Below are 72,089 nucleotides of genomic sequence, written 5' to 3' on the forward strand. Positions count from 1 at the left end.
CGTGCCCTATCCACTGCACCACCTAGTTGCCCCTGTCATCCCCATCATCATTTTCATCAGCATCACCACCACCTCCATCATTGTCATCCTTGGAAGCTTTCTATTTGGACTACGAAGATCTTAGGAATTTTCATTTTGTGGGATTTCTTTCAGGAGTTGACTAGGGACATTCTATTTTCACTTGACCTTCTGGTTCTAAGAAACGTGGGCAGTTTTCATTTATGACAAAGCATTTTTTTTTGTCATTTAGTCTTGACCATCAGTTAGTCTGATAACTCTTATATTATCACCCTTGACCTGTTTTCCAGGATACCTGTTTATGATAATATATACATTATTTTTTCCTAATCTTTAGAATTCATGTTATTCTTTATTCATGTCTCCAGTGACCAACCACAATCCCAAAGGACTCATAATGATGAAATATGTAGCCCACTTCCTGAAAGAGAGGTGATAGATTCAAGAGTACAGAATGAACCATAGTTTGGGTTTTTTTTTGGGGGGGGGGCTGAGGGGGAGGTAGAACTGGGGAACAAGATCAATTTAGGAATTTATTTTCGTTGGCTATATATGTCTGTGACAAGGATTTTTATTTGTTTGCTTTTGCCATGATGGGGAAGGCGAAGAAGTGGGAGGGAGAGAAGTTCAATCTGTGTAAAAGTAAAATAAAATTTTATTTAAAAAATATTCTGGTGTCTCGTAGAGTTGTTTTGTCTTTGACCCATTCTAATTTTCCAGAGTTCAATTGTGGGGTTAGGTTTACCACTGTCTATTCTAAGGTATTGCCATTCTTTCCTCTTTCATTATTCCATTTTGTATTTCTTGTTTCATTTCTTCTAAGTACTTTTATAGACCTTGTGATCAGGACATTCTTTTCTCTGACACTCTCCTTGGACTTGTCATGGGGTTAATCTCTTGTTCAGGGCTCACTCCACCCCCACCCCCCACCTTGATTGTGTTTGGTATTTTGGTATTTTGTTCTGTTTACTCGCATCTCTAACCTTATCTTCTGGATTAGGGGCCTGTCCTTCTGTTAAAATCCACTCCTGTACCTCTAGATGTTGTGAGGAGGTCCCAGTTGTTCCAGAGTGAGACCTTACCTACCTCATATAGGAATTGTCTGGCCTTATCTTCTGCTGTGGTTCAAGTATATGTTGCTTGGGGTGCTAGGTTGGGTACAGACGGCCAGTATACAGACTGACCCTGTATAATTCTGTGGCTAAGACTCCTTGGTCGCTACATCATGGACTGCTGTGAATCTGGCTTCTGCTATGGGCCAGGGACGCTTCACACACCTATCCTAGTCAGGGTTTCTGCAGGGTTCTGGAAGTCTCCTATACAATCTTAGACTGGATGGAGGGCTTTATAACTAATGATTTTTGGTTTTTTCCTTATATTGCTTCTTCTGGTACATTTTTAGAACTTTATTGGGCTGCTTATGGGGGATCTGAGCTTCTCTAGACCCTAACATGCTGCCATCCTCCCACAATTCCTCCTTACTCTCCCTTTAAAGAGACCACTGGAAATTTTATCTTCCCTATCCCTGCCCTAGCTGGCCCCTCTTCATCCCCCACATCCGTCCTCTGAGGTTAGCATTTGTCCATTTGTCCCTTTCCTCTCTTATATCTTTAACTTTTTCTCCTCTATAACAAGACACTAAAGGCACAGGAACTTAGATAGTCCCCCCATAAGTTTTCTTGATAATAGGTTCTCACAACCATGGTACTTGGATTCCTGGACTAGCCCTTTCCCAGCTCTGAGGGCCAGTCATCGCCTGGAAAACAACCCCAGTGACCTCCCAACTAGTGCTTCTTATCCCTAAGGAGAGCCTGGGTAGATTTCTCAATGTTCCTTCTCTCAAGAAATAAATGCAGTCTTTTATTAGAGGAATTTTCCCTTCTATATAGCTCTTAATGAGACCTCTAAGGCTGAGGAAGTTCCAGGGAGCCCAACTGTCCTGTGATACAGGTAAGATCATGCTGAGAGTATGGCCAGTATTACCCTGCCATGAGCTAACCTCAAGACTGATGGGGTTTACAGAACTTAATATATAGAAATGAATTCAGCATTTGCCATTGCTCAGCATGTTAAAATGTTCTTAGCTCTGGAAGGTGTACATGCTAAGATCTTACTTAAATTCCTTAAATGGCTGCATATAAGTTAAACTTTCAGAAATATACTTCCATAAAACCTGCTTCCAGGCACTGCTTTAAAATACATTAGGGGGAACTCAGTCTATAAAGAAACCTTTCGATTAATTGTTTGATAAAATCAAGAATTTGAAGGTTGAGAGGGACTTCAGTGGTCATCTGATCCAATAAATACATGAAAGGAATCCCCACCGTATGATAAGTAGTTCTCATACAGCCTCTCTATGAATACCTCCAAGGGGAGTTTATCTATCTTCTCCCTAGGAAGCTCATTCCAAGTTCATTCCACTTTTACATAGCTCTATTTGTTAATGAATAGTCAATAAACACTTATTGAGCACCTACTACATACCAGGAAATAAGAAAAAGATGGTCCTTGTCCTCAAGGAGCTTACAATCTACATAAAAGGAAATTGAAGGGGAGATGGAGTATGAGAAACAGAGGGCATGATCTTCTTGCAGAGGGAACCAAGAAAGACATTGTTAGCCCTCTAAAAAAAGAAGTTTTTGAAAGAATTTATCCCTCCTCCCTCCAATCAGAAGGGAGAGACAACTGGGGGTGTTAAGGAGGTATCAAAGCTGAACCAATCTCTGTGATGATGAGATTTCAAGTGATGAGCTTATCCTGGAGGAGTTTGATGTTCATGGAGTTGAAAACAAACAGATCTGCATGGGAAATGAACTGTTGGGAAGGCTTTCTTGACCTCCAGCCTAAAGTGGTTTCTGCAACTTCCACTTTTTTTTTGGTTTTATTTATTTATTTTTAATTTTCAACATTTCATTTCCTTAAAATTTTGAATTCCAAATTTTTCCCCATCTCTCCCCTCCCCCACCCCAAGACAGCATGTAATTTGATATAGGCTCTATATATACATTCATATTGAACCTATTTTCACATTAGTCATGTTGTAAAGAAAAATTAGAACCAATGGGAGAAACCATGAGAAAGAAGAAAAAGAAAGAAAGAGAGAAAGAATAAGAAGGAAGGAAGGAAGGAAGGAAGGAAGGAAGGAAGGAAGGAAGGAAGGAAGGAAGGAAGGAGGGATAGAGAGAGTTATATAGAAACGATTTTAACATTAGTCATGTTGTAAAGAAAAATTAGAACCAAAGGGAGAAACCATGAGAAAGAAGATAACGGAAGGGAGGGAAGGAAGGAAGGAAGGAAGGAAGGAAGGAAGGAAGGGAGAAAAAAGATAAAGCAAATAATATACTTCAATATGCATTCAGACCCCATAGTTCTTTTTCTGGATATGTACAACATTTTCCATCATGAGTCCTTTGGAGTAGTCTTGGATCCTTGCATTGCTAAGAAGAGATATGCAACTTCCACCGTTGATTCTGCTTCTGTCTTCTTGGGACAAGCAAAAATAAGTCTTCATACCTCCTACAACAAAACATTTCTAATACTTGAAGACAATTATCATGCCCTGACCTGAGTCTTCTCTTCCCCAGGCTTAACATGCCTGTCTTCTGGGGACAAGCAGAAAAAGTCTTTATACCTCCTCCATAGGATGGGAGGGGAAAGGAGTCAATAACTGAATACAGTTGTCCAGATGAGGTCTAAGGAAGGGATTAGTACAGTGACACTATCCCCTCCCTATTTCTGGAAGCTATATCTTTCTTAATACATATTAAGTTGTTGTTGTGATGGTGGTGATGGTGATTTGGCTGCCACATCACAAACTGATTCAAATCAAATGTTCAGTCCTCTAAAACCCAGGGATCTTTTTCAGACAAACTATTGTCTAACTATGCCTCCCCCATCTTGCACTTGTGAAATGGATTTTTTGCCCCTTAATGTACAAGTTTACATTTATCCCACTCAATTTTATCTCATTAAATTTATTCTCATCCTTCTAGGTCCCAACTGTCAGCCATTCAATGAGTTAGCTGTCCCTCTCATTTTTGTGTCATTTTCAGATTTTTTGAGAATGTAATTTAGACATTAGTTTATGTAATTGATGAAATTGTCAAACAACACAAGGTCAAGTACGGATCCCAGGGGTCCCCAGAGGAAACCCTCTGTCATATTGACATTGAACCATTCAATTCACAGCTCCTCTTTGAGTTGTGCCAAACAATCATTTCTGAATCCACCTAACTGTAAATCTAATCCTTATACCTCCATCTTCTCCACAATAATAATGAGATACTTTAGCAAATCATTGCCAAAACCCAGAGCATTCCCTTCATTTATTAGTTAATAATCCTGTCAAAAATGTAAATAAGGTTAGTATGGTGTGACCTTTTCTTGATGAAGTCATGCCAGATCTTTGTAATCACTACTATCCTTTCTAGACACTTGCCAGCCATTTCTAATTATCCCAGGCATTGATGTCAAGCTCACTGGCCCATAGTTTCAAGACTCTGCTTTCTTCTCTCTCTTTTTTTTAAGCAATTGGGGTTAAGTAACTTGCTCAAGGTTACACGGCCAGTTACTTCTGGGTGTGTTGCTAAGTATCAGAGCTCAGATTCAATCCCAGGTCATCCCAACTCTGGGGCCGGTGCTCTTACTCACTGCACCACCTGGCCACCCCTAAGCAATTGGGGTTAAGTAACTTGCTCAAGGTTACACAGCCAGGTGTTTCTGGGTGGGTGCTAAGTGTCTGAGCCCAGATTCGATCCCAAGTTATCCCAACTCTGGGGCGGCGCTCTTACTCGCTGTGCTAAGTGGCTGCCCCTTCTCTTTTTCTTTTAAACATTTTTAGGGGTTTTGGAGGCAAAGGGGGTTGAGTGAGTTCCCCAGGGTCACACAGCTAGTAAGTGTCTGAGGCCAGACATGAACTCAGGTCCTCCTGACTCCAGTGCTAATGCTTTGTCCACTGCACCATTTAGCTGCCCCTTTCTTTTCCTTTTTTAAAATATTTTTTCTTCTCTTTTTAAGAAATTGGGACATTTGTCCTTATCCAGTCTTATGGTACCTCTCCTGTTTTCAATGGTCTTTCAAATATCACTGTCAGATACTCAGCAATCCTATCTCTTAGTTCTTTTAGTACCTGAGGATGTAGTTATGTTGAAGGTTATTTTGACTCAGTAACCCATTATTCCCAGCCCAGCTTATCAAATAGTGTTGGGGGAGGCTCTGGTGGGAAAGGAAATACCAAGTCTGCAACTTTTTGTATCACCTGTTTTTGTAATGTACCCCTACCTGCAAATTGTCATTTTATTGTGACCTTGGAGAGGAACTGAGATTCAAGGGCCCCACCTCTTTTGCTAAGGTGGACCTATCTGAATTATTTTAAAGCTGTCCCCACCATGAAGCCATTGCTGATCTCCAGTGAGTAGTGGTCAAGGGGTTCCTACCTTGAGGTACTTATAATAAAATCCTTTTAATTCTCTTTGGTCTGAGTTTTTCCTTATTAATCTAGGTGAAAGCCCAAATGAAGAATTTTTCTTTCAACAGTTCATCTGGGCAAGGTCACCTGACTTCATCAGGAACAGCTAGGGTACTCTGACTACCTCCTCATTGATCTTGGATATCAACTTCCATTAGATATTTTTTGGCTTCCTCATTTCCAGTACTCTAATGGCAAAGGCCATTCTCCCTGGAAAAGAAAATAAGCTAAAAAAATGTTTTGAGCAGACTAACATGCTTTCTGTTAGAAGTTATCACTGTCCCATCTGCTCTAAGCAAAGGACCTATCCCACCCTTGATAAATGACCACTTTCATTGTCCTTAGTTTCCATTGACAGATTCACCTCATTCAGAAATTTATCATTCCTAACATATGTTCTTATAGTCATCCTCTGTAACCTGACCTTGCTTCTATCTTCTGAGCATTAATCTTAAAAAATCTAAATTTGGTTAGTGGGTTCTCTGTACCTCCACATAGATCCCTTTTGATAAATCTCATTGTTTCTTTTGCATCTTCAGAATTTCATTCTGGAGCATCTCCCATCCCTCCTGACCCAGCTTCCTTTCTTTCCCATCCTACCTTTCCTTCCTCTCCTTTTGGTCTTGGTTTGTCTGCTTTGTAAATCTGTGGTTTCATCCATCACAGTTTCTTGGAGAGGACCAATGAGACTTAAGTTCTGGATTTAAACTCTGAACAGATCTGGATTAGAATCCTGACTCTACCATTTACTAGCCCTGTGACTCTGAGCCTCAATCTCCTCATCTGTAAAATGGGAATAACCTTAAGAGTTGTAAAGAGCCTCAAACGACATCTATTCTACCTGCAGTTGAACAGGAATCTTCTCCACAACATCCCTGACAAGTGATTTGCTTGTTGGCTTCCAGAGAAGGACAACCAAGTCCCTCTCAAGTAAGTGCATACTTTGAGACAGCTCTAATCTTTAGGATGATTTCCCTTATGTAACCCAGCTTAAATAGCTTCTTCCACCCTGAGACTTTGAAGAAATACCCTAGATTTCATAATCCTCTGAATCTGATATCAGCAAAATCAGAGTAGGGCCAGATCGAATCCAGGACAGACAGGGTGATCTCTAAGCATGAAACAACAATCCAACCACCGGGTTCTTTTCCTGATCTCTCCTGAAGGTTGGAGTGAATACTAAAACTCTCATTTTCTAGAAACCCATAACCTTGTTTGTGGTCAAAGTTTGTTCTATTAAGATGAACTTAGATTAGGATGATTTTTTAAAATGGATTCCAGGGGCGGCAAGGTGGCGCAGTGAATAGAGCACCGGCCCTGGAGTCGGGAGGACCTGAGTTCAAATGTGGCTTCAGACACTTAACACTTACTAGCCATGTGACCTTGGGCAAGTCACTTAACCCCAATTTCCCTGCCCTCCCCCCTCCAAAAAATAAAATAAATTGGATTCCAACACTTATACAACTGCCCCCTTTGACTGTCCTAACCAGATTATACAGTAGATAAGAAGGCTGATCCTGAAAACAGAAAGCTCTAGGTTCAAATAAAGCATTTACGAGCTATATGACTCTTGGCAAGTCACTTAGCCTCTCTGCCTCAGTTTGTTCATCTATAAAATGGAGATAATAATAGCACCTACCTTCCAGGGTTCTTATGAGTATAAAATGAGATATTTTAAAGTGTTTTGTAAACCTTAAAGTACTGTATAAATGCTAGTTATCATATCACCATTATCATGATTATTTCCGGCTGTGTTTACCATTTTTTTAATCTCCAAAGACCCCAAACCTGAGTTTTTCAGGTTCTCACGAGTGATGCAATCTCACTAATCATACTCTGTACTCCTCTTTCCTCATGCCATCCCCATTTCCACTATACCAAATGGACATTCAGAAAAGAGGGTGCTAAAGAAAAGTCAGGGCCTAGCTACTTCCTCATATTGAAAGGAAACAGTTATCTGAAATTAATCTTCTACTTCCTCTATAGTTACTCCAAGCCATTGCCCTTGGGGCCCTTATAACCAGATCACAATTGCCACCAACACAGAGGCACCTGCCTCCTGTCTGATGTGCATTCTATTAAGGAACTTGTGTCTACTCCTTTCCCCCTGGGCTCCATGCTGCTGAAGGTGGCTCTGCTGTTCTTGGGTAAGTAAGCCCAGGGGAACTTCCTAGGGCTCTGGGAACAGGAATTCCAGGAAGGGAAATTTGGGAGCTCACGCTTTTCTTCTCCAACAGGGTCCACTAATGGAGCTAGAGATGAGAGAGAGTAAGGGAAGTGGGCATTGGTTCATTTTCCCAATCCATCCAAATCTGGCTCCTTGGCAGGGTGATCAGAGAATCCAAACCATACCAGGATGAGAATCCTCTCAATAAAATCTCCTACTGCCTTTTCTTGAAGAGCTCCAGGATACCCACCCTGTCCTAAGGCAGCCTATTCCACTTTCAGTCAGTTCTCTTGGAGAAAAAAAAAGCTTCTCCTTTACCAATGTCCCTAATAAAATGTGCAACCCAGACCCGAAAACAAAACTTTCAGTGTGATCTGATCTTTTTCTTTATATATGGCCAAATCTTCTTCTACAGCTTCCACAGGATGTTCCCACTATTGCTAGGACCAAACAGAAGGAGTTGAATCCTTCTGCTGTAGGACAGCAGATTCATATGCTTGTGTTGCCCTCAAGCATCTATTAGCACAATATTTTACACAAAGTAAAGGTTCATAAAATGTTTGTTGAGTTGACCACCTTGCAGGCTGATTGATTGAACTCTTTGAACTTATTTTCCTTAGAAATTTGAGCTTCAGAATATTGCCAGAGACCTCTGCCCCGTCAAAAAATCCCTACCTGTCTATTCAGTTCAGCAAGTAATTCAACACACATTTGTTAAGCACCGACTATGTACAAAACCCTGTAGTAGCCAGTGTTCAATAAATCAGTCAAGTCTTTATTGAGTGCTTCCTACATGCCAGGCCCTGTGCTCAGCCAGGGATTCAAGGAAAAAGAATGAAACAATCCCTACTCACAAGGAGTTTACATGCTAATGGAGAAGATAAGTACCCAACAAACACATTTATACACACATACATATATAAATATATGCAGAACAAAGACAATAAGTGAAAATGGGTATTAAGAAGTAATATACAATAATGTTTGGGAGGGAGGCCACCAGTAGCTGTGGCAGTCTTAGAATTTAAGTAATGTAAGATACTTGGCAGGAGTGGGGCAGATGGGAAGTACAACCAGAGTCAAGTCATATTAAATCTGAAATCTTGCTTCTTCCTTGCACCTCCCCCAACATTTTTACCTAAAGTAAAATACATCAGTGAAAGCCTTGAAAGGATTTAAAAAAAAGGAATCAGTCACAAAACTAGAACAGCCCAGAGGAAGGCAGAGTGGGGAGTGTGGTCATGGGAGGACCAGTTTAATCATTTGTCTTAGTGAGGAAAGGCCACCATGTGTTTAGACCTAGAAGAGACTTTTGGAGTCCATCCATTTCAACCTCTCACTTTACCAATGAGAATGCTACTGAGGCACAGAAAAGTTCAGTGACTTGTCCAGGGTCACACAGCTAGACAGAGAAAGGAATTGAACTAGGTCTTCCTGGCTTCAGGTATCCTGATAACTCTATAAACTACATCAGGGATTAAACACCAGCCAAAAGGGAATCATTTCCACCAGCTGCTTCATTGTCATTTACTGGGGTAGAGAAGTGCTGTTAGATGTAGGACAGGTCAAGAATCTTTGCCCAGAAATTTAGTCCTTAAATTGATCTGAGAGCTGCCCTGTCCCTCCTGTAATTTCTATCCACAGGTCCTGGTTCTGTCCTCTAGAGTAATAGCTGAATCTGTTTCGTTTTACCTTTCTTATCTCTTCTGAAATGTAAGAACCACTACTACAATACTTATGGGGCAGGTGCATACACTCAGTGGATACTCCAGGTCACCCCTAGGGCATTTGTTTTTGAACCCTAATCATTTTTCCAAATGATTCAGGGTTCATTACTCTTGGGCTCTGAAGAAAATCATTGAAAGAAAGGATTGATCAGATCATCATATTCACATTATTAGCAGAATTGTCCTTTAAATGAGTGATTTTGTGACGAACTAACCACCACACTCAGGAAACAGACCACAGGCATAAATAAAATATAACAATTTGAGAGAAAAGTTTATTGAATAAAGTCAGCAGAAGTCTCAAAATAGGTAGAAATAAGAATAAGTATTCCTCAGATCTGTCTTGAGTTGAGTCTCCACCATCTATCCAAGACCACCACCAGTGGGGGAGAAAAAAAAAAGTAGGCAAAAGGAAAGGACAATTGGGAAAGGGGGAAAGGTGAATGTCCCTAGGCATCCCAAGGAGGATCTTTAGATGAGACATAGTTGGGGGGAATGATAGCAGCCCAAACTCAAGTGGGTACTAGAACCAAAGGAAGCAACTTTTTCCAAGTGTTAACATCAAAGATGGCTGATGGAGAGGGGGATGTCAGAGAGAGAAGAGGTAGCTTTCCTTTTTATTTTTTAAGGTTCCATCACAGACATACATTCCAGATGATTTAAATTTCTTTTGAAGAAGACTTTAGGCACACAGTAGGATGAATGGGATGGGATGGTTAGAGAGGGCTTGAAAGGTTCATCCTTCTTGTCTCTGCTTAGGCTAAGGGAATCTTTTAGCTAAAAAAAAATACCAAAAAAATCTACTTCACTTGGACTGAATTGAACATATTATAGTTTTGAAAACAGGAGATCTTCTCGACTGCTCTGGGATAAATAAAATATAGCAATTTGAGAAATTGCATGACTAGCTGAAAACAAGCACGCTTATTCTAAGGAGTCTTGCATATGTGTGAGCACTCACTTGTTTGAACATAGTCAAAGGGAATGGCCTAGAGGCTTATTCCTTCAGAGAGTACAATTTAGTGTTAGTTTAAAGGAATTTCAGCTTTCTCCTTGAAATCCACATATGAATTCTGACCTAAATAAAAGGCATTTGAGTGGGTAAGGGAAAAAGTAACAAGAATTCCAATGTTAAGCAGAAAAAAGTTCTCAGTGTATCAATATAGCTAGATATACACATATACATTCTCTACAAAGCAATTTCAGTTCATTTATGTTCAGGGAAGAACAGTGACAATATTGCAATTAGTGCAGTAACAATAAGCCTAAATTGCAAATACATCCTTATATGCTTTGCTAATAGGAGTATAGAACTAAAGAGACCAGATTTTATGGAAAATTTGGCAGCAATTTAAGTTCTGTTGGTCCTGAAGTAGAAATTCATTCATGGGCTACCTTCTTTACCTACAGAAAGGTAGCATGTCACTACATTAATTATCCAGAGAGGGAATATAATATCAGAGATGTTCACTAGGTGGCACTATACTCAAGCCCACCAACTGAGTGGTCTTATCAAGGACTGCAGTGTGCACTCAGCTTCTCATACCAGAAAATTGCAAGGCACTAATGGTTAGGCAACTTTAAAATTCATAGTAACCTGGTTCTGAATTTAGATTAGTGAATAATTGAATATTATTCATATGAAAGCACATAACTTAGAGCCAGCCCTCAACAGCACACTTGAACTTTCCTTTCTAAGGGTGGACAAATGTCTCCTGCCCCTCAAATCCCCAAGACATAGGAAATCAGCAAATGTGGCAGTCATTAAGGCTACGTGATTTATTTAACATAACAAAAATGCCAGGGAAAAGGTTTCAGCACTTCTACATGGGAGCTCTGACACCAAACATAACCCAAAACCTCCTCCTGCTTGCCCTCCTACCTTTTTCAGGGATTATCCCAAAGCCTTCCACCCAAGCTATGGGAAAAAAACAAAGGGAAGTGTTGTATATCTGGGAGCTACCTCAGAATCAGGACTTAACTCTAAGCAAGGGAAAACAGAGGAAGTGAGCTTCCCCTTTCCTCGTCGATATGAAAGGAGTCACAGTAGCTGCCAGTCTCCCTTCCCTGATTTGGTAAGTTGCTGGTGTCTCTGGCTTCCAGATCATTTGGGGGCATTTTGGCCTCAGGCAGCGTTTGAGCCTGGCAGATAAAGTGTCTGTAAAGGGCCACACCCATAGTATTAATCCAAATGCTGAGGCTATACCTTATTTTGTTTAGCATGGCAAACAGGAAGACTCCTTCAAATGGCAAAGAAAGAAAGGGGATAAAATCAATTCTGGATGCCAAAGTGCAGATCTCATTTCCTTCCTCCTACTGCATGGCTTCCTGTTCATTGTGAGCCTGTACTGGTGGGAATACTGATATTTTCTAGTAAAGAATAAAAGATCTGACCAATTTCTGAAATGCTCTCCCAAAACTTTTGCTTAAAACTGCACTAAGACTTTGGGGATGCCCTATATGTTACTTTAAGGTTTGAAAAGAATATCGCCCATGTAATCTTTCGCAAGCCTTGAAACCACTCTGACAGGAAGGTGCTACAGCTGTTCTTATCTCCATTTTGCCATTTAAGAAACTGAGTACTAGCGAGATTAAGTGCCTGACCTATGGTCACAGCTAAAGTGTTAGAGGTGGGCTAGACCATAACTTCCTAAAATTTGAACACTCAGTACTGCTTAGGGCAGCCTAAAATGAAGGAGTTGAAATAGGTGGTCTTTCATGAGGCAGTTGGTGGTGCAGTGGCTAGAGTCTTGGACCTGTAGTCAGAAAGACCTGAGTCTAAATCTGATCTCAGATACTTGCTAGTTATGTGACCCTGGCCAAGTCATTTAACCTCTGTCTCAGTCATCTTAACTATAGAATGGAGATATAATAGTAATTTCAAAAGTAATAATTAATTTTAAAGTAATGATAAAAGTGTTGCAGGAATTAAATGAGATAATATTTATAAAAAGCTTTTGGCACAGTATCTGGCACAAACTAGGTACTCTGTAAATGCTTATTCCCTTCCTCCCTTTAATGTCCCTTCCAGCTTAAAATCCTGTAATCTCCTTGACTCTCAACTTGGTCATCCAAAATATTAGCTATCACTCCTAGTTTTGTATCCTATACAAGTAATGGTTAGTCATTGGTTAAAAAAAATTAAACATTGAAGAAGACAGGGCTAAGGATGGGGGAACCTTAAGACTCTTTTAGCATAGCTATTCAGTCAGCTACAAATCCACAGCCACATAAGGCACAGTACACATTACTCCATCGTGTTTATGAGGACATCATGAGAAACTTGGTCATTGGCCTTTTGGAAGTGTTCTACTGATTTTAAAGGGTTTTTTTTTTGTTGTTGTTTTTTGTATTTTTTTCCATTCCACCATATTGCTTTAGTATGAATTTGTAGTTGTTTCCCCCTCCCTTGAAATCTTTAAGAAGAGACTAAATGACTATTGGGAGACTTTTTGTTTGGGAATGATGAAGAGTGTGATTTCAAGATCAATCAATCATTCAATAAGCATTGTCCTTGGATGAGACCCTGTAATTTTGTCTAAAAGGATTGTTTTCACAATTTTAAAAATGTTTAGTGCTTCTCCTTGTTGCCTGACCTTGGAGAGTGAATATTTTCTTATTTTGATAATAAATCAAGGATTTAGACTAACAGATGTCTAAAATTCTTCCCAACTCTTAAAACCTACATAAAAGTGGCCATCCCATAGAGCATGTGTGGGAATAGGCCTTGGACCCGGCCCCTTGTGGTGAACCGTTTGTTTACATGCCAGACACTTCGTTAGGCACTAGGGATATGAAGACAAATTTGAGAATCCCCGCCCTCAAGGAGTTTTCATTCTATCAAAGAAGACAACATGCATGTGTCCATATATAAGGACACACATGATAAATATAGGGTAATTTCAAGGGGCAGATATCAGCAACTGGGAGATATCAGGAAAAGCCTCATATAGAAGGGGGAATTTGAACTGAGCTTCAAGTACTTCGAGCTCTAAATCAATTATCCTGTGACCTTTATCTTTTCTGTGACCACCACTCTGTGAACCAGAGGATGGAGCACCCTACCCTCCTAAGGGACCCCTAGCTCTGAGTCCATGAAGAATAAGGTTCTGTCCCAGAGGAATCTGACTTCTAAAAGAGAGAAATCGGGCTCACCTCATACTCTCTGGCTCGTTACATTCATACCCACAGAGCCCTGGGATCATCTCTTGAAGTATAGATTTAGTTCATGTCTAGGGTCTACTCAAAAGAAAGAAACAAAGTCTTCTAGAAAGGAACTCAATATAAGGCAAGGGAATAAGAATAAGCATCAATTAAGTGCCTACTATATGCCAAGCACTGTTTTAAGTGCTGTGTAGATATTATCTCATTTGATCCCTACAACAGTTCTGGGAGGTAGGTGCTGGTCTCTATCCCCATTTTACAATTAAGTAAACTGAAGCTAAGTGACTTGTCTAGGATCACACAGACAGTAAATTCTGAGGCAAGATCTGAATTCAAGTCTTCCTAACTTCAGGCCCAGTGCTCTATCCATCTAATCCCCCTGGTATTGCTTCAAGTGATTTTACAAATATTATATCATTGTTATGCAAAGTAAATCAGACATAGGACAACTCTTAATTTCTTCCACCACAAAAGAAATACTGAAAACTGAAGACTCATAACTACAGATTGACAAATACATAAAGCACAATTCAACAACCAACATCCCTGAGGTACTCTCCTGGGAAATTAGCATTTAAAATGTTAAAATACAAAAGATTTCATAGGATTTCTGAATAGGCATAGCACCTTTATCTTGGTTCTGCTGAGCAGTTCACATCTTCTGGCAAGCCAGGGCTTGGTTTAGGCTCATCCTCCTGGAGCTGGCCATCTCTTTCAAGAAGCTTTCTACTAAGTGACCTCCTGCTGGGAAACCACACCAGAACCCAGGAATTCTCCACCTCTCAAACTCACAAAGTTGCTAGCAACCTCCTGTCTATCTCAAGATTCAATTACCTGTGTCCAAGGAAAAAAACAAAACAAAAGAGACAGGTAGGGCTTTTAGTTTCAGTCTCATGCTCATGCTCTCACTGCCATGACTAGTGTTAAAGCTTTCTCTCAACTTCTTGGGAAACCCACAATTGTCATCAGGCCCCCCATGACCATGGGTCAAAGACAGGTAACAGGGGGCGGCTAGGTGGCACAGTGAATAGAGCACCGGCCCTGGAGTCAGGAGAAACTGAGTTCAAATGCGGCCTCAGACACTTAACACAGAACTAGTCGTGTGAACTTGAGCAAGTCACTTAACCCCAATTGCCCTACCTTCCCCACTCCAAAAAGCAAAAAAAATAAAAAAGATATCTACTCTCACAGATAGCAAAGTCAGATTCCTGGGGTACAGATTCTATCTTTATAGCCTTTCAGGCTTGCTTTGAGTGCACAGCTAATCAGTAGCATTTCCGTAGCAACTTCTTGTTCTTCAGTTGTCTCAGTCATGTCTGACTCTTCTCGACCCCTTTGGGGTTCTTGGTGCAACTCTGCCTTGTTTAAATCCAGTTTGTGTGCAATCCAAAACATCATCCCGAGATGTCATTGTTCCTCTTCAAAAACAAAAAAAAAAGTACAAACAACAACAGTGATTCACCATTTCCTTCTCCAGCTCATTTCATAGATGAGGAAACTGAGACAAACAGGGTTAAGTGACTTGTCCAGGGTCACACAGCTAGTAAGCGTCTGGGGACAGATTTGGACTCAGGAAGATGAGTTTTCCTGACTCCAGGCCTGGCACTCTATCCACTGTGCCACCTAGCTGCACTCTATAGCAATTTAGGATGAAGTAAAACATTTGACAGGAGAGCAAGGGATAGAAAAGGAGTCAAGGAAGTTGATCAAGAGAGAAAAGGGGAGTACTTGGAATGCAAGTAGTAGGATTTATTATCAGAATAAGAAAATATTCACTGTCCAAGGTCGTGCAACAAGGGGAAGCAACTAAACACTTTCATAATTGTGAAAACAATCCTTTTAGACAAAATTGCAGGGTCTCTTATCCAAGGACAGCAAGTAGTTGTTACCACCATGGATGAGACCATCTGCTTTACTGCGTCCTTGAGTAGAAATTGGAGACATTCTAATAATAGGCCACTAGGTGTTGGGGGATTTCTACGCTGTTAGTCCATCAAGATCATCCGAAATAATTATGGTTCCTATTTTTCCCCCATAATAGCTACTAGGGCAGAGGTGGGGACTTCCCACCATGGGAAGTCCAAAGAAGAGCTGTTGGCATCCCGTACCACATGCTCAGAAGACAGCAGGAGTAAAAGTTGTTTCTCCTTGTAAAGTCCACTGGGTGAGAGGCTCTTCCTGCCAAATCCTCTTCCTTAACCAATGTACCCCCATTATGGGCTGGAGGAACACCTAGGGACCAACCAGAACCCTCTGATCACATCTGCTCTTTTTATCAAGGGATTCACCAAAAGGGGCCAGGCCCAAGGTCTATCCCCATACATGATCTATGGAATGGCCACTGTCACATAGGTTTTTAGGGTTGGAAAGAATTTTAGACATATGTTAGTCCAAATCCTTCATTTTAAAAATGAGAAAATGCAGACTTTACAGAGGGGAAATAACTTGCTCAGAGTTCCACAGGTAATTAGTAATAGAGCCAAAGGTTTAAACTTGGGTTGTTTCACTCCAAATTCAGCACCTTTTCCACTATATCTGACACAAATTGTAAGTTTAACACAAAGTACTAGAAATTTGTCTAGTATAAGTCCCTAATAGAATATCAGAGACTGGATCAGAATCTCCTTTCAAATTGAAAGAGAAAAAAAAAGGAGATAAAAGCTGTGAGATGCCTTCTAGAGGTCCCATCTATAAAATGGCTATAAGGGATGGCTTGCTGAGTGGGGACAGAGAGGGATATCTTTAGAAATGAACACCATGTAAAAACAAAAGATGTCAATGCAAATTTTATGAGTAAGAAGGGACTATTAATGCTTGCATAACCTATTTGATAGGGTTATGGGGGTCAGATAATATACTTTGTAAGAACAAAGTGTGGCATAAATGCAAGCTATCTTTATAATTATTCTTCCCAGAGGGATTGCTACAGGGACTCTATGTCCATTCTGATAGTGTCTGACCACTATGCCTGAGCCATTTATAGTCTGTCTGTTCTGTCCAAGATCTTGGCTTCGCAAATCTGACTCCTCTCCTTAGATGTACTCCTAGGGCTTGTTGGCTGCAAACCCTCCCTTCCTCTCTTTCTGGGTAAGGCTCTAAAGTCTGACCCAGTCCCTGCCCCAAGCTGCTCTCTGCTGCCTTCTACTGCCTGAGGTGAAAATCACACATTCCTTACCTTCCCAAGTCTTTGGCAATCTGAGGAAATGTAATGGACTCCTCAAAACACTGTTTTTAAATGCATAAAACAGAATACATAAAATTTTAAAGGACAATGGTATTGAAATTAAGATGAAAAATTTTTCCCATCTAAGTTCAAACACCCTTGAAATCTACCTTGTGGACCCCAGGACTATCTCAGTAGCCTGATGGTCAGTCAGCCTGTTTTGTCTCTCCTCACCCCCAATTCATCTGCCATTCAGCCATCAACCTGATCTTCCTAAAGTGCAGGTCTAACCACATCACTTCCCTATTCAGTAAACCCCTCTGGATCCCTATTACCTCCAGGATCAAAAATAAAATCCTTCCTTTAGTGTTCAAAGCCCTTCAGAATCTGGCCCCCTTCTACTTTTCCAGGCTTACCCTTACTTCTCATCACATATTCTTCAACCCAGTGACACTGGACCTCTTGCTATTGCTCAAACAGGATGCATCATCTTTTAATTCAGGGCATTTTTCATGAGCTATCCTCCCATACTTGGATTTCTCTTCTTCCTCATCTCAACCTCATGGCATCCTTCGAATCACAAATAAAATCCTATCTTCTATCAGAAGCCTTTCCTAATTTCCCTTAATGCTAGTACCTTTCCTCTGTTGGTTATCTACAATTTCTCTTCTATAAATCTTGCTTGGGCATGATTATTTGAAGGTTTTCTCCCCTATTCGACTGCAAGTTCCTTGAGGGCAGGGACTAACTTTTGCCATTCTTTGTATCCTTAGCACTATGCCTGACACACAATAGGTGCTTAATAAATGCTTTTTGATTGGGTTACTGACTGATTGATAAGGGACCTACTTCATTGAAAAGTAGCCTCCTCTACTTTGGTGTAACTCCATTAGGAAGTTTTTTCCTGACATTGAGCCTAACTTCGACCTTTTTGCAACTTCCACCAATTTCCTCCTATAGGACCAAGCAAAACAAACCTAATCTCTCTGCTATATGAGAGCCCTTTAAAAATATGGTCACAGCTGTCATAGGATCATAGATGAAGAAAAATAGAAGAGATCCAGAGGTATAGGGGGCTCAAGATCCACTTGTGGCACTCCCAAGAGTGGCCTGAACCAGATTAAAATGTAATTGGAACATATTTAACAAAACAAATAAAAATACAATAAAATATTGATTGTATTAGTGTTATTTTCTAAGTAAATATACAGCCAGCAAGGCTATATGTATGCAGGATTTAATGGCCTCTGTTTCTAAGTTTGATAACATTAATCTAGTTCAATTCCCTCATTTTGCAGATAAGGACACTGAGGCCCAGAGAAGGTGTTACTTACAAAGACAGTAAGTGACAGAGTCAGGTTCAAACCCAGATCATCTGATAACAACAATAATTAATATTTATAGTAATTATTATATTAATTTATATACTTTAAGGTTTGCAAAACACTTTCATATTTTATTTCTTTATCTTTACAGCAACTCTGTGAGGCCAGTGCAGTTATTAATCCCATTTTTCAGATAAGTAATGTACCCAAAGTCACATAGCTAGTAAGTGCTGTTATATCCTGAAATAAATTAATGCCATAAGTTGGAGAGTAAAGTGTCTTTAATTAAGATAACAGGGTAGCAAACCTGCCACCCTGGGGAATGTCCAGTGGATTTTCCAATTCCAAGACCCATGCAAAAGCTTCTTATGCCTTTAGGAGGAGAGGGGAAGAAGCAGGTATGAGATAACAAGGCCTGGTCATAAAACGCCATCCACCTCAGGCAATCAAACAAGGAGAACCACTTCATTCTGGCCGTTTTGCCTTTCATGCCATGCATTCCAGGGGAAGGGGGGAAGAACATCAAAGGCCTAGATCCAACTCAAGCCAGGTCCCCCGACAAGGCAATATTTCAGGATGAGACTTAAGATCTAACTCAGCTCAACCTAATCAACACTACCTTGCTGGGAATGTTACTGACTTTCTGACATTGCCAACTTCATTTAGGAAGTTGTAGGTAACATTACATTTGGTATTGACAATTTTTGCCCTTACAGTAACAATTTTCCATCAGTGCCTACGGGAGTAGTGCAAGTCAGGTCCCCTTGACTTGAGATCCAACCCTCCACTCCAGCTATCATGCCCATATCCAGCATTCTCTCCACTGCCAAGTTGTTTAAGACTCCTATAAATGTTACCTAAAACAGTCTTGCAGCAGACATATTGGAAGGCATGAGGATACTTTACCATTTAGGACACCTCTCTAAATTAGTAATGGCTTACAATTCGATTGATCTTAAATTAAAGGATTTTTTTTTCCTGGTAGAATAGTGGGATTTTTTTATTCTTCAGCCCACCAAATGTATTCTCTTGCTCTCCTATGTGTATATCTTGTCTCTCTAGCTGTTATGTCATATCCTTCAGGGAAGGAAGGACCTGTGTCTTCTCTCCCTTTTATTTTCCCTCCCCACAATGAGACCTAGCAGCCTAGCACCCGCTGCCCACAGTGGGCACCAATAAAAGCTTTTCCTACAGATTCACTCAAAGTTTACCTCCTCCTCCCTATGAGAAAGCCCTTTCTAGAGTCTCACCTAATTGTCATCTCTCTGCTCTCTTACAGCTCTTTTCATTGGAAAGTCTGGTGAGTCCTACCTTCCTTGCTTCTCTCTTCAGTCCTACAGTCTGACATTGTGGCCCAGCCCTGATTTCCTCAGCAATCTCGGTATCTCTCTGAGGGGAATCCCTTCACTCCCCAGAGCTTTTTGTGACAGGAAGTGAAGGACCATGAAAAGAACACTAAATTTACACCAATCTAATATCCCCTCATCCCAGAGCTGGAGCATGGACTAATCCTTTCCTACTGCCTTTTGGCTTACGCACTGGTCCCTCTACAGTGTAGTATCTCTGAGCTAGAGGGAGACAACTTTCTCTCTCTCACCCTCACAAAGCAGTCTGGGCTTTACTCTACACACACAAACACTCCTACTTCCTAAACCTCACTGGGAATTCTGGGTCTAATACCCCACTCTCTGAGAATACTAATTTCTCCCTATGATGAGCTATCATCCCTTCCCTGACATCCCTGAACTTCACTCCTCTCCACCCCCCCTCATCCTCACTTTCCCCTCACTAAGAATTATTTTGAACTTTATTCTCTTTTCACTAAGAGCCCTGAATCTCACTTCCCATCACTGAGCAGCATCTGAATATCATTTCCACCTCATAGAGCACTCTGAACCTTCCACCTTCTCAGTGGGGACCATGAGCCTCACTGTCCTTGGAGTAAAGGCCTTGAGCTTCCCTCCCTTCCAGTAAGGACCCTGGGCCTCACTCTTCCCCTCTCTTCAGAATCCAGAGCCAGTCCCTGGCATCTGTGTATCTGTCTCCTTTTACATCTCAGATGTCATCACAAAACCCATCCTGTCTCTTCAACCTCCATGGACCACTGTCTTCTTTTATGAGAAAATATATTTAACATGTGGACATCTGGATCTCATGGGATTAAGAAACATCCTATGGTACAGGAATGGGAAGAAGCTCTACACAACTTCTAAAAACAGCACTGTGATCTCAAAAAGTGGACAATACAGCTGTGGGAGTTTGGAGTCTGCCCTCAGAGACCCTGTGAAGATCACCTTCTCTAATGGTGAGCAAGGGGCACAGAGGGGCTTCAGGAAATCATTTCATGTCCATCATTTAAAGATCCCAAGGGGATGTTCTAGGGATTCAACTTTGAGTTTCCTCCCTCCCCTTGGATCCCACACTCTTTCTACGAACTGGCAGAAGCCTGGTCAGGTTCTAGAGTTTGTGGAAGAGTTAAAGTCTTGGGGAGACCTATGGGAACAGGTCCTGGTGACCAGAGTGATGGAGATGCTCTTAGACAGTAATAAGTGTTCATTTGTTCTACCCTTATTAGGGTCTTCAGAGGCAAGAATGGACGGGGAGGTAAGGAGGAGTTTTTTATGTGTTAAGAGGATTTTTCCTATGATTGAACTGTTATAGGGATCTAATAAGGAACATCTGCTAAAGCAGATAGGCACCTTCTCTTCCATTCATAATCAGAGTTGTCTAGGAGCACTGAGAGGTTAAGTGATTTGCCCAGAATCACACAGCTACACATCTTACAGGCAGGACATAAGCCCAGCTCATCCTAATTCTGAGGGGATCTGTCCATCCACAGGACCATGCTTACTGTCAAGTAAAAACTTGTGAAACAAAAAGAAAGTTAGAGTAGAGAAGGTCAGGGATTAAGGGAGTAGAAAGGGAGAAATGGATGGGAAGAAGGAAGGGAGGAAGAGAAGAAGGAAGGGAGAGAGAAAGGAAGAAATGCAAAAAGGAAGAAGGGAAAGAAGGAAGGAAGGAAGGAAGAAAGGAAGGAAGGAAGGAAGGAAGGAAGGAAGGAAGGAAGGAAGGAAGGAGGGAGGGAGGGAGGGAAGGAAGGAGGAAGGGAGGAATGAACAGAGGGAGGGGAAGAAAAGAGAGGAGGGGAAGAAGGGAAGGAGGGAAATGTTATTCCATAGGCCCTGGACCTTGGGCACTAAATGAAGAGCAAAATGTGCCCCATGGCTGTCACTGAGAGGAAAGGAGGTCACCTTGGGATTTACCTCACTCAGCCTCTTGGTGAGGGACATGCCAGGAGCCAATATGAAAGCCCTAGAGAAGGGAGACAGAAGGAAGAAGTATCATGAGTGAGGTTTTAAATGACTCAGATATTCATGTCATGACTGGTATAATGTTGATGAATGACATTAAAATTACTCAAACAGTGAACAAATATTTACTCAGGAGGTTGTTTTTAGATAAATTTTTATTGATATCTTTTGTTTTAAAATCCCCTAAATTTCCCCATTTCCCTCCCATATATTCTCCCAGAGAGCCAACCCACGTGACAAAGATTTTCTTTTAAAAAAAAAGAAGAAAAAATAAACCAGTAAAATCGATCAACATATCAAAAAAAAACTGCCTATATTTAATGTTACACATGGTGAAACACACACACACACACACACACACACACACACACACACACACACACACCCCTCTGCAGAGTAGTAAAGAAAAATGTTTCCTCATATCTTTTCTTTGGAATCAACCTTATTCTTTATAATTTTGTAACATTCATTTTCAGTTGTTTTGTGATTGTTCTTTCCATTTCCATTGTTGTAGTCATGTGTATGTTATTTTCTTGACTCTCCTTCCTTAATTTTGCATCAGTTCATATAAGTCTTTCCATGCTTCTCTGTACTCATTACATTTGTTGTTTCTTACAATATTTAATAATATTCATTTGCCACAATTTCTTTAGCCATTCCTCAGTTGATGGGTATCTATCAGTTGTAATATCAATCATTAAGTACTTACCATTTGAAATGTACTGTGTAAGGTGTCAGGGAAGATATAATAAAATTTAATTCTGTTTTATTTTATTTTTATTTCCATATTCTCTTGCTCACTGCTCGCCCTCTCCAACCCATTAAGAAGACAAGGAAAAAAAGACCTTGACAAATATGTATAGTCATGCAAAACAATTTCCCACATTAACCATGTCCAAAAAAGAAAGAAAATATGTTTCAATTTGTACTCTAAGTACATCATTTCTCAAGATATTAAAAAAATTTTCAATATCGCTCTAAATGCTCTCTCCTCTCTTGGATTCCAAGACACCACATTCTCCTGATTCTCTTACTAACTGTCTAAACTGCTCTTTCTTTTTCTCTAATACTAGCTCTTCCTCCCCTTCCCACCCCTTTAGGTGGATATATCCTAAGTTTCCGTCCTTGGTCCTTTCTTTCCTTTCTCCCTAGGGGATCTCATTCACTGCCCCAACTTCATTACCATCTCTATGCAGACAATACTCAAAACTACACCTATTCTCCAAGTTCCAAACATCTCCACCTAGATTTTCCACTGACGTCTCAAACATATATCCAAAGCAAACATTATTATTTTCCCTTCCAAACCTTTTCCCTCTGACTTCACTATTTTATTAGCAACATAATCCATGCAAACTCTTCTGCTTGAAATGTCAGTGTTACCTTTAACTCTTCGCTCTCCATCTTCCATCTGCAATATCTCATATCTGTCCCCATTTGTCTATTCCCACTGCCAACATCCTAGTACTAGTTCTCATTTAATCAATCAACAACCAACAAACATTTATTAAGTACTTACTGTATGCCAGGCTCTATAGGAGGTGCTTGGGGGGAAAAAAAAAAGCAAAAAACGGTAATTCCACCCACTTATGCTATTTCAGTAGTCATTTAATGGGTCCTCCCATTTTCACTATCTCCCTCCCCACCCAAGTCTACCCTTCACACCACTGTGAGATATATTGTGCCTAGATGTAGTCATGTCATTTTCTCACCTCAAAAATCTTCAGTGACTTTCTATCGCCTCTTGAGTAAAGTTAAAACTCATTTGTCTCATTCCCATCCCTCCGCAATCTAACACAATCTAGCACCACTTTTGAGGAAGAAGAGAGGACTTGGGAAGTGACATTATAAGTCTGGACATTGTAAGTTTGAATTGCCTGTGAGAGATTAGATGTGAGATATAACCAGCAGACAGTTGGTTATACAAGACTGCAGCTCAGGAGAAAGATGAGGGATGAATATATAAATTTAGAATTTGCACATGGATGAAAACAGTCCAAAATCCACAACAGAGAGTATATAGAAAGAAGAGGGTCCAGAACAGAGCCTTGGGGACACAACATGTGTGAGAATTCAGCAAAGGAACCTGAGGAGATTTGATCATGCAGGTAAGAGGAAAACCAGGCAAGAAGAGTGACACAAATAAAAAAAAAAACAGGCAGGGAGAGAGGATCCAGGAGGATACTATTGAAAGAGGTCTATTATAATGAAGACTGAGAAAAGGGCTATCAGTTTTAGTGTTTCAGAAATAATGAGAAACCTTGGAGAAAATAGTTTTAAAAACAAGTTTTAAATCAGAAGTCAGAGTACAAAGGTATTGGAAAGAGAGCAAGGGATGAGAAAGCAGAGATAATAAATGTAGATGACTTTTTTGAGAGTTGTGAAAAAAAAGAAAGGTATAGGCTGATAATTTGAAGTTATGTCAGGGTCAAGTGATATTTTTGTTTTGGGGATTTTGTTTGTTTTGTTCTGTTTTAAAGAATGAAGTAGATCTGTAGGCAGCAAATGAGTAAGGGAAGAAGCCAATGGATGTTCTCATCTAGCCCAGTTAGGGTACTCGTCAGTCACTGTACATACCGCACATTTGACTGTCCCACGCCTTTGCTTACATATTTATTCTCTATGCCTGCAACATCCTCCAAACCTCCTTTTCTGCCATTTAAGTTTCTATTGATCCTTTAAAAGCTAGCCCAATTGCCGCCTCTTCCAAGAATTCTTCCTTAATCCACCCAAGCCAACAATAATCTTTCCCCTTTCTGGATATGACATAGTATTATCCTCACACAATAATTGGCTATTATGATTGTATTCCTGGGGCATCCCTCACATATGGGGCCTTCAGACAGGTTAACCCAGTTCCACACCCACTCAAAACCATAGCTCACAATCTCCCACCAATATGTTTATTGTTGCCAGTCAGTCAGAGGGGAGGGATAAGAAAAGATTTCAGGAAGCATCTAAGCCAGGATGCAAGGATGGGTAGGGTTTCAGTATGGGAAGTCATATGCTTAGAGATACTGGAGAGAAGAAAGTGGAGGCAGATAGGGACCATCTTAGATGTATCTTCCTATGTGTTACAGACTGGTTGATCCTCCAGGCTCCTTACTCTGTGTTTGAAGGAGATGATGTGATTTTACAATGCCAAGGATGGAATAAAGCTAAACTATCCCAGGTTATATTTCGCAAATGGGGAAAATCACTTTTCTTCACTAAGGAAAACAAATCTCTATCCATCAAAGCAGCAAGGATGGAGCACAGAGGCCAGTACAGCTGTAGTGGGTATTGGAATGAAAAAGTAAATCAAAGCTCTAAACCTGTCATTCTTCAAGTCCAAGGTAAGATCACTTGGCCATGGGGTGGAAGCTGCCAAGGATGAGCCACTGGAAACTATGAAGTCACAGAACAGGAACCCATCCTCTGAAGACCTCCATGGTAGAAGATTCTTAGCCAGAAGGACCAGGGCTCAGGCTGCTTGCTAAGAAATATTCTAGAGCAGGCTAGTTAAGGAGAAAGAACAAGCCCTGGTGGATAGGTCATGGTCTTACATTGAGACTATTGAGTTCCTGGATTTGGGGACTGTAGACGTGGAATAGAAAGGGAAAAAGAATAATTATTTATATAGTGCCAACTATGTACCAAAGCCAGCTAGGTAGCACAGTGGATAGAATAGGGCTTAGAGTCAGGAAGACCCACCTTCCTGAATTCAAATCTGTCCTCAGACACTAACTAGCTGTGTGACCCTGGGAAAGTCACTTAACCCTATTTGCCTCAGTTTCTTCATCTGTAAAATGAGTTGGAATAGGAAATGGTAAGCCACTCTAGTATCTTTGCCAAGAAAATCCCAAATGGGGTCACAAAGAGTCAGACATGACTGAAATGACTGACCAACAACAACATGCTAGGTACTGTGCTAAATGCTTTACAAATATTTTCTCATTTGATCCTCACAACAACTCTGTGAGTTAGGCGCTATTTTACAGTTCAGGAAACTGAGGCAGGAAAACATTAAGTGACTTGCCATGGGTTGCACAGCTAGTAAGTGTCTGAAGCTAGATTTGAACTCAGACCTTCATGACTCCAGGCCCAGTGCTCTATCCAGTGCATCATTTAGCTGGAATGAACTACTGCCCAGTTTCCTCCAGGCTTTCTTAACTCCCAGGACCTAACTTCTCCCAATTTTTCCTTGACCCTAAGTCTGACTTCTCTCCAGAGCTGTTCCCTCGACCAGAACTGAGAATCAAAAATTCCACTGAAACCATGAAGGGGAGCTCAATGGCCTTGAGCTGTGAGACACAATTACCCCCCCAGAGGTCAGCTTCCCGGCTCTTCTTCTCCTTTTATAAGGATAATAGGACCATAAGAGGCAAAGACCAGTCCCCAGAATACTGCATCCCAGCAACCATAATGACAGGTGCTGGATGGTACTGGTGTGTGGCAGCCACGGAGGATGGTCAAGTTCAGAAACAGAGCCTCAGGCTGGAAATTCAAGTGAGTGGGAAAGGGGAGTGGGAACAGACTTGCAAAAATAGTAGAGAAAAGCTGCCTGTGGAGTCTCGGAAGTGGGAATTTAAACGAAGCTGGGAGAGTAACAGTTATACAGATGAGAGAAAAGAATGACCTTTCCCATTAATGTAGAACTTGCAATGCCCCCTGGGAGGCCAGAAGGCATCCAGAGTCCAGCAGCCTCTCTGACTTGTCTTCTCTTTCGATTCCATTATCTCATCATTCCTTCACTTAACTGATGGTGTCACTGTGGGGGACATAGTAGTGTTTCAAGGTGACTGGCAAAGGGACTGTGCCCCCTACAAAGGAGAAATCCTTGGTAACAAGTTCAGGTGTCCTTTGAAGACTTGTCCTTCCTTCCTCCTCTCTGTGATGTTAAAGGGGGATACAGAGAATTATTCCTGAAAACAGCCCCCAGCTTAAAGAGTGAGACTACAGCTAGCTCTCCCAGAGAGAGAGAATGTGGTCTTCCCAAATGGATTATATCTGATATCAGGATTTATTAAGCTTTGTACTCCACCACCCAGCATAGGTCTGAGTTCATGGTAGCTGCTCAGTAAATGTGTATTGGCTAAGTGTGTTCTTTCTTTCCCTTGCTTCTAATCCCATTCCTGGAACATCTCAACTCAGTGGGGAAATAATGAGACTTCTCAAGAAATTAATATTTCCTGCATACACCGCTCCTGGAACTGAGCTGCCCCATTCATTGTTCTCAACCTCTTTTTCCCTGTGGAGATACAGAAACCAGACAGCCTGGAGACCTCTCAGTTTCCCAACTTGTTAGATTAGATTTCCCTATCCTATCCCTTTAAATGACTTAGGAAAACTCTCAGCAATCAAGTCTCTCTCCTCCAGGGCTCCACATCTCTCCCTTCAGTCCCTATTTGGCACAGGAGGAGCCACCTGGTTCTGGGGATAACTCTGGCCCTGTTTAGCATGACTGGAATCACTGCAGTCCTTCTGAATTATTTCAGGCTCTTGAAAAAAGCAGGTCAGTATCTTTCTTTGGCATCTCCTGGTGATAGATTCCAGTCCTGGCTGGAATCCCAGCCCAACCTTCACCTTGCACCCTAAAACTCCCCCTTAGTGGTCTGACCCATTCTTACCCCTCAGAAAGGGGCACTCCGACATTTCACATATGCTTACTCTCAAAGAATGCCCCAGGTATGAGGAGAAAATGGCTATAAAAATCAGAATTTGAAAGAGAATAAAAAAAGACTGGCCATAATAGCACATTAGTAAGAAGCAGGCAGTTTCAATGACAAAATCTTGGCTAAGCATGTCGAAGATTGGCCAGTAGGCAACTCTGAAAACTTTTAAATCATTGCTGACCACATTTGAAAACACTGCTTCTGAAAAGGGGAGCTCTGTGTGTGTGTGTGATTATGGTTGAAAAGACAGGTAATCACAATATTTTTAGTTCACATTTTTATTGCATTTTAAGATTTACAGACTGATGACTTTGTGAGGCAGGACAAGTACAATCACCATATTACAGATGAGTCATGGAGCCTTAGAATGGAGGAGTGACTTCCCTACAAGGACGTACACACCTGGCAAATGCCAGGGCCAAGATTCAAACCAGGGTCTTCTGACTCTCATAGGAACATTGATGTAGAACTGAAAGAAACCTCATAGATCAGGGGTGGGGAACCTGCATCCTTAAGGCCATATGTATCCTTCTAGGACCTTAAGTGTGGCCTTTTGACTGAATCCAAATTTTACAAAACAAATAAGGCCTTCTAGGTCCTTAAGGGTGGCTTTTTGACTGAATCCAAATTTTACAAAACAAATATGGCCTTCTAGGTCCTTAAAGGTGGCTTTTTGACTGAATCCAAATTTTACAGACCAAATCTTTGTATGGCCTTAAGGCCCCAGATTCCCCACCCCTGCTCTAGTTATGTCTCAAGCTTCTCCCACTTAGAGGGATTCCTAACCTGGGGTCCATGAACTTATTTTTGTTTGTTTGAAGATTTTGATAACTGGGTTTTTTTAAGATATAAATTGGATTCCTTTGCAATCCTATGTATTTTATTTTGTGCATTTAAAAGCATTATTCTGAGAAGGGGTCCATAAGCTTCAACAGACTGCCAAAAGATCCATGACACACTAAAAAGTTTAAGAATCCCTGCATCTAATCCCAAATGCCTTTGTCTCCAGCCAGTCAGGAAACCCTCACCCTCTCCTATACTAACCCCTTGTCCCCTTTTCAGAATCTTCTCCTTATACTGTCAGCACCTCCCTTTAGCCTCTCCCCATCCCAGAGGAAATCGCCCAGGTTCTTCAGTGGTACAAGAGGGACAGGAATAGGTATAAGGACTGACCTGCGTTTTTGTTGGTGTTGGGCATTCCTAAGTGAGAGAATTCCTACCGATGCAAGTTGGCACCTGCCTTGCAATTTAGAGTCCAAGAGAGTTAGTTGCCCATGCACTGAAAGGTTCCATGACTTGTCCAGAGTCAGACTCAGCATTGTCAAAGGCTGAATCATCAAGGCTAAGAGATGAGATGAGAAGCCTCTGCTTGACTTTCAGAAATGGAGAATTCAGCAGCTACAGGAACAGCCCTTTCCATTTTCTGGTGATTCATTGTGAGACCTTCTATCCTTAAGACAAACCAAAATGTGTCTCATTGGACCTTCCAAACAGCTGCTCCTGGTTCTAACCTCAGGGACCAAACAAAACAAGCCTAATCTCCCTTCTACAAGATAGGATTTCAAATCATTGAAGATAGATAGCTACTACATGCCCTCACTCCATAGCTTCTCTATGACTAATCATTCCCATAGAAACATGCACACACAAATGTGGCAAAAACACAACGTGAAATATCTATTAGGTTCCTATTAGTCATTTTTGTACACACTTGATTTTACAGAAGGAACTGCTGTCCCAGATCCTGCCAGGTAAGTCTGATACTTTCATGTTATGAAAGTTAATGACTATTCCTTAGACACCAGCAATGGCTCAAGTGTTGTATAAACCCTGTGATCCAATCCCTATCTTTTTGTTTGTTTGTTTGTTGGTTGGTTTTTTGTTTTGTTTTGTTTTGCTTTGCTTTTTGGAGGGAGAAGGTAGGGCAATTGGGGTTAAGTGACTTGCCCAAGGTCACATGGCTAATTTTTGTGTTAAGTGTCTGAGGTCAAATTTGAACTCAGGTTTTCCTGACTCCAGGGCCAGTGCTCTATTCACTATGCCACCCAGCTGCCCCAACCCAATCCCCTGAGAGCTTTCACTAGAGCAGGGTACCATCTTGTCCCCATCAAGGTTAATACACAGCTGCCCCAACACATCACATATTATATTTCTTTTCCTACTTGTGCCCCCATGGGGTTTGGACAGGAAGGCAGCCCCAGGAAAAGATGAGAGGACAAGGTCAGTGGTGGCAGAGATGGAGAAGGAGAAAACAGGTTGCCCTTTCTTTTACTACTATTGCTACTGCACCTTGGAGGAAAAAGTCACCATGGGAAAAGTCAAGGAAGCAGAGTTGCTTGTAGTGGATTTCAGGAAAGGAAGAGGTTGAGCCATTTCCAAGGACTCTATCAAATACAGCTGTCTTTTCCAGGATGGGCCTGCTTTCTCTCTCATCTTCAGAACCCATTCTCTCGTTCCTGTCTAACTCAGCCTTCCCCAGTCCTTCTTTTGTCCTCTTTTCCATTCTGCCCTCTGGAGCCCTCCTCTGCAGTGAACAAAGTTTCCTTCATCCTAGCTACCTTCTTTCTACATTCCTCCCCTTTGTTGGTACTTGATACAACTTAGCTTTCTTCTGAACACACCGCGTCACTTGGCCCCCTCTTCATGACTAAATATTCTTTCTCTCACACCTTCTGACACACAGGGTCTGGGAAGAAGATTTCATGTACTCCATGTTTTCCACTGCCACTATCACTCAGCAACCACCTCTCCTCCTTTAAAATTTGTCCCATCCTGTCCATATTGTAGTTATTGCTATCCAGACACTTTCAATTCACTCTCCCTCCTCCTAATAAATTCAGTACTTACCTCAAAATCTTCTTCACCCCAACCCCTGCTCCCTCTTAAATTGGTCTTTCCAGATATTTATCTTCCTCAATTCTCCTGAGCTCTCTCTTCAGTCTACATTAGCTTCACACAGAAATGGTTATACCATTTAGACTCTGCTCTCAACCCAACTTAGCTAAATTGCAGAAATCCTGGTTATGGCTCTATCTCTGGTCCTTCTTTATAGAGTTTCTGAGGTACCAATTGTCTGGAATAATCTGACACTGGTTTTAGTTCTCTACTGTCCATCTTTCCCATGGTTTAAGATTCCTCTTGGGCCATGCCATTAAGAGAAACCATCTCATAAAAGTTACCTGTGTGCAGCCCTATGGGTTAATCTTCACAAAAAGAGCAGTGCCCCAAGCCTACTGTGAACTGATGCTCCCCTTCTTCCATCCCAGCCCAGAATTCACAATCTGTTTCATAGCTTTACATTTCCTCAATGTTCATTTGCTTTTGTCTCTGTTTCTTAGGGGTCCTTTCTTCCCAGTAACTCCAGAAACCCCTAAGGCCTCCTCATCACATGACCCAGAGTTTTGTCCAGTGTATGTCAATGGTAAGGGTCAAACTGCTGTGCTGAACTGGTGTGTCCACTGGAGACAGAGAAAAGATCTCTTTGAAAAGGAGAATTAAGAAGCTTCCTCAGGCACTTCTGAGAGGAGAACATTAATAATAATAATAATAATAATAATACAGGTGGTACAATGGATAGAGCCCTGGGCCTGAAGTCAGGAAGACCTGAGGTCAAATCTGGCCTCAGACACTTACTAGCTGTGTGACCCTGGGCAAGTCACTTAATCCTGTTTGCCTCAGTCTCCTCATCTGTAAAATGAGCTGGAGGAAGAAATGGCAAACCAGCCCAGTATCTTTGCCAAGAAAACTCCAAATGAGGTCACAAAGAGTTGGAAACGATTGAATAACAGCAAACTCACATTTTATTTTAATGATTACAGAATATCTTCCTCACAACAATCCTTTGTATTAGGTAGATTATTATCCCCTCTTTACAGGTATGGAGCTTGAGACTCAAAAAGGTTAAGTGACTTGTGCATGGTCACATAGGTAGACCAGGATCTTTCCCTCTCTTTTGCCAAAAGATCTTCTAACAAGAGGTAAATGGAGGGCAGTAAGCTTGGACATAGCAGAGTTGGCAGTAGAGAAGGGGAAAGACAGAAGGCACTTGCAAACAAGTATTGTAACAATAACAACCAGCATTTATATAGTGCCTAAGTATCTCATTAATCTTCACAATTTGTGAGGGAGGTGCTATTATTTTCCCCATTTTCTAGTTAGGGAAACTGAAGCAAATGGAGATTAAGTGATTTGCCCAGGGTCACATGGCAGACTAAGTGTCTAAGGGTAGATTTACACTCAGGTCTTCCTGACTCCAAGCCCAGTGCTGTATCCACAGGGCCACCTAAAGCTATAGAAACCACCTGTGACCCAATTTCTACCCTGGTTACCTATGGAAGCCTGATCATCACAACTGCCCGTTGTTGTGCAAAAAGTGCTGGGCTGGCTGTCTGCAGACCCAGGTTCTTTCTAGTTCTGACTGTCACTTACTCTAAGCATGACCATGAATAAGACATCTGACATCTTGGGCAGCCTTGGTTTCCTAATCTGTAAAATAGTGAATTTTAACTATATGGCATGAGAGTAGAGAGGAAAGAATTACAGACTAAGAATCTGGAGAGCTGGGTTTTAGTTCTCATTTTAACAGTAAATTGATGTATGATCTTTTTCAAGTGGCTTTAGGTCTCTGGACTTCCATTTCAGTAGTGACAAGTAGAGAAAGTCGGACTGAAGCAGTAGTAGGTTCCCTTCCAGTCCTAGCAATCTACATGGGCTCTTTTAGCCTCTTTTGCCCCACATTTTTCAAAAACAAGTTCCCTTGCCCCCTCGGTATTCTACTGCCCCTTGCTATCATGATAATGTGCACATAGAGTTTCCTTCCCTTTGGAAGTGCCTTTCTTGAGAAGAGGCCTTGATCCATGCCTGGGGCCAATGAGGGGGGTGGGATTCATGGTATTGGGTCGGGTGGGTCATCTCTAACACCTATCACTCCTTCCAGTGAGTCCTCAGGCTAAGGAGAGCGAAGATGTGGTCTATTCGGTGGTATTTCCCAGTAAGGAGATAAAGAAAGGTGAGTAACTAGGAGTGAGGTGGAGGTGGAGGGGGCAGGTCAGGAGCAAGAAAAATTGTGTTTGCACCTTCGCCTCCCCAAGAGTCCCTTCTCTAACCCACCCCTCAGGTCTGAACACATCACTCCTACTAAAAGACCTTCACTGGCTCTCTGTTACCTATAAAATAAAAAGGAACTCTTTAACCTGGCATTTAAGACTCTCCACAATTTGCTTCCAACTACTTCTCTTAAAGCTTTTTTTTTATCATATACTTAATGAGCATCAACAGTTCAATATATGATGAACACCCCCTACATTCTATTTTCTCATCATCATCGTCTTCTTTCACCCATGTCCTATCCGACTCTCTCTCCACCCACCCCCTTGGGATGTACCCTCTGCCGCATTTCCCATCCACAATGAACAAACCTCCCTCCATTCAGGACCTCTTCCTCTCATACTCCTCTGATACTTGCTCTCACTGAGACCTAGCTTCTCCCAGACAACACTCACTGGCTACTCTCTCCAGCCGTAGGTATATCTCTTCCTGTATTTCCCAATGCACTGGTTCTAAAGGGGGCCTCAGAACACTCCTTCCCCCACACTGTCATTTCCAGGCTGTCCCTTTGAGCAACTGCTCTCCCCTTTTGAAGTTCACTCTATTAATATTTTCACCTTCTGCTGATAATAGGGACTATTGTCTATCATTCCCTCCTTCCACATGAATGCGCACACACACACACACACGCACACACCCCAGATCATTTTCCCTCCTTTCTGAAGGAATTCAGCACTTAGCTCACTGTCTTCTTCTCTTCCCTAACACCTACCCTTATTTTGGGGGGGACTTTAACATTCATGGTGGTTTTCCCATAAACACCCTAACTTTCCATCCCTCGGTCTCCTCATATTATAAGACCTACTCCTCCTCTCCACCTCACTTGTGCGCAGGGATGGGATCTTGCCACCTACATATTCACTTCCTTGACCAAAAACTCTGACATTAATTTATCTGACTGTAACCTCCTATTGGGACAGCCAGGTAACTCAGTGGATAGAGTGCAGGGCCTAGAGTCAGGAAGACTCATCTTCCTGAGTTCAAATCTGGCATCCGACACTTACTAGCTATGTGACCCTGGGCAAGTCACTGAACCCTGTTTGCCTTAATTCCCTCATCTGTAAAATGAGCTGAAGAAGGAAATGGCAAAACCACTCTAGTATCTCTGCCAAGAAGACTCTGGTCACCATTGCCATTACTATCACAAGAGCTGAACAAAACTGAAATGACTGAACAACAAAACTCCTTCTCTCCCTTTTCCTCATCCCTCCCTTAGTACTTTCTCTTCCTCTTCTGTTCTTACCCCTGCTCTGACTTCACTTTTTTCTCTTCCTAATTTCAACCCTATAGTTAACCAATTCAACCTCACACTGTGCCCTGCTTGTGAAATCTTCATCCCCATAGGAGCTATTTCTCCTTTTTAAATGGTACAATCCCCTCCCCCCCTCCAAAATAGGAAGTCCTAAAAGAGAATTGACCCTGTCTCCTGCTGTGGGGATGAAGCCTTGGCTTCAGTACTCTTAGAGGGTGCCCAGGCATACCAACACTGCCCAGTACAGCACTCTGCCCAGTGACCTACTGGGAGCAGGTTTTATTACTTGTTCTTGTCTCAGCAGGCCCCAGACAGATGTCCAAGATCTCAGTGGTCTCAGGTCTCCTGGAGTACACCTTCTTCCCCACCCCCTGACACAAGTATTTCATTAACTCTGCATCCCATTGTGGCTCTGGTAATATTGGTTTCAGGTCTCTTGGAAAATACTCATTTTTGCACAAATTTTCTAGCCCTTTCCTCATGTAATGGCCTCTCCATTCTGTCCCATGCTGAGACCCTAAAATGCCAGGGTCAAGATCCCACTGACTTCAGGTCCTGTTAACTAAGCCTCATTGGCTTTTCCCTTTTCCTTCTTTATTCCCCCTCCAAGAGTTCACAGGCTTCTGGCCACCTTGTACAGTCGTGCACCAGGTCGAGGTACTTACTATTGTTTCTCTTTGGGCCAACTTGATCATTACTTCATCTTATACCTTTTACATCTTTGCTGCAATGTTTGGCAGGAGGGTTGGGCTGCTCTAGGCTCTCTCGTGTCACAATCACTCCAGGAAGTCTTCTCCAAACTGTTTTTCCTGTATTACACCTCTCTACTCCCTTCACTCATTCTACATTCCAGATACAGTGGACCAGGAGTGATCCCTATCCCAGCTTAGTACATTCACACAAGCTGAAGCCTATTCTTTCCACATCCCTGACACCCATGGAAAGCCTATTCATTCAAGACCCCCCCTCAAGTATCACCTCTTCCATTGGTGATCGACCCCGCTAAAAATGATCTTCCCCTCCTCAAACTCTCTTCCAGCACTTATTTTGTAACTCTTCGTTTTCCCTTCTTACATTTTCTCTTGTATAATACTTATTTGTGTACATCTTTATCCTTCCCATTAGATTTGAGTTCCTAGAAGGCATGGATTGTTTTTTTCATTCTTTGTAACACCAGTACATAGCATAGGAGCTTGCCTGTGTTGTCATTTCAGTTCTGTCTGATGCTTTGTGACCCCATTTGGGGTTTTCTTGGCAGAGATACTGGAGTGGTTTGCCACTTACTTCTCCGATGTATTTGACACATGAGGACCTGAGGCAGAAAGTGTGACATGACTTGCCCAGGGTTTCAAACCTGAGGCCAGATTTGAACTCAGAAAGATGAGTCTTCCTGACTCCAGGTCCAGCACGCCATCCACTGCACCACCTAGCTATCCTAGCATCTAGTCCACAGAAGCTGCTTACTAAACAGGTATTCAATTGATCTGAATTGAAAGGAGCTAACTTTGAATTCCCACCTCTAACAATGCCCTGTCAAGAGGCAAAAGAGGAAGGTAAAGCTGTTCCCTGATCTCAAGAAACCTATGGTCAAAATAGGGCATATCTGAATGTAAGTTAATGTTGGAGGAGAAACATACAGATTCCAGTTTTAGCTGTTGAAGCTGTAATATGACAGATTTAGGAACTGAAAAATATGAGGCCTCTCCTTGCTTATGTGACTAGGAAGCAAATCTTCACTGTCTCTGAGAGGTGGGGGAGGGGACTTGCTGCCTTCTAATTCACTCCACCATCTGGGTGAAGAGCTGGTAGGGCTCACTAAGATAGCCCCAAATTACCCACTTCACCAGAAGCTGGAGGGGTACTGCCTGGGACACAAAGTTGGGAGGGGTCAGGGATGGAGGAAATGGGGCTTGTAGAACAACAGATGAAATCCCATTATTAGAACAGTTACCATCAGGGCTTGACAAAGAGAGGGAAAAGGGAAGTGGTCTGCTCTGTATACTGTTTCAATGTGAAAAATAAGGAAGCAGCACAGGTTATCCACAGATTTAGCTTTGACCTGGACTAAGATAGTGGGACTGGTTCAAGGCCTTCTCTTGGGAAAGAAGTAAAATGACATTTATCTTATTCCAACCCTTTCCAAATTCTGGTTCAGTTCAATCCAATTCAAATTTACCAAGCATTTACAAAATGCCTTATTTGTGCAGAGCATTGTTCTAGGAGATATACAGAGCTAAATAAGACAGTGGCTGCATTCTCGGAGCACATATTCTAGTAGGGGATTATGACAAATTCGCAGGTAGCTATTAAAACAATTTGAGACATGACCTGTGGTATAATGCAAAGAGAACTGGATTTAGAGCCAGAGGACCTAGGCTCAAACCCTGACCTTGACACTTTGTAATCCTGGGTAAATCAGCTAGGACCAACCACCCTTGGAATGCTACCCCAGTTTTGAGGTTCATTATGGTGAATGAGCATCTCCCCAGAAAGGTCTGAGTCCCGTTCTATTTTAATAGTTAATCAAGAGACACAACAGTTCCAAGCAAAAAAGAAAACAACAAAAAACCATTCAACTAAACAGTCCAGCCAAATAAATAACAAGAAAGATTTCTTTATACAAACAGGGTTTTATTCTCTCACAGATTACCATACCATTAGTGGGAAAGGAAATACAAATGACCAGGAAATATGAATGTGTGTGTATATATAATATGTATACATACATATTGATAGTCTACATGAAACATAGGCATATATGAAACAAGGAATACACACTTGAGAAACCATATAACCGGGGAACACAGGTGGCCAGGAAAGACACCTGGACAGGCACACACATAACTGGGTGTATAAGGGTGGCTGAGTTGTTTCAGTTGGATCTGACTCTTCATGGCCCCATTTGGGATTTTCTTGGCAGAGATGCTGCAGTGGTTTGCCATTTCCTTCTCCAGATCATTTCACAGATGAGAAAACTGAGGCAAACAGTGTTAAGTGACTCACCCAGATAATAAGTATCTGAGGCCACATTTGAACTCAGATCCTCCTAATTCCAGGGCCAACACTCTCTCCACTGTGCCCTATATGGCCATTCAACTCATGCCTGCAGGATGGTGTCCAAGCTCAAAGCCTTTTCTGCCTACAGTGTTGCTGCTTGTTTCCTCCCTGGCAGAGCCAATGTCATTCAATATCCTCTGGTGATGTCTTCAGACTGGGAGCTGCTCTCTCCCCAGACTTGAGTCCTTCCCTGAGCTGCTTGTAAACTGCTCTCTGCTGCCATCTACTGGTCCACATGCTCGTGCATTCTCTTCAAGTCCTCAGAATCTTTTTTTTTTCCTTTTTTTCCCCATCTTTGCACTGAATTGCTGCTGCTATTTAGGGCCTCTGCCCTGCAGGGAGACCTCTCCACTCTGTTAGCCGTAGCCCCAGGAGTTATTGCAGCTCACTCATCCAGGCAGCCAGCAAAATAAGACAGAAGCTATCAGGCTTAGATGAAGTCTACCTTTTTAACAACTCGACTTCTCCTCTGGTGTTCAGGATCCTCCAACCAAAATTTTTATTTGACTTCCAGCCAGTTCATTTCTATTAATCCAGTCATACTTACAGTTGTTATCTTGGCTCCTTAAATACCATCCCAGAAGTTCGACTTTGCCATACTGCTTGGGAGCTGGATGATGCCATAGCTAGATTCTTGGAGTCCCTCGCTCCCTGGGAGGCTCAGCTCAACGGCCTCCCCACACAAAAGACCTTTGCCAACTCGTCTAGTTGTTGGTGATATTTCGCTCCCCATCCCCCCAAAATGTATTCTGTCTTTATTTCACATATATTTTTGTATTTGCATAACTGTGTACATGATACTAACCCCCAACTTCCCATAGAATATAAACTCCTTGGGGATGGAAATTATTTTATTTTTCTTTCTATATATAATATATGTTCTATGTATTACATACATATAGAATATATATTATATATCTAGCATATTGTTATTGTTGTTGTTCAGTTGTTTCAGTCATGACCAATTCTTTGTGACCCATTTGGGGCTCTCTTGGCAGAAATACTGGAGTGGTTGGCCATTTCCTTCTCCAGTTCATTTTCCAGATGAGGAAACTGAGGCAAACAGGGTTAAGTGACTTGCCCAGGGTCACACAGCTCGTAAGTGTCTGAGGCCAAATTTGAACTCAGAAGAGGCGGTGGACTCCAGACCCTTAACTCTGTGCACTATGGCTCCACCTAATGGCCCCTAGTAGCACATAGTAAGTGTTCAACAAATGTTTGGATTTAGTTAAGTTGCATCATGCCCCTTGGACCCTAGTCTGAGTTCATGCACATCCTCAGTTCAGGAACAAGACTAAAAGAGTCCGGTGGAGCTGACAACTTTTGCTCTGCTCATCACTCCTGTTACCTTGACAACCAAATCACTGTACTACCCACCTACACAACCTCTGTGCGTCTCGGCTTCCTCATCTGTAACATGGAGTTTTACTAAGGTCTCTTTTACGTTCTGTGATCCTAAGCACAGGAGAGAGATGCAAACCAAAGTGCTATGTGAGTTCTCCAAGGTCACAGGAGTTAGCTCTTGGAGAGAACTTGGAAATTATCCATTCCAACCCACTCACTTTACAAATGAGAAAACCAAGGCCAGAGAGGTGAATAAATCTGATCTGCTCTACCAGTTAAGTGTAGCCAATGTAGCCGAGCCAGGATCTGAATCCGGTGTCTCTGATTTCTTATTCTTTTCCCTCTGTATCATGCTGCTTCTGCGGAGAGGGGAGTGAAGAGTCAGAGGGTACTCCTGGAGAAAGGGGCATTTATATTGGGGTTTAAAGAATAGGTTAAAAATAATTATTATTTTAGGGGAGGCTAAGAGCGCTGGCCCCAGCATTGGGAGACCTGGGGTCGGTTCCGGCCTCAGATACTGGGCATCCACACAAAAATAACTGGCCGTGTAACCTTGAGCAAGTTACTTAACCCCGGTTGTTTTAAAAAATATATATGGATAGATAGATAGATATAGATAGATAGATAGATAGATAGATAGATAGATAGATAGATAGATAGATAGATAGATATAAAAATAATTATTATTATTTTAACAATTAGAAAAGAGTAGGCAAAAATTCAATAAGCACAAAGGAAAAGGATGAAGATACATAGGGGCATGTTCAGGACATAGAAAGCAATCTCCAAACTACAAAATTCAAAAGTTTTTTCTCAGCTCTTAACCTCGATCTCTGCAATTTTTGACAGTGTCAACTATCCCCTTCTCCTGGACATTCCTCCCTTATCTTTTATCATCCTCTTTTTCTAGACTTTTCTATCTGTCTGACCATTACTTTGCTGGACCATCTTCCTCCTGCTGCCCACTGAGTAAGTGTTTCCAAGCCTGTATCATAGCAATCCTCTCTTTATGAAAGCTCTTCCTGCATGATCTCATCAGCTCCCAAGGGTTCAATGATTATCTCTATGAAGATGATGCCTAAATCTATGTATCTACCTCTAATCTCTCTCCTGAACACCAGCCCTACATTATCATCGGTCTACTGGCCATCTCCACCTGGATGTCCCTTAGGCAACTGAAACTCAACTTGTCCAAAATGAAATCCATTGTATTTTCCCCAAAACCCATCTCCTCCAAATTTTCCCATTTCTATTGAGGGTACCCTCAACAAGCACGGGGGTTCAAAACCTTGGAGTTATTCTTGACTCTTTATTCTTCCTCAACCCCTAGAGCCAATCTGTTACCAAGTTTTGTTGATTCTGCCCTTGCATCTATTTCTTCCATTCCTAACTCATTAGTCCCTACTAAGAAGCCATCATTACCTCTTGCCTGGAACACCACATTAGCCTATTAATTGGTTTGCCTGCCTCTAATTTCTTCCCTCTCCAGTCTCTGCTCCACACAGCTGCCAAACTGACATTCCTTTTTTTTTTTTTTTTGTCTTTTTGGAGGGGAGAAGGCAGGGCATTTGGGGTTAAGTGACTTGCCCGAGGTCACACAGCTAGTACATGTTAAGTGTCTGAGACTGGATTTGAACTCAGGTCCTCCTGACTTCAGGGCAGGTGTTCTATTCATTGCATCACCTAGCCACCCCCTAAATTGACATTCCTAAAAGGAAGATCTGATCATGTCACTCCTCCTTACCCTGCTATTGTTGTTCAATCATGTTGAACTCTTCATGACCCCATTTAGGGTTTTCTTGGCAAAGATACCAGAGTGGTTTGCCATTTCCTTCTTCAACTCATTTTACAGATGAGGAAACTGAGGCACTCTCTTAACCTACCACACAAAAATCTTCAATGTTCCCATTAGCCTCTAGTACAAAATGCAAAATCCTTAGCCTGGCATTTAAAGTCCTTCATAATCTAGCCCCCACCAAGATTTCTGATCTTATTTCATATTAATTATTTCATATTGTTTCTTATTTCATATTAGTCAAGGATCAGGATGGGGAATCTGCAGCCTCGGGGCCACATGGAGGTCGCGGGTTCCCCGCTCTTGGTCTAGATTTTCATGGCTTTGCTCTCTCCTGGTTCTCCTACCTGTTGGACAACTCTTCTCAGTCTCCTTTGCTGGACCTTCATTCAGGTCATGTCCACTAACTGTGGTTATCCCCCAAGGCTTTGTTCTGGGCCTTCTTCTATTCTCCCTCTACACTTTTTCAATTAGTTTATCTCATCAGCTCCCATGGATTCAATTATAATTTCTATTCTGATAATACTCAGGACTACTTATCCAGCCCTAACCTTTCTTCTGATCTCCAATCTTGCATCTGCAACTGCCCTCATTCTCTGGAATTCCCTCACGTGTCTCAGCAGCCTCCTGCCTCTGCTTCTGCTGGCCTTTTCACTCATTGGTGAGTTCTTCCTGCAGCCTCCATTTCTGGGAAGTGCCCAGACCAGATGTCCTTAATTTCCTGGAATAAGCCACCATGCCTTTGTCTGGTTACCTCATTACTCCCCACCCCTTTGCAGCTTCTCTCTTATGTGCTGTCTTCCTCCATGACCATGTAATGTCTTCAAGGACATGGACAGTCTTTCTTTTTACTTAGATTTGTATCCCCAGTGCTTACCACAGTGCCTGGTGCATATATTGAGTGCTTAATAAACGCTTGTTGACTGACCAACTAATCCCCAGTCATGAACTCTCTATTTTCCATAATATCACACTTCCCTCCTCCCTTCCTTGGCACAAGTGACAGCCTTTGTCTGCAATGTAACCCCTCCATTTGCCTCTCTGTCTTTCCAAATCTTTAGCTTAAGGCTTTTCCTAATCCTGTCCCCCACCTCATTCTCTCGCTCTTTTGATGTCATTTTGTATATGTATATGAGTTTTGTATTTACTTCTTGTCTATGTGTTGTTTCTGCCAGTAGAATGGAAGAGGGCAGGAACTTTCATTTTTGCTTTTGTATTCCTAATATGTAGCACATTTTGTTGATGTCGTCCTCCTCCTCCTCCAGTCATCTCAGTCATGTCCAACTCTTCATGATCCCATTTGGGTTTTCTTGGAAAGGATACTGGAGTAGTTTGCCATTTCCTTATCTAGCTCATTTTATAGATGAAGAACTGAGGCAAACAGGGTTAAGTGATTTGCCCAGGGTCACACCAATCCAATAAACAACCAGTGGTGATAAATAAATGTTTATTGAACTGAATGCTACGAGATAAGGTAGGCTGAGAAGATAGAGAGGCAACAGATTGCAAAAGAGGTGAACACCAGGCAAAGGAACTTAAGCCTTGCTCTGCAAATAATGGATGATCATTGAAGAGACACAACAAAGATACAAACACTGAAGAGCTAAATACAGTGGGTGACTCACTGAAAGATTTTCTCTGTGCATCCACCCTCCCCACCCCAAATTTTATCCTGCTCTATGACCAATGGTGATGAGACATTCAGTTAACAAAAATTAAAGACCTATTAAGTGGATAGCACTGAGCCAAGTACTAGGGATACAAAAGCAAAAATGAAACATGCCTCCACAGAGCTTACCTTCCACATGAGGGCACTGGGATTTGGAAAGTTAAATGGACACCAAAAGAGAGAAAATTTAATAGATTTTACAGATACAAATGAAAGGTTTCGGTGTATTCTTACTCTGGGATGGATAAAGTACATAACACAATCATGAACCAATCTAAGGGTGGATAGGGTCTTGGGTTTGAGCCAAGGTTAGAAAATGGAACTAAAGAAGAGGAGGAAATTCTCATGACACCAGCATAAGGAGGAGGTTTGAGGTGAGGACAGTAGCATCTTGAGCTTGAAATGCAGGTGAAAATTTGATCAAGATAAAGATGTCTCCCAAGCAGTTCTAGCAAGGTTGTCTGGGGGCCCAGGAAAAGGACCTGGACTGGAACCATTGAATCTTAACACCTTGGATATCACAAGAAAGAGAGAATGGAGGGAGAAAAGAGGACCAAGGATAAAGCTAGAGTTAGAGAGGGGAAAGAAAAAAATAGCTAGGAAATAGTATGGAGTAGTTAGTGAGGAAGGAGGATAGAGTGTAATGTTAGAGAAATCAAAGAGGGACAGAGCATGGGTGGGGGTGGGAAGGATGGTTAGGAACATCATGCTATAGATTAGAAGTCAACCCCCTAATGTTCCACTGTTTTCTATGATAGTCCCACTCACCCTAGAGCTGGACATTGAGGGATAAAGTGGGAAGGGGATGAGCAAATGAGCCTTAATGCCTAAACCTGTTCACTTCCTTTTCATTCCACAGCCATCTCCAAAGACCCATCCCCAAGGGAAGAAGTGAGTATGGTTCCCCAGTATTCTCATCTCCTCCACTTTCCTTTTCTCTTCTTCTGATGTCTATTCTCTTTATAGTATTTCTCTGTCATCTATTCCAACTTGGCATTGCCATAGAACCAGAAACTCTCACCTGGCTAAGGAGATAAATACAGAAGATCCCAGGTCCCCAGGCAGAAAAGGCCCAGGCACATACAAGAAATTATCACAATTCTACCCTGGTGATCCCTGATTCTCTCCCACCACCAACCATCCTCCAACTTGGGATGCCCCTCAGAGAGGCTAGAAAAAGACCACCTCCAACAATGGAACCCCTCTCCTCCAACCCAGAAGATGAGACTGAGCCTTTCTTCCCCCTGTAAAGACTCAAGGAACCCCTGGGTACTCACCCAGGTCATCACCAAGGACTGAAACATGGTAGACTTCCCAGAAGCTAATCAAGCAACAAGAGCTGAGAATGGGGCATGGCAATTTCATTGAACAACATGAAAGTAACATATTTTCTTTCACTCTAGTTAGAAGTTGGTCTTATCTGCTTATTTCTCTCTGTATTGTGTTGAGTGAAGATGGTATTTGTGCCTGGGTAGCCCACCGTGAAGTATGGCAAATAAAAGACTCCTTATTATGTTCTAGTTGGCAAGATGGAAAGCAGCTCAGATTTGCACTCATTGGAGAAGAGCTCCAGAGGTGATTCTGGTTCTTAGAAAAGAAACATGGCTTTGTGAAAAGAGCTTCAAGTCAGAAGGCCTAGATTGGATTCCTAGATCTGCCATAGCAATAACAATAACTCAGAGAGAGGGTGTCTGTCTTCTTCCAAGTCTATATCTCCATGGTGAGAGAAGAGTGCATAGGTCTTTGGCCCATAGCTCCTGAAGAGTCTCTGAGTTTTGATCTGATGACTGATCCTGTAGAATGTGTGAGTCACACATTGAGTTTTTAAGTGTGTTCTGCCCTGTACATTCTTTTGTCCACCCAAATTGCATGCCCTAAGATTCCTGGGTTCAGAGTAACTTCTGGACTGTTTAGGAATTTCCAGAGTCCAGGAGAGTAGCAGGTACCCAGTCACTTTGTAATTATATTATTATCCATTGTTTTATCATTATTATGTACTGTTTAATTTGCTTATTGATTCTACACCAAGAATAAAAGCAGTATATGCCCCAAACCCAACAAAAATAATAAAAACATTTACATGGTACTTTGAAGTTTGTTGTACATCAGATATACATTGTCCCATTTAATCCTCATGATAGCCCTGTAAAGCAGGTGTTATAGTTATGCCCACTTTATGCATGAGGAAACCCAGAGAGGTTGAGTGAGTTGTTCAGGCTCACACAGCCATTTAGTGTCTAAAACAGGATCTGAACCAAGGTATTCCAAGGTCAGCATTCTATCAACTGTGTTATGGTCCATCTCTAGGCAAACCACTTCCCCTCTGAGTAACTTAGTTTTCTCATCTGTAAACTGGGACAACTCGGATGCTCTCCCTAAGGACCCTGGCATTCCATCACTCTATCTCTGGCCTTCAACTTACTGTGGCCTTACTGAGCAAACCTAACAGAGAAACTCAGCAGGACTCAGCAGACCATCTCTGCTGGTCTTATGGCATGTGGGCTTCTCAATATGCAATTCCCTCTTAGAGGGCATAGTTGAGAAGCTGGATGCCCCATAGGAATGTCAAACCCAACATGATCTCTCAAGGATAAAGCTGGTGGGAGCACTGAACCTGAAGTGGAAAAAAAAAAAGGGAATCAAATCCAGTCTCAGATGCTTAATACCTGTATCACCTTGAACAAGTTGATACTTAATGTCTGTTTGCCTCAGTCTCCTCAACTATAAAATGGGAATAATACCAACACTTACCTAGCAGAGTTGTAAGGATCAAATAAGATGATATTTATAAAGAGCTGAGCACAGTGTCTGGCACTTAGGTGCAATATAAATGCTTATTCTCCTCCCCCACTTCCTCCCTCAAGGGAGTCCACTCTGCTATTGGACAGCTCTGACTATTAGGGAGTCTTTATATCAGACTCAACCTGCCTCTTTGTAACTTCCTGCCATTTTTCCAAGTTCTGCCTCTGGGGCCCAAAACAAGTCTAAGACCTCCTCAGTAAAATAACTTACACATGAAGACAACTATCCTGGCCTTCCTAAATCCCCATTTCCTTCAGGAGTCCCTTGTATCACAGCCACGGTCTCCAGTTCTCTCTGTACCCTCACAGGGCTACACAGCTACAAAGCCAGAACTCTCCTGGGCTTATCTTATCTCCAGGGCTCCTGTCTACCATACCATGCTGACTCAAATCAGAGCTAATTGAGTGTTTTGTTGATTGTCTAGACCTAAAAAAGTGGTGAAAAAAAAGTTATTTTTTAATCAACTTCATTAAATTTAAAAGTTTAAACTTAGAAAGTATATCTTAGGTACATTTTTTTTTTTCCTAGAGGTAGTTGTTACACATTTTCCAGCATACCCCTGCATCAGGCTTCAGGTCGTGAAACGTGCTGTCTTTTGGCCTCTGAAAAACCTGTCTCCTTACAAATACTAAGTAAATTTTTAAGATAGGAGAAACTAATAACTGGGGAAATGAGGAAACACCTTTTGTAGATAGTGGCACTTGGACTGACCCTTGAAGAGATTCCAGGAGATAGGGATGAAGACAGAGACCAATGAATTCATTTGGGAAATATAAAAAAGTAAATGATAAAAAGAAAGAATAGACAGATCAACAGGGCATTTATTATATGCCATGTCCTATACTAAGTCCTGGTGTTACACAAACAATAAAGATAGTTCTTGCCCTCAAAAAGCTCATATTTTAATGAGAGATGACAACACATAAAGGTGTCCTGAAAAGGTAGAAGGGAATGCTGGTTACCCAGTTGGGGACACGAAGAAGAAAAATGATTTGGGACCCAGCTGTGGAGTGTAAATGTCCTTTGGGATGGAGTTGAAAGGAGAGTAGAGCTATAGTAAGAAAGCAGTCAGGAGGCAGAAAAACTCCCCTATCAGAGGCAGGGAACCCAAGAGTAGATTCCAAGTTTCTGTTGGGTAGAGATGGAAGAAAGTAAAGCCAGTTAAAGAAGCTTCAAGGAAGATATAATTACATACAAAATAATTTGAGGAAGGAAAGAATACTAATAACTAAAATGATCCGGAAGAATATGGTTAGTTGATCTGAGTCTTGAATGAAGCTAAAGACTCTAAGAGGAAGAAGGGAGGAGAGAGCTTACCAGGTATTAGGAAAGCCCATGCAATTTGGAGAAACAGCAAATAAGCCAGTTTGCAATGAATGTATCAGGCATGAATAATACTAATTAGCCAAGGAGATTCTTCCTCCTTCCCCACCTTTTCAAATTCTCCCTACCCTCACCTGGTTACCTGTCCTAAGCAACTGCCTCCCTGAACCTCATTGTACCAAATCCTTCATGTAAGGTCTGGCTTGAAGCCCAAGTTTACAGCCTTGGGACACCCATGGGACATCCCTATATCAACACTGCAAGAAACTTCTAACCAACATTTGTCAGAAGTGATTTTTAAAAGCCATTCTAAAATAGAGTCTCTTATTTCTTCCATTTTTCAAACTGTTCACTGAAGAAAAAAAAAATACAATGAGAAGGATGAGAGAAAAACCCACTCTGTTTGTCTCTTGAGTTGCTAGGTTCTCAGTCTTCATTTATGTCTATGCCAGGAGGCAGGATATAAGCATAACCTTTACAACATCATAAACTTGCCTCAATTCAACATAATTTGACTAGTGCCACAATCCGGAGGTTCTGGGAAAATAAAGATAAATAGGACAGAGGCCAAGCCCTCTAGTATAAAATTACAATTTGATAAAGGAGTAAGACTTATATGCACATAGCTACAATACAAATTAAACTATGATTAGTACATAAGAGTAGGTAGCTAGGTGGTGCAGTGGCTAGAGTACCAGATCTGGAATCAGGATGACTCATTTTCCTGAGTTCAAATCCAGCCTCAGACACTAACTAGCTGTATGATTCTCAGTAAGTCACTTAATCCTATTTGCCTCAGGTTCCTCATCTGAAAAATGAGCTGGAGGAGGAAATGGCAAACTACTTCAGTATCTTTGCCAAGAAAACCCCAAATGGGGTCGTGAAGAGCTAGACATGACTGAGAAACAAGTGTTTAAGATAAGTCTGAGGCAAGAGAGGTTTGAGGAAGAGGAGATCCCATCTAGATCAGGTGATCAGGGGATCAGAAAGCTTCATGAGGGAGGTGGTGCCTGAGCTAGACCTCAAAGGAAAGGAAAAACTTCATCAGGCAGAGATATGTCAAAAAAGATAGCACTCACAAAGGCCCTAACATAGGAACGGGCAATGGGAAATGGAGCAGATAGAAACAATATGGAATGGATTGCCTGAAGTGTACGAGGTTACCCTCCTTGAAGATCTCCTAGTGGATGCAGTACATTATAGTGAGGATTCAATTGGGTTATGAGTTGGGCTGCTGGTGTCCATTTTGACTCTCAAATTCTATTATTTTGTGAAGGAGGGAGGGATCAAAGAAGTTAGTGATGCAAGAAATCTCAGATAAAAACTAGTAAAGCTCCCCACCCCACCACCCATTCTCCAAATTGAGGTTAACACAAACTAGCTGTGTGACCTTGGTCAAGTAACTTAACCCCAATTGCCCTACCTTCCCTTCTCCAAAAAAAAAAAAATCAGCAGTTAGACACAACACACAAAAAAAACTAGCTGTGTGACCTTGGGCAAGTCACTTAACCCCAACTGCCCTCCAAAAAGAAAAAAAATTGGTCCATTATCAGTGTTAAGTGCAAACTGGAAGAAAGAGGTCGGAGGGAGGGAAACCTCTATTAAAGAGAGACTATTAAAATAACCCAGGTAAGAAGAGAAGAGGGCCTAAAGGTACATGGTATCTCTTCAGTGTATGTGAGAAGTATGGGAGAGATAGAATCAATATTTCTTTGCACTCGATTGTATATCAGGATAAGGGAGAGAGAAGAGTTAAAGATGATTCTATAGGGAGATGAAGGTCACAGAGAAAGGTACATAGAAAACACCTGTGATCAAGGGACACTAATAGGTGACTTATATGAAGAGAACTCACACGACCAGGGAAAATGCACAGAGGGAACATATTTAGGGGATGTGTGTGGCCAAGAAATTCTGCATAGAGGACACCCACAGGAAGAACCATTACAACTTACACCTCAGATGCTGCTGGACTACCAGGGCCCTTTGGTGAGATCAGCACATTCTTTGGTGGGCACATTGCTTCTGTTAGGAGACAGGGGGCTGTTTTGTTTGAGCCCTGGCTGAAAAATGAGACCAGACATCCTCAGGGCTGGCCCCTTACGGCCCCACTGGGTATTTCAGAAACTCAGATTTTGCCTACACTTCTATTATCTTTCTCACTAAGCATCTGCTGTCACAAAAGGATGGAGCAAGATGGAATGATAGACTCAGTTCTTGCCCACTGGGGAATTACAATTTAGTTACAGACAACAGCAATGAAGCATATTTCATTCATCCCGGAGCAAAGAAAGAGCAGGCACACCATTTGTATTCTTCTTCATCTTTCCAGCTTTGCTAGGACTGTTTTATTCCCAATTTTTTTTTAAATAACTGCTCTTTAAAAATAACTCTGTCCTTCACACTCTGTGATCACTGCTTCTGTGGCTTTGAATGAAAAGTGAATGTTCAAACATCATATGTTTACACCTTTCGTGTTTCGCACTCACCAAATGGGGTCTTGTTGAACTTTGTTCTCCCCATAGGGGAATAGGCTTAATGCAAGGAAGATGACAGGTGCTGTCAGTCTGTACTTATCGAATGGATGAATGAGAAGCTGGAGAGGGTCAGGAAAGAATGAGCTTTTCCAGCTGTACTCACTCCACCTCAATATATACTTTCTTACCCTCCAAATCAAGCCTCTCCCATATTACAGATGCCATCCCTTCTTGTCCTTTCTAATCTATCTGTTACATAGGCAGCTAGGTAGAGCAGACAGAGCATTGGTCCTGGAGTTAGGAAAACCTGGGTGCACATTCAGTCACAAAGACTTTAATAACTGAGTCACCTTGGGCAAGTTGCTTAACTTCTATCTCAGTTCCCTCAGCTGTAAAATGGGGACAATAGGGGCAGCTAGGTGGGGCAGTGAATAGAGTAATGACCCTGGAGTCAGGAGGACCTGAGTTCAAATCCAGCCTCAGACATCTAACACTTACTAGACGTGACCTTGGGCAAGTCACTTAACTCCAATTGCCCTGCCTTCACCCCTCCAAAAATCAGGGGGGAAAATGAAGATAATAGTAGCACCATCTTTGCAGGGTTGTTATGAAGATCAAACGTAATAATATTTGTAAAGTGCTTAGCACAAAACACAGAGTGTGAGAAGGAGACTTATGTGAAATAAGTCCAAAAAGCAGGTTGGAATCAGAATAAACTGATGGCTTAAATTTAGCCAGGCTAAGCAGTTTGTGTTGTATCCTAAATGTAATGGGGAGTCAACAAAGGGTTTTGGTCAAGGGAGTGACATGGCTAGATCTCTGCAGAAGATTATAAAAATAATAGCTAGCATTTATATAGCATTTCAAGATTTGCAAAGCACTGCACATAGTTTATCCGATGATAAGTTAATATTTGTAAAGCACTTACCACAGTGCCTGGCACATAGTAGGCCTTATGTAAATTCTTATTCTCTTTCCCTTTATTGAAGGTGGGTACTATCATTATCTCCATTTTACAGATAAGGAAATTGATTCTCATAGTGATTAAGTGACTTGCCCAGGGTCATGCAGCTAGGGAGTGACTGAAACAGGGTTTGAACTCAGGTCTTTCCAACTCCAGGTCAAATCCTATGCCACCTAGCTCCCTATTCGAGAGGTGGGAAAAGGAGAGATTTGAGGAGAGAATGTCAGGTGGGATACATACAAGCTTGAAAACGGATCATTCTTTTTTCAACAGTAGCCTTTTGGTGATCACAGTAGAAGAAAAGAATCGAACTAGAGACAAAAAGCCTGAGGTTTCTCATCTGTGAAATGAGAGATTTGGACAAGATGACTTCTTGGATCCTCTTTCTGGACCTAGATCCTATTTCTTTAAAAAGACTCCCATCCAATTCTAGCAGTTGCCACTTCTCAATGACAGGTCATATCTCTCTTTTTTTTGAAGGGGGAGGGCAGGGCAACTGGGGTTAAGTGACTTGCCCAAGGTCACACAGCTAGTAAGTGTGTTGAGTGTCCAAAGCCATATTTGAACTCAGGTTCTCCTGACTTCGGGGCCGGTGCTCTATTCACTGTGCCACCTAGCCACCCCTCATCTCTCTTCCTCTAATTTTTCATAACTAAAGTTTATAACTCAACTCTACTGTTTCCATTGTCTCCTCGAAGCTATTATACTATCTCCCTTCCATTAGAACGGCTTCCTCTAAAGTCACCAATGGTTCAGTTCCTACAGGCCTCACCCAATTATCTCACAGAAGCACAGAAGACTCTAAACTAGAATTTCAAACACCATCAGAGGTCATCCATTCCAAGTCATATCTGCGACCTGAAGCTCCTGTCTTCACCACATCCTAACAAGTGGTCACCCACCTTCTGCCCAAAGACCTTCTTGTTCTTTCTCATCCTTCTGGCTCTCTCTGATGAAGTGATGTGGCTGGAGAGTTGTCTGCTTTCTGTGCTCAAAGTAGCCTTGATTTAATGTGGTATTTAGACAATTACCTTTATGCTAGGGAGTGCTAACCAGTTAGTGCCTAGAGACCAGTCACATGAACCTTTACAGCACAGTTCAGAGAACCATAGCATCTCAGGATGGAAAGGAATCTCAGAAGCCATCTAATCTATTTCCACCCATGTCTGAACAAGGATACCCTCTGCAGCATACCCCTGCTTGAAGACCCCCAAATTTGTCATCTGGGTGGCTCAAATGGTTAAGAAGTTTTTCCTGATATCAAGCCTAAAATTACCTCTTTACAACTTCTACCCATTCTCCCTTCTGGAGCTGATTCCCTCTTCCACAATTTTTCAAATATTTGAGGAGAGCTGTGTAATCTCCCTGTCTTCTTTTTTTGTAAGCTAAATATTCCCAACTCTTTCAACATGTCCTCATGTGTCACATTCTTGAGGCCTTTTATTATCTTAATTGCCCTCCTCTGGAAACTATTGGGTTTATCCTTCCTAAATTGTGATAACCAAGAATGGACACATTACTGCAGGTGGGTATTGGACTAGGGTTTAATACAAAAGACATTGTATACCTCCTTAGTCCCAGACTCTATGCCTCTATCAATGTAGTTTTCAAAATCAGAGCCAATAGCAGTTGACTTTGGGGGGAGAAAGATTCTTGAAGCAAAGGATGTATTGAACTCCATAGCCTGCCCTCCTCTCATCATACACACACACACACACACACACACACACACACACACACACACACACACTGAAGTTGAGTTTGCAGAAGCCTACTCAATCCAGTCCTTCAGTTACAACCAGGTTATTTGCTTTTGCCTTCCCTACTCCCCACGTGCCCACCCCCATTCTCCTCTTCCTCCAGCCACCTCAACTAGGAGATACATATCCAGAATAAAAATCAAGGCAATGCAAACTGTTTCACCTTGCCCCTCCCCTCATCTATCTACTGTGTACCTCAGATACCCCCAGAGAGAGGATGAGGACTGCTCTTCACTGACTGTCCAATAGCACTCAGGATTTTATCTAGTTTTCTCTCAGTGTACAATTGCCCAGACTTCCCAGTTGTGATCAATAGCAAGAGCTCCCAGAAAATAAAAACATTACTTTTGTATCCCTGTCCTGAGCACTATGCCAGAACGTAGTAAACACTCTCAATAAATACTTATTGACTGACTGGTGTAGTAGACAATAGCAGTGTAGTGAGAATAAGTTTATTAACTAAGCAATACAGTAGAAATAAATTTGTCAACTAACTAAGTCTTAAGTCTTTTGCATTTTGTTTTAAACCTCCATTTTGTGCTTCAGTTGTTTTTTTTTAAGTTGTTTTCCTATAAATTGTTTTTCTTTTTATTTCATTTCCAAAATCTCTCCCTCTCTCCAGTTACTTGCCCCATTGTGAAGGCAAGAAATACTATCCAGGGGTGGAGAACCTGCAGCCTCCAGGTCACATGCAACCTTCTAGGTCCTTGGGTGGGGCCTTTTGACTGAGTCCAAGTTTTACAGGACAAATCTTTTTTTTAAGAGGATTTGTTCCGTGAAGTTTGGATTCAGTTGAAGGGCCAAACTGGAGAACCTAGAGGGTCACATGTGGCCTTGAGGCTGAAGGTTCCCCACCCCTATTAACTATACTTATTATACATTTGAAGTCATGTAAAATGTATTTCCATATTAGCCATGTTGCAAAAAAGGCAAGAAAAATGAAGTGAAAAAATATGCTCAATTCAATTTACACTCAGAATTCACCTCTATAGCTCAATAGCATTTTTCAAAATGAGTTCTTTGGAATTGTTGCGTATAGCGAAGTCTTTCTAGCTGATCGTCTTTACGACATTGCTGTTATTGTGCACAACGTTCTCCTACTTCTCTTACTTTACTTTGAATCAGTTTGCATGTGTATTCCCAAGTCTTTCTGAAACCATCTCCTTCATCATTTCTTATAGCACAATTGTATTCCATTGAAATCATATACCACAACTTGCTCAGCCATTCCCCAATTAGAGAATCCCAATTCCCAGTTGGACACCTCCTTAATTGGCCACCACAAAAAAAAGCTGCAATGAATGTTTTTGTACATATAGGTTGTTTTTCAATAGCAAGATAAGCACTTGTGTCATATGATGTAGTAAAAAAATTAATAAACATGTTCGAACCTTCTAACAGGACATACTGTAATGGGAATTTGGTTTTGATTTCTATTTATTCCTCCTGGAACTTTTAGTTTACTGAACACCTGTCTTCTTTTAATATTAACCTCACCTGACCAAAATTTGTCCCATGGGATGTGAAAATTTATTTACTGACTTAAACATTCCTTAGATAAGAAGCCAAAGGAAGAATCTTAATTGTCCTTGACTCTTTTTCAACATGTAAATCTTCCTCTCAATCAGGCTATTTGTGAACCCTCTAAATTTAGTTTAATCTGACTTAGTTTACCTATAAAGCCTGTTTAACTAGGTTTGTTTATGTATGAGATTATGACTCTGTTTAACCAAGTTTGTTCAACTTTTATGACATTGAAGGAAGCATGGGATTATAGTTCTAGCTTTTCTTTAATTTTTATGGCCTGAGAGGAATGTACAAGATTGCACTATGGTAAAAGAATTATTCCTCTGTCACTCTGTTGTAATTTTTTCTATAAGAGGACTTGTTAGAATTCTAATGGTCGTTCAGGTTTATTGTTTTCTCTGAAGTCTGAACCTATGCTTGAGCATGATAATAAAACCTAGATTTTTACCTCTATAATTTTTACATTGTATTAAATGTATTTTGGCAGCAGTTACCTACCACATAAACTCAGAGAGGAGATATTTCTCCCATAACAATATCATCAATGCGAAAATGTTTAAAAAATGGTTTATATAATTAACTGGACAATTAAATTATGTGGTAAACAAAGTAGGAACACCCACAGCTAGTACTATAAGAAACCCACTGGAGACCCAAGCCTTCAGTCTGCTCCTGGGACAGGTAACTTTGTTCTCCCAAACTTAAGAATCAGCTGCTAGAATTCTTTTGGGGGCAGTGCTGATTAATGGAGACTGCTAGAAACCTTCCATGGAGAGAAACACATAGATAGGCTCCAGCTGAGCATCAATATAAAACTCTTCCTGGGACATCTAAGAAGCAGGTTGGTGGTTTGTTCTTAAGGGAGCTAATGTTTGTATCATTTGTACATATCGATGAATAGAATTCAGTTGTACTCATTGAGAAGTGTAAGCAAGGGTCTGCTGCAGCCAACTGGTCCTGGTTAGCTAGAGCTGACTGATAAATCTTTAGTGGGTGCACTTATACCTTGGAAATCCACAAACACTGAAAATCAAGGCTCAATGGATTGGGGGGGGGGGTTATTTGTCTAGACTTCAGAAAGTGATAGAGAAAATATTAATAATGAAGATTAAACTTGAAAGTGTATTATTTTCAGAGAGGCAGTCATTAAACATTTATCGTCATACCACTGGGTGTGTCTGGTGCTTCTGAAGTACTAGTAAATGAGCTACTAGCATGTTCTACTTTGACACTATAAGGCTTGGGTTTGAATCTTGACTTTGCTTGCCTGGTGGATAGAGCAGTTCATTTCCCTTCCCCAGGCTTCTGTTTCCACTTCTGTTAAGTGAGGAGGTTGAACTAGGTGATCAAAAATCCTTTACTACTCTAAACCCTAAGAACCAAGGCAACAAAGGGTTAATGGGAGGATGTGACCAGGGAGGGTGGTCTGAGCCCTCTGTTTACAAAGCTCTCCCCTTCTCCAGCCTCTGCGCATCAGTTTGCTCTAAAAAAAAGTATTTTTTAACTGCATCCAGTCTGTTGTGGGAGGCAGATGGAGCTACTGAACTTGCATTTGTAGCAGACATTTAGCTCCCCCAAAAAGCCCTGAGGAATAGAGAGCTGGGATCTGGAAGCTCCGGCTGCAAGCTGCTGTCTTAATTAGAGAGTGTTGGGAGTGGCCCCTTTGAACTCCACAACTAATTTACCTGAGTGAACTCCCCCCTGTGGCTGGGTAATGAGCAGTGCTGTGTACTAGTGATTAGAAGGCTTTGGAGGACCAACCACAGAGTTAACCCTTCCCTTCCACTAGTTCGGTCATCCATCCCGAGCCTTGCTCCAACAGGCAGGCAGCCCCTCCCTCCTGCATCTTCAATCTTTGATCACCCACCCATCACTAGCTCCTTGGGATCAGCCTGCAAACACACCTCTGGCCCTTCTAGCCCGTGTCTCTTCTTCCCTTCACTGCTAGACTTCTCGAGAAAGCTGTCTACCAGGTTTTCCTTCCTAACCGTTCCTTTTAACCCCTTGCAGTCTGGTTTTTTCTCCTACTGCTGCTGACTAGAGCAGAGTAGCCCCTTTAAAATGTTGTTTCAGTAAATGAAGAGTAAAGAGACAGAGCTTCAAGATGAACAATTTTATTTCCCAACATGCCCAGGAAATTGTCATGGTTGCATCAGCAGAATAGGAATATATATAAAAGGGGCTGATTTATAAGAATTTGTTCTTAAAATAGTCCACGCTGGCCTGAACCAACTTCTACTTTCTTTGGGGGCATTTTTGTTTTCAGGATTTCTTATTCTGAGTCAAGATTCCTTCTTCTTGGGATGGGGTTTTCCATTATTTGACACAGTGAGGTTCCCCACATCCTCTTAGCCTAGGATGTTCCAGTTTCCAGTTGGTTAGTTTCTTTTTAAACTGTTTCCCTTACACACATATATACACACACTCATTCCCTGGATCCTTTCTTCACCCACATTGGAGCAAGATGGCTGTCTGGACACTTCAAAGCCTCCTCCTCTGGGAAGGTATGGGGAGTTTGGGGTAGGGAGAAGGCTCAAGAGGACTGACCAGTAAGCTGGAACTCCATCTAACATAGGTCTGCCCACCAGTCAGGTCTAGGCAAACCATGATTAATTGTTAGTTTGCATCTGAAGGGCCAAGGAAGGACTGGAGGAAGATGAGGGAGAGCCACCAAAGCCAAGATGGTGTCAAGGTTTAATTACAAAGTAGCACTAAGAAAAAACATTAATGGAGAAGTATGGGGGGACCAGGAGAGGGTACCAGGAGGAGCTAAAGCTCCAGGAGCACTCTTTGGGGTCAATGGCAATAGGACATCATGGTGACTCTTGGGCAGTGATGATGTAAGAACACCGGAGGCATCTGGACAGCTCAAAAACACTTTATTTCTAAAGACAGTTTGGAGGGAAGAGTTAAGCCTTCCCAGAGGGTAATAGGGGCATTTACCCAGTATTAGGGAAGGAAAGTATAGCCTTCCCTTTTAGTAATTTCTATGTTAGGGTAAGAAGTAGATACAGAATGGAACCCCAGCTTCCAAGGTAAAAACAAAAACAAAAATTCTATTGATTGCTGTGGGTACCCTCCTTTCCTGGCCTTCTAACACCTCTGACCCTGCACCCCGCTCCCCAGGTTCAAGATCTCAGATGGATCATTATACTTTCCTCTAAATGCATTTGTCCTCCATACTTTTTTCTTTCCACAAAAGGGTACTTCCTTTTGTTCCAGTAACTCCTGTTCATAACCTTGGTTTTTATCTTTGACTCATTCCTCTCCTCCACTCACTACATCCAATCAATTACCAAGTCTTCTACAATCCCCTTCCACATCTCTCGAAATCTGTCTGCTTATCTCCACTCACACAATCTCTACCCTGGTTCATACCCTTATCTCTCACCCAGACTATTGCAATAGCCTTCTAATTGGTCTCCCTGCTCTTAGCATCTCCCTATTCCAATATACTCTTTGCCCACAGCTGTCAAATTGATATTCCTAAAATATTGATTTGGCCAGGTCACCCCATACTAAAAAATATTCATGACTCCTTATTGCATCTGGAATAAAATGCAAAATCCCTAGCCTGGCTGGAACTGGAAACCCTCCACAGACTGGCTCCCACCTACCTTCTCTAATCTTATTTCATGTTACTGCCCTTCATGTCCTCTCTTCCTGATCCCCTATGTCTGCAACACTCATTCCTTCAAAGCACAGCTCAGATTTCACACCTTGATGATGATGATGATGATGATAAGGATTATCCTTTATAGCACTTTAAGGTTTGCAAAGCATTTTGCAAACATTATTTTATTTGTTCCTCACATCAACCCTGGGAGGTAGATCATGTTATTATCTGTTGTCACTTTACAGATAAGGAAACTGAGGCAAACAAAAGTTAAGTGATTTGTTCAGGGTCACAAAGTTAGCAAGTATTTGAGGTAGGATTTGAACTCAAGATTTCCCAACTCCAGGTCCAGCATTCTATTCACTATGCCACCTGGCTGCCATTTGTTATATCTTTATATTACTTTGTTTATATTTTGTATTTAGTTATCTCTATACACATTATGTTCCCTCCACCCCCACAATAAAATTGAGGTCAGGGACTATTCATTTTTGTCTTTTTTATCCCCAAATCCTAATATAGTGTTTTGGTAAACACGGTAGACTTTTTGGAGGGCAGTTGAGGTTAAGTGACTTGCCCAAGGTCACACAGCTAGTTAAGTGGCAAGTGTCCAAGGCCAGACTTGAATTCAGGTCCTCCTGACTTCAGGGCTAGTGCTCTATTCAATTCCCCACCTCACTGCACCCTCATGGTGCCCTCTTAATAAATGTTTGTTGGATTAAGCCTCCTTCATCCACACATGAGGAGACTATCAAATTCAACCTCCTCATTCTACAGGTAAAGAAACTGAGAGACAGAGAGATTGACTGGCAGGTCCCGAAGCTGATATGAATTGAGATAGGATTTAAACCCAATTATTCCTAAATCCAGGCCTCTCTTCTAAAAACACTAGGTCAATTATGTAAACAGCAGAATCAAAATTTGAACCTAGGTCCTCAGATTCCACTTTTAAACTACAAAGGGGCCTTGCAGGCCATCAAGACTTACACCCTCATTTTTCCAGATGGGGAAATTGAAGATGAGAGAAGTTAAGTAACTTATCATGGGTCACACAGCTAATAAGAGTCTGAAGCAGGATTTGAACTCAGATCTTCTTGAATCCAAGTTCAGTGCATTATCCATTTCAACACCTAAGTAGAATAAGGAATGCTATAGTTCTAAGAGCACTGGACTTGGTGGTAGGAGTCCAAAATTCGAATTCCAGCTTGGACACAAACTATGCAATTATAGGTAACTAACTTCACTCCCTGAGCCTGTTCTGTGAGACAAGCATGACAACACTTGTACTACCTATATACAAGGATGTTGTAAAAGGATCTCACCTGTGAACTTTAAGGCCCAGTGTGGAATCCTCCATCTTGTTTTCTCTTGGCCACCATATAATTGACTCAATGAACATCATGTAGTAGCTACTCTTTGCTCAGCTCTGTGTACCTAACTTCTTTGTCTATAGTCACAGAGTACTAGAAGATTTGAGCTACAATACATGGGGGTGTGTATTAGTGGTAGTAATAACAGTTAACATTTACATGGACTACTATGGACCAGGCACTATGCTAAGCACCTTACAGAGATTATCTCCTTTAATCTTCACAAAAACCCTCAGAGTTAGATGCTCTCATTATCCCCATTTACAGCTGAGGAAACTGAGGCAAACGGAGTGCCATGCCAGCCCACAGAGCTAGTAAGTATCAGAGGTAGGATTTGAACTCAGGTCTTTCTGATTCCAGGTACAGCACTTTATTCACTATGCCACCTAAGTGCCTCATTGGGGTGAAAGGCTTCTGTGAAAGGGTAAAGATGTCACCTGTGGCCAGCTGGGTTTTCTAGTTTCCTATAGGGTGACATTGACAACACAGAACTAGCTTCTTAACCAAAAACTCCAATGTTTGGGAAGCTTGTACAGTTCGAATGATTAGTGACCCACAGTTCCTCTTTCATTTCTAGGGGATTAAAATCTGATCATTGTTTATTATAGAGTTCCTTCTTTAACATAATTGGAATTTACACAACTTTATAGAGAAAAAGGAACTACTGACATGTCTCTAAGCTTTCCTTTAAAAAAAAAATCTTAGTTTACATAGTTACAGTGGCTTGTTTTGAAACAATATTTAGATAGAGGACTGGACAACTTCCTAGACTGCAATCTGCATTGTGGAAAGAGTTCCCGTGCTGGGAGTTCCCCACACTGACGCTCAAAGTATCAGATTCAGATCTGGAAAGGACTTTAGAAGTGTTCTGGCCAACCTCCTGATATTACAGGAAGTTGAGACTCACCATATTAAAATAATGTGCCCAGGATCACACAGCCGGAACCTGGCAGAGCCTGGGATTCAAACTCAGATCCTTGCACTTCAGATTTTTTGTGTATTGGGTATCACACCCAAACTCTTAATAAGCTTCAAAAAGACTGTAACTGCATTGAGACCTATTTGCCACCTACTTAGCTGGTTGGTTGGTGGAAATTTTTTCCAACTTAACCTTATATGTGTGAGCTTAGAAAAGTCTCATCACCTCTTTGGGTCTATTTGCTCATGCTAATAAATAAATAAATAAATAAATGAAGAGGTTGGACTCAATCATCTTTACATTTCCTTTTAGGTTTCGAGATTTTGATTCACATACTTTTGACACATACTTTTCCATGGTATTAATATTCTTGAGTTTACTCAAACTAATTTAGTGATAGTTATCCCTTCCACATTGGGGGAAATGGGGGGTCTAGGGAAATGGTGACCCCGTGATCTGGAAAATCCATGCAAAATTTTGTGGCCCTCCCTTCCTACCAGAGAAGAAATCTGAATTTGTTTCTTTTTCTTTATGGAGTGTTTACAATACCTTATTGGAAAATGGGATTGATATTACACAATGCTATACATATACTTATGCATTTCTGAGTTTCTAAACTTCTGTGTCACATGCTGATCTTCAGTGTCAACTGTGGCTTCCACAAAATTCCCCAAAATATTCACATTTAATTTCTTATGCCAACCCTGTTATATACCAAAACATTGATGGGGAAAGCCGCTATGTGGAAGGGATAACTGTAGTATCAGTAATCACAGAGTTATTGTGAGGAACAATGGCATAATGTATAAAAATAACCTTGGAAAGAATAAAATGTTTCATTAACCTTAAAATGCCATACAAATATGAACTGTTATTACATTACCTTCTTCAAGTACTTAAAAAGATGGGTGCTTTCCTCTGCATGGGTGATCCATCACATAGTCTTCATGGCTTTATTGACCTTCGCTACCCCAAACTTTCTGCTAATGAGCCTCTCCAAACTCATTAAGGTTGGTCATTGGATGACCAATAGCCTGTCTCCAGACTTTTATGTGAACTTTTCCAGTCTGATAACATCTTCTTGAGTTTGTGACCCACTGGCATAGACTTAGAAGACCCAGAATCGGGGTGGCCAGGTAGCACAACGAGTAAGAGCACTGGTCTGACCTGGGGATCGAATCCAGGCTCAGACACTTAGCATCCACCCAAAAACACCTGGCTGTGTAACCTTGAGCAAGTTACTTACCCAATTGCTTAGGGGAGGCCAGGAGGCTCAGCAAGTAAGAGCACCCTCTCCAGTGTCAGGCTGACCTGGGGAACAAATCCGGGCTCAGATACTTAGCACCACACCCAGAAAGAACTGGCCATGTAACCTTGAGCAAGTTACTTAACCCCGATTGCTTAAAAAAAGAAAAAAAGAAGAAGACCCAGAATCTTCACTGCAGCACTACAAGGCCTTAGAAGAAGAATCACAGAATAATTCATAATAGTCAAATAATTCATAGACTAAAAGGATTAACTTTAGAACTGGAAGGAACATTAAAATCACCAAGTCCAAATCCTTTTATTTAACAGATGAGGAAAGTGAGGCTCAGAGAAATTAAATGACTTGCCCAGGACCACCCAGCTAGTAAGTGTCAGAGGCAGGATTTGAATCCAGGTCTTCCTGAAGTCAAGATCATGATTCTATCCAGTAGAAAAAAATCATTTACTAATGACTATTTCCCCTTATTTGTAAAATGTCCATTCATCCCTTTTGATCACTCATCAAAGGGAATCTGGTTTTTTACTTCTTATTTGTATTTGCTAGTTCATGTATTTTGGATAGGTTATGATGGCCATTTGTATTTTCATCAAGCTGTTGCTTTCCTTTTCATATTTATGCTATTCTGTTTTGTTGAGCAAAAGTTTTCCTTTTAAATTTTCCTATATTCCAACTTTCCCAATAAAGTCCTGCTTCAATGCCTCATCATGAGGTATAAGTAAGCCCTAAATGGGTAGCTCCTTCTAGATGGAAAGGCTTTGAAAATGTGCCTAGCTATTGCCTATATGTGAGCCATCTATGAACCCACTCTACCTATGTTCAGAGAAGCTTGATCAATGACAATAAATAACTTTGACTAAAGACACTCTTGAAGATCATCCACTGAGTCACAGAAGGATAGTCAAACACTGTATCAGTAGATGGAGTTGTCCACGTAACAAAATAGTGGATCTTGGAAATATATTCCGATAGCTTCATCTTGCCTCATCAGAGGAGGAAACCCTCCACTTTTTCAATGTATCTTCCCTCCAAAGCCAGGATGGAGTTTCTTTTTCATGGAATCACCCAATAGTAGAATTAGAGATCGTTGGGACTTTGGAGATCATCTAATCCATCTCATCTGAGTATATATGCAGTATTTTACAGGTAAGGAAATAGAAGCCTGGAAAAGTTAAGTGACTTACCTAAAAACATACAGATAATTAGTTCAAGAATTAGACTTTGAACTTGGATTCTACTATTCCAAATCCATCATTCTTTCCACAGTGCCATATTTAATCTTTTCTTTTTAAAAAATATTTATTTTTTATATTAGTTTAATCTTTTCTTTTAAAAATGGACTGATTTTTTTAAGTCTGGGAAAATGGAGGAGGGGAGGATACATTACTACTGAAACCAGGCAACCCACAGTGGGAGTCAGAATTTGAGAATCAGGAGATAGTAGAATTGATGGTTCTAATCAATTCTCCATTATTCACATGTGACACATCCACTTTGTAGTTTATCCATGGTACATGGTTAATTTAGGCTGATTTCCTGCCCATGCTCATGGACAGTTGATGTTTGCTTAGACAATATAACTTCCATTTACTTTTAGCCAGAGACCAAAAGATTAGGACTCCTCACTGTGGAAAGATAAGAGCTAAGGAAAGAGATGACTGATTGCTAAGGGTGAATACAGATGTGCTCAATACATCCTATAACGAATAGGCAACCTTAAAATCTCAGAGAAGGGAGTTTAAGGAAGAATAAAATGGCATGATCTTGGGTCTTCTCTGGGCCTCAGTTTCCTTATTTATAAAAAGAATGAGTCAGATTAATCATAATAATCACAAATCCCTTTCTAACTCTAAATCCTATGATCCTCAGGTGATCCTAGTGTGTCCTTAGAATTCGTATATTTACAGCACTTGTTATCCCAGGCAGTGGCACCAGCTGGAAAATATAACTGGGTTCCAGGAGAATTTAGATTAGAGGTTGGCAATCTTTCAGGCATGGCTTGCCAAGATTTTATTCACTCCCCAAAGGAAAGTAAGACATTTCTGTTCTTAAAGCAGAAACTCCTTTTCAAAAATGCAAATACTTCCTGGGAAGAGTCACATCTTAAAGCTTTACCATAAGATTTAGAGTTAGAAAATATGTCTTGTCCAATGACCTCATTTTGCAGGTATAACAGGCATGCCCTTGGAGTATGGGGATGGATACATACATGAGTGTCTTGTTAAAGAACATGTTTGGCCAGAGGTTCTTGGTTGGCTTCTTGGACCCTCTGAAGTTTGGGGGCATTGGAGGAGAGGAAGTATAAAGGGATTAAGCATATACTCTAGTCACTTCTTGTGACACTTGTCTGCCTCTTGCTAAATAGCATGTGCCCCTAGAGATTCCTGCTTGGCTACTTGCTTTCTGAGACAAGAATAAGGATGTGTGCGAAAGAGGACTGGTGGCTGAGCTAGGAAGAGTCGCCCACTTGGAAGGCTTAAAGGAAGAACAACTTCCTTTTTTGTTCTCTGGTCCAATCTTTCAAATTTCTGGCTTGGGGCTCTAACATCTCTCCCTTTAAATTCCAATTATGGCAGGGGTGTGCTGGAGCCAGCTGGAAACAGCTGACCAAGAGACTGATAAATTTTCAGTGTGAGCATTTACATCTCAGAAATTGAAAAACACAACAAGTCAGGGCTTGTTTTGTTGATTATCTAAAATTAAAAAGTGTTCATAATGAAGATTAAATTTAATCATGTGCACTTACATCTTACCCCTGTGTTGCTCTATAAACATTGGTTGAGCTCAACAAGGACTGCAGTAGAAGGCTCAGGGAATGAGGCTATTGCCAGAACAGAGGCCTGCTGATGAGAGGTGAATTATAATGACTGGCATTTATATAGTACTTTAAAGTTTGTAAAGTGATTTCTATCTATTATCTCATTTGATCCTCACAACTACCCTGGGAAGTAGAAATGGGGAAACCGGAAACTAAGACAAACAGGTTAAATTACTTGTTCAGGGTCACACAACTAGTAGTGTTAGAGGCTAGATTTGAACTCAGGTCTTCCAGACTACTGAATAGGGCTCTTCCCACTATGCCACCTAGCTGTCCCTCAAAGAGGCAGGCTCAAAGTCACATACATATTCATACACACATGCATACAGATAATGCACACACATACACACTCACACATAGTCATACACTTAAACACATGCATATGCTCATACACTCAGGCACCCATATTTACACAGTCACACACACACACACTCATACACTCACACTCTGCACATATACTCATACACTTATATACCCATACTCACACACTTACCCACACACACTTATTCACACATATACTCATACATTTACTCTCTCACATATGAATTCATACACACATAAACCCATACACACACACAGAGAGACACACATATACTCCCCCATTCACACATATACTCATACATTTACACTCTCACATATATACTCATATAGTCATATACCCATACTCACACACTCAGACACACATATACTCATACACTCATATACCCTTACTCACTCACATACACATACATGTTCAGACACTCAGACACACACACACACACAACCAAGAAGAAGTAATATGGCTTCCATATCTCATAAGAGGATGGATTTATAGTCTGAGCATCTGGATTCAAATCCTGGGTCTGTCATTTAACTTCTCTAGGCCTCAGCTTCCTTACCTGCAATATGAGGCATTTGACAAGATAAAATCTGACATCTGTTCCTGCTGATTTGATGATCTAACTTTCCTTCAAATTCAACCTATCTGGAATTGGGGGATCTTATTCATTGCCTTCTCCCTTAGAGGATTACAGAAATTTAAAGCCAGAGGATACCTTAGGAATAATCTAATCTAACTCCCTCATTTTAAAGATAAGGAAGCTGAGGCACAGAAAAGGAAGTCACATGCCCAAGGTCACAAGGAAGTCAGCTGTAGTATCACAGCTGTAACATACCCTTCTTACCTTCTCCTACTACCCCCACCACCACCATGATTACAAACTTATTAAGAGCAGGGTTGGTGTCAAGTCTACCTGCTTTGGGCACATAGTAGGCCTCTAATTGTTAAATTGAATCGAGCCGTCTGAGACCATGGACACATTCAAGGAGCCTGGCCTCCTAAGTATGGCAAACCCGTCAATTTTCTACATCTGAGCCAGATGGATGGTCACTGGCCATCATGACTCTGGAAAAAACTGAAAGGAGATTCTTGAACTGGACAGACCTCTCCATTCTAGGCCTAATTGAAAATGCAACTGAGTAACAGGGGTAAGAGAGCTCAGGCTTTGTGGGAATGAGAGGCAGGAGTATAAAAAAAACATAGTAAGAGGCCAGTAGCCATGTCATTCAGAGCCCAAAAAGCCATCCTGGTCTCCACGATCCTCGTTGTCAACACTTCATGCAAATATCACTAACATTAGGAACTTCCTCATTTTTTTCTATTTAAATCCTGAACATTTAGCACAGACTTTGGCACAGTTAGTGCTTAGTAAATGAAATTCATCCATTAATATAAGGTTCTCCCCTTCTTGGCAATATTAACTGCTACAATCTGTAAGCACTTGTAAAAGGTAAAGAGAGATGTTCTTTAGAATAAAAAAATGAACATTTATTTTGCTGGGGGGGCAAAGATTATATTCTATTAGTCAGATCAGTGGCACAATGGATTGAGTGCTGAACTTAGAGGCAGGAAGACCTGAGTTGGAATCCTTACTTGCTACAGGACCCGGGGCAAATCAAATCTCTTAACCCTTCTCATCCGCAGTTTCCTCATGGGTAAAATCAACATGATAATTGCTCTGACTTCAAAGAGTTATTCTGAGGATCAACTGAGATAACACATATAAAGGGCTTTACAGACAAACCTTAAAGTGTTCCATAAATGCTGACTATTTATCTTCATCTTCATCATCATCATCTTCATCGTCATCATCATCACCATCATCATCATCTATTATGCACCTCATTATAGCTCAATAGATGCAGCAATGGACCTGGGGTCAGGAAGACCTGAGCAAATGACTTAACCTCTGTGTACCTCACTCTCTTCATCTATAAAATGTTGTGGGGATCAGATAAGACAATATTTGCAAAGTACTATATAAGTGATATCTATCACCTAGCTATTATCTATTATTATTTCTTTAAATCAGTAGGCTATATCTCATCCTGGTCTAAAATAAAGTCAGCTGTGCTGTAGCAATGAATGAATGAATGAATGAATGAATGAATGAATGAATGAATGAATAGCACTGTATTTGGAATCAGAAAGCCTGGGTTTAAGTCCCAGCTCTGACACTGCATGCTATGTGACTATGGACAAGTCACAATACCTCTGGCCCACAGCTTCTTCACATGTAAAATGGGGAAGGGAGAGTTTGCTCATTTTTAAGAATCCTTCTTCCACCCTAAGGATCTATGATTCTGAGGAAGGGATAGGGATGCTTCCCAACCTGATACTGTTCCTCATTCCAGCGTTGCTCCCAACTGTCTGGGCCCAGGTACAGGGGCTCGTGGGAGGCTCTGTGCTGCTCGAGGCAGAGGTACCACTGGGTTTCCGAGTCCGTGACGCCATGTGGAGGTCCTTGTGGCCCTCAGAGAAGCTTGTGGCCACATTTTTCCATGGGGCACCAGAGACCCTGTATGATTCGCGATTCCTGGGCAGGACCCAGCTACACAGCAACCTCAGTCTGGAGATCCAGCCTCTGGAGCAAGGGGACAGCGGCAATTTCTCACTGCTGCTGGTGGACACCAGGGGCCGGACTGAAAGCCACACCCTGAAGCTCACAGTGTATGGTAAGTGGAGCCTGCCTTTGGCCCTGGCATCTCTCCATCACCCCCTCCCTGGGCCTAATACCTTAAAGTGTTATAGTGGGGATCAAATGAGATGTAAAGTGCTTCATGGGTAGTCAGCATGCATTTATTAAATGCCTACTATGTGCCAGGCTCTGTGCTAAGCACTGAGAATATAAATAGAAGCCTTAATAATATATATATAAATAATAAACTATATTTTAATAATTAAACCTGAATTTTGAATTCAATCTAATTTTATTAATAATAAATCTTGGGGTGGCTAGGTGACTTAGTGAATAGAGCACCAGCCCTTGAGTCAGGAGGACCTGAGTTCAATCTGGCCTCAGACACTTAACATAAAACTAGCCATGTGACCTTGGGCAAGTCACTTAACCCCAATTGCCCTGCCTTCCCCCCTCCAAAAAAAAGCAAAAAAAAAAATCTTAAAGCACTACATAAAATTCGTTATTACTAATTATAACTATTTTATTAATAACATTATTATTATTCTAGAGCAGAGGGGATAGACATTTCTAAGTTCCAATTCTAGTCACCTTCTGAACAGGCTCTTCACTGTCACATATACAGCTGCCCTTCAGAAAGTCGGATGAGATTCTGGTTTCTTGAAACACCTCATTGCCTTTAGTCCTTCCTCCCTAGCCTCTTCCATTCTTCATCCCCTTCTTCCCTAACTCACTTCCCACCACATCCCTACAGTTTCTTGGGGCTCCTACCTCAGTTGGAGACGGGGCCAGAATGAGCCCAGAACTTTCAAAGTCTCGCCTGAGCCAGAGAGCAGGGAGTAGGGGTGAGCAATATAGGCAGATAGCTAGGGTACAGCATACAGACTCAGCCAACAGGCATTTATTAATTACTATGTGGCGGGCAAGGTGCTTAGAGGATATGAAGCAGAGCTTTTTTTTTTTTTTGGTAGCAAATAACCATAGTCAAACAAATAAAATCCATAGGGTAATCATAGGTGAGAATGTTTATTTCATTCTGCCCCTGGAGCCTATAGCTTTTCTATCAAGAGGTACATAACATCTTTCATCATCCATTGATAGGCACTTTTTAATATTTCTTTTTATAAATAATATATTCACATTCCTAGAAAATTCTCTCCCTTGTGGCTCATTGATATTTATTTTGTGATAAGTCCACATGGAACTCAAAAGTTTTGATGGATGGTATCTGACAGGAGGTAAAATGTGCAATCCTTGCCTGAGAGACCCCAATGCTGGGAATGAAGAGCCAGTGACTTCTCTTTCCTTCACTATACATAGCCAGATTTCAGTTATGATGTAAGGAGGGTGAGAAAAGACACAAATAATTCACGATCAATGGTGCCACAAAACTTTTTCAGATTTAGATTTCCTCGTTGGGGTTGGAGGGCAAAGACAGTTGGGACAAGGCTGAAAAGTGGTCACAAGAAATATCGAATGGTGTATTCAAATACATTGCTGTTTCATGACTTTCAAATTCACAGTGGCTAAAACTTAGCAGGCAAAGGCTGCCCAGTGGAGTCCCTAGTGGATCTGCTTAGAGATTAGATAACAATGATTTATAATTAGCTTCTTAATTGTTTGAATTTCAGAGGGCATTTCTTAAGTCCTTGAAGTGTTTAAAAGCAGTTTGTTCTCTCTCTTTGATATCTTCCAAGAATCTCAGATTTAGAGCTAGAAGGGCCATTAGAGGCAAACCCCTCATATTAAAGATGAGGAAATTGGGACACAGAGAGATCAAATGACTTGCCCAGGGTCACCTTGGTCAATAAGTGTTTGAGGCAACTCTTCAACTTAGTTTTGAGGCAACTCTTCAACTTCAAACTTATCCACTTCTGACTCCAAGTCCAGTGGATACTTTTGCCTCTGAAGCAGATCCCTACCATTCCACCGGGGTGTGGGGGGCTTCTTTACCTTTTCCCATAAAGCTTCAAAAAGGATTCTCTACATGCTGTCTTTTTACTAGGTCACATTGACATAGTTTTTATATAGGTAGAATTATCTCCATTTTACAGAAGAGGAGAATGAGGTTAAGAAAAGAAAATGAATTGGACAGTGCCTAGCACATAGTAGGCACTTAACAAATGTTTATTAATTGACTAACAGGGTCATGCAGCTATTAATGCTCAACAGTTTTGGTATGAAGGCCTGAATATAAGATTTGGGGGTAGAGTGTGATTGCAGACAAGTCACTTAATGTCTCTATGCCCCAATTTCCTACTCTGGAGAATGGAAACCATAAAGTCATAGATCATAGATCTAGAACCAGAAGGTACATCAGAATACATATAGTACAACCCATCTTACAGATGAGGAAACTGAGCCCCAGAAAGAATAAGTGACCTACCCACTCTGATATAGGTGTTATGTTGTTTAGTCGTTTTCAGTCACCTCTGATGCTTTGTGACTCCATTTGGCATTTTCTTGGCAAAAATACTGGAGTGGTTTGCCATTTCCTTTTCCACCTCATTTTGCAGATGAAGAAACTGAGGCAAACAGGATAAAGTGACTTGCCCAGGGTCAGAAATCTGAGGTCAGATTTGAACTCAGGTCTTCCTGCCTCCAGGCCCTACACTTTATCCACTGAACCACCTAGCTGCCCTTGATGCAGGCAGTAAGCATCAGAAATTACAGGAGGTCATAATATTTGTACCATGGAAGGCATCAGGGTAAAATGGAAAGGGCCCTGGCTCTAGAATCAGAGGACCTGGGTTCAAATCCAACCTATGAAGCTTAGTACCTGTGGGACCTTGACCAAGACATTTAACTTTTCTAGGTTTTGATTTCCTCTTCTGTAAAAAGGGGGGGTTGGGCTGGATGTCCTCTGAAGCCCCTTCCAGCTCCAAATCTGTGATTCTATGAACTGTACATTTCACTTCCTATTCACAGGGTTGGCTGTGAAGGGCTTAAAGCCTGTATAAAAATAAGTCTGAATGGAGCATGGGGAGGATAGACCCATGATTTTAGTGTGTAGGGAATTCTCTGATGAGGATACTCCCTCTACCCAACTCAAGTCAGCACCAGCTTAGTATCACAGAGTTGTCCAGAATACCAAGAGGTTCAGTCAGTTGCCTGGGGTCACAGACCCCAGGTGTGTGTAAGGCAAGGATTTTAACCCAGGCTCACCAATTGGCACATAGTAGGTGATTAATAAATGTTGGTTTTTTTCTTCCTTCCTTGTACATCAGGGAAGGTTCAGTAGTGCTTAGCTAGACAAAGGAGAGACAGAATAGGTCCCAAAGTCCACTCTACCTGACTGTGTCCAATGTAATCAATGGCCTGTGTATTCTTAACTCTATATTGTATGCTCTGTTCCCAGAAGCAGTTTCCAGACCCACAGTGCAAGTTTTCATTGGTTTAGCAGGTGGCACCCAACAACCCAGGACCTGCCAAGTCTTCCTGTCCTGTTTGGTTCCCAATAGCAGTGAAGTGACATACAGCTGGCAGAGAGAGGGTGCAGCCGAGCTTAGGGACCCTCAACAGGATCTCTTCATTGATAGTCAAGTGCTGAAAATCTCCCTGGGGCCAGGGGATGAGGATACCGTCTACTCTTGCATTGTGTCCAATCCTGTCAGCCGGGACTCGGTGGCCGTCACGCCCTGGGAAAGCTGCTTCCAGAATACTGGTATGCTCCATGGTCAGACCAATCCTTTGGGCCCCAACCTGTGGGAGCTCCACTGACTCCAGTAGTCAATGGGAGAGAGTGGGTGGAGAAGAGTAGGGAGAAAAGGAAGTGGACAGCTCCCAAAGTCTAAAAAAAGAACACAAACAAACCTACAACTCTGTAAAGATGTTTCCACAAGCATATTGGCCAACCTTGCCATGGCCAAGAGATGAAACGGTCCTTTCTTACATCCACCCCACCTGGCTTCACTGTTATAATTTTTTTGCCTTTATAACCCTGGTTTTTTTGTTTGTTTGTTTTGTTTTTTTGCTTTTTGGAGGTAATTGGGGTTAAGTGACTTGCCAAAAGTCACATGGCTAGTAAGTGTGTCAAGTGTCGGATTTGAACTCAGGTCCTCCTCTATTCACTGTGCCACCTAGCCGCCCCTATAACCCTGTTTTTAATGATCTTTTTAATTTGGCTTCACTTGGATAAAAACATTGGGGAGGGGTGGGGAGGAAAGGCTTTCTCCCATAGAGTAATTGACCCTGGATTAATAAAGTCTTTTAGGTGTAATACAGATCGTATTTCCATAGTATTTGAGAATTTTTCCCTCATCTGCACAATAGGGGAGAGGTTCTCTCTAAACATTCTGGTTTACAGATGGCAGAAGCTGTCATAGAAGAGAAAAATTAAGTGATTCATCTAGGGCAGGGGTGGGGAGCCTGCAACCTCAAGGCCACGTGTAACCTGCTGGGTCCTCAAGTGTGGCCCTTTAACTGAATCCACACTTCACAGAACAAATCCTAGGGGATTTGAAGTTTGGGTTCAGTAAAAGGGATGAAGTTTGGATTCAATCAAAGGGCCACACTTGAGGACCTAGAGGGTCACACGTGACCTTGAAGCAACAGGTTCCCCACTCCAATCTAGGGTCACAAAACCAATGACAAGACAATCCCAGGACTTGACTCTAAATTCAGTGTTCTTTCCACCCTGAGCCCCATAACACAGTTAAGAGTTGAGAATGACCAGATTTAGTACAGTTTTGAATACTCTATGAGTGTTTATGTGGGAGGAGGTTAGCTCTGCTCTAGAGTCTGGCCCTTCATTCTACTGGCCCCAGAGAGAACCTTGGCCTGAGCCCTAAAAATAGATTTCCCAGACTCCCTCCACTAGAAGAAATGGCCCTGTGACAAGTTAGTACTTGGCTCTCAGGTTTGTGGGAGTGTGAACACCATGTGTAGACAGGTGCTAAAGTACAGAGTGCACACCAGTACATGTAGAAATCTGGATGTTTTTGAGGGTTGCCATGAATTGGAAAGAGCACTCACTGGCTTGGAAGTCAGAAAACCCAAGTACAGGTCCTGGCTCTGACGGGAGTGCAGTCAGCTCTAAGGAGTCTACTTGATCTCTCTAAACTTCAGTTTCCTCTTCTACAAAATGGGAACAATACTTGTACTCCCTGCCTCACAGGGATGTTATGAAGAAGATGCTCTCTAAACCCCAAAGCACATCAGTGACTTTGTGCCCACTCTTGATCACACTACTTATAGCCTTTCAAACAGAGGCTCTTCTTTCATCCCATCCTTAGGGATGATGCCTGGGCTCTCGAGAGAGAAGGTAAGAGGCATAGGAGGGAGATAGGACCTGTAAGAAGGGGTGAGGGAAGGGAAGGTGCTTTATTTGGCCCCACCAAAGGGTCAGCAGCTTCAAGCACTCAGCGATTACCTCTGACTCTGACCCTGAATTTCCTCTGCCCAGAACCAGGGGATAAATCCTACAAAGACATCCTGCTAGTGGCAATACCCATCTCTCTGCTCTTGTTGCTGGCTGGGATCCTCTCCGTATGGCACTGTGCCCTCTGCTCAGGTAAGATTCCTTGATGTTGCTGCAGGAGGGGGCCAGGAGGTGGGGAAGGGGATAAGGCATGGAAATGAAACCACTTGCATTCTTGTCTATAAAGAGCTATAGTATACATTATGCTAAGCAACCTTCTTAGCTGGAGTGGGGGCAGGATTCACAGACTAGAAGGAAGGGCCCAGCCTACCATAGAATAACAAAATCATAGATCATAAGAGCCAGAGGAGGCTTCAGAAATCACCTAGCCCAACTCCCTTATGTTATAAAAGAGGAAACTGAGTCCCTAGGACATGAAGTTAGACCTTGGCCAAGGTCACACAGATAGTTATGTATTAGAGCCAGGACTGAACCCCCAAATGGCACACTGTCTCCTGTACCACACTGCCCATTCATGCTTCCTCATCCTTTGCAATTCTTGTCTATGCCTTTCCCTTATCTCTCCTTTGAGGAATTGAACTGAATTGAGAAACAGCCTAGTGCAGACCTTTCTCTGGTTCTTGTAGTAAATCATGGACACCATTGCAGCATTCAGACTGTCCATCTATCAGTTGTCTCTCACGCTTGAATTTCATGGCCTGCCTACTTCCTTTTTTGGTCATGTATGTCCTTGATGATATATTTTACTCCTCTGCTAATACTGAACAGAGGTTTAAATAACTTGGAAAATCCTTTGCGAGGCTGATGCAGTCATTTCAAGTTTATTTATATCACCACCAAATACAGATTATGAACTTCAAAGAAAAGCACATCAGCATATAGTGAAGGCTGCAGAAACCAGGTTTCTCCTAGAGCGATGTTTATATAATGTCATTCAAAGAACACTGGACTGAGTATTGGGAGACCCCCAGTTCTAATCCAAGCTCTCCCATTAACTTGAACAAATCACCACTGGGCCTCTATTTCTTTACCTGTAAAATGAAGGCAGGAGCTCTTAAGAATTCCTAACCCGGGGGCCATAAAATTGTTGTCTTTACATACATATTTTTAACTGTATTTAAACATTCTTGGTTTCCTTTATAATCCTATGTGTTTTATGCATTTAAAAACACTATTTTGAGAAAGAGAATGACAGAAGTGTCAACAGACTCCAAAGGGGTCCATGGCATCAAAAAAGTTAAGAACTTCAAAGTTAGACAATGGCCTCACTCCCCATTTCTGGCTCCAATTGCATTACTTTATATGAATAAATTTATATCAGGAGAGACTGAAGTTAGATCTTGAGATTAACTTCTCATTCCTGAATGTTAAGGAGTGAGGGATGGGGTAGGAAAGGTTGGGAAATCCCTTCTCTAGGGATTCTGAAGGTCGTCTTCTGTGCTGATTTAGGGAAGGGCCTCGCAGGGCCAGATAGCACATAGAGGGTCTTCCCAGCCTGGTGAGGCTGAGATGTATAGAGGTTTATATACTTTGTCCAGTAGAATATAAGCTCCTTGTTCTTGTCGTCGTTAGTCCTTCGTTTTAGAAAAGGACCAATGACATCACAGGGTGATATCCTGACTTGTGCATGAATTAGATTTAAGTGTGGCAGAGTTGTACAAAGTCACCCTCACCCTCTCTCCCTGAGTCATCA

The 72,089-nt window shown here is 41.6% G+C and overlaps 2 protein-coding genes across 2 annotated transcripts in view; both read left to right on the forward strand.

The window, feature by feature from the left end:
• The first annotated feature begins 7,492 nt into the window (after positions 1-7,492).
• On the forward strand, positions 7,493-42,844 carry FCRL6 (Fc receptor like 6). Its single transcript, XM_069062867.1, is given in 11 exon segments — positions 7,493-7,632; positions 19,311-19,331; positions 20,091-20,336; positions 24,423-24,677; positions 25,553-25,830; positions 26,701-26,836; positions 28,720-28,747; positions 30,335-30,417; positions 31,933-32,004; positions 42,079-42,110; positions 42,186-42,844. Coding segments are annotated over 11 exon segments (1,515 nt in total). The 5' UTR covers positions 7,493-7,601; the 3' UTR covers positions 42,519-42,844.
• Positions 42,845-54,490: 11,646 nt separating this feature from the next.
• SLAMF8 (SLAM family member 8) overlaps positions 54,491-72,089 on the forward strand; it is an 18,439-nt gene continuing 840 nt past the window's right edge. The window contains exons 1-4 of the mRNA XM_069062833.1: positions 54,491-54,576; positions 64,733-65,053; positions 68,375-68,680; positions 70,421-70,528. Of these exons, the coding sequence (XP_068918934.1) occupies positions 54,537-54,576; positions 64,733-65,053; positions 68,375-68,680; positions 70,421-70,528 (775 nt within the window). The 5' untranslated portion in view covers positions 54,491-54,536. The remainder of the gene's footprint in view (positions 54,577-64,732; positions 65,054-68,374; positions 68,681-70,420; positions 70,529-72,089) is intronic.

Source organism: Petaurus breviceps, unplaced genomic scaffold (genome assembly GCF_028583685.1).
Source record: "Petaurus breviceps papuanus isolate PSGF00001 unplaced genomic scaffold, PetGlider_PUasm1.0 90510, whole genome shotgun sequence".
NCBI classification, from domain to species: domain Eukaryota; kingdom Metazoa; phylum Chordata; class Mammalia; order Diprotodontia; family Petauridae; genus Petaurus; species Petaurus breviceps.